Source organism: Podarcis erhardii (assembly GCF_964252035.2).
Source record: "Podarcis erhardii genome assembly, chromosome: Z".
NCBI classification, from domain to species: domain Eukaryota; kingdom Metazoa; phylum Chordata; class Lepidosauria; order Squamata; family Lacertidae; genus Podarcis; species Podarcis erhardii.
This window is the reverse complement of record NC_138504.1, coordinates 738,129-799,076: the sequence shown is the minus strand read 5'-3', so window position 1 is coordinate 799,076 and position 60,948 is coordinate 738,129. Positions and strand designations below refer to the sequence as shown.

Here is a 60,948-nt window from a genome sequence, read left to right as displayed (position 1 = left end):
GTAGCCGTGTTGGTCTGCCATAGTCAAAACAAAACAAATTCCTTCCAGTAGCACCTTAAAGACCAACTAAGTCAGTTCTTGGTATGAGCTTTCCTGTGCATGCACACTTCCATCTGAAGAAGTGTATCTGAAGAAGTGTGCATGCACACGAAAGCTCATACCAAGAACTGACTTAGTTGGTCTTTAAGGTGCTACTGGAAGGAATTTGTTTTGTTTTGTTTTATTATGTTTCTTCATGGCCTGCTTGATGTTGTTGTCTTTTTCAATTTAAAAGTTCCCCTTGCTTTGCATATGAATATTTATCGGTTATGGGAAAGGCGCTTGGTGACAAGAGGAGAACAGGAAGAGGCGCTGAGGGCGAAGAAAAGAGGCGCCAAACTCATCCCCTCAGAAACTCGGGTGCGACCGAGCCAAGAGAGAGTCAGGCGGCGAAGAGGGGCGTGTGGCGCAGCCATTGGCAGGCCCACCTGAACTCGGCCCCGCCCACTTCCGCCGATTCGCGCCGCCACCAGCAGCGGCCCCGCCTTCCTCCTTTCCTCTCTTAGGCGCTTGCTTGCTTGCTTGAGAGGCTCCCACCAGCCTCCGCTGCGCATCACGTCATCCCCGCGCGCCGATCGGCGAAGGTCCGACTCCTCGCGTCGCATCACGTCGCGTCTCAGCTCTCGCCGGAAGCTTCCCGCTGGCCTTTCGTGCGCGTGCGCGGCCCCGGCAGTGCCTGTGAGGGAACGAGGCAGACGATGGCGGCCGCCTCTCTGTGGAAAGGGCTGGTCGGCGTCGGACTCTTCGCCCTGGCGCACGCGGCCTTCTCCGCCGCGCAGCGTGAGTGGCTCCGGCCTCCGCCTGCGGCGGCAGCACCCCGTCCCCTCGCCCTACGCGCATGCGCACCCTGGCGGAGGGGGTGTCCTGGTGGGCTTCGGCGCCCCCCTCGCCGCCCGGCCCAGCCCCCCCTCCTGGGAAGGGGCGGGGGGCGCCGAGGGTTCCCAGGCGGGGCGGGGGCGCGAGCAGGACGTGTCTTCTGGAATGTGCCGCCTCCCTGGGGGGCGGCCTGGGCAGGGGGGGTCCCAAGGGCCGCTCGGGTTCCTGGCTGGCCCGCGGCCGCCAGCGTTTCCCCGCCTCACCTACAGGGAGGGAGGGAATTCCGCCTGCCGCGTTTAGAGGAAAGGGAGGAGGTCCGTGTCGTAAATTGCGAGCGTAGAATTAACCAGTGCCGGATTTACGTATAAGCTCAACAAGCTCTAGCATAGGGCCCCACTCTTTTGGGGGGGCCCAAAAAAATTAAGGGGGGAAAACCTGGATGTACATTTCCAAAATAAGTTCAACAATTACTTTGATAAAATACATATTTTGTTATGTGCAAATGGCTTTAGATACCTATGAGGTCCATCAATTACCATATAGCATATACTCAACACAAAAAACAGCAACAATTTGTTGTGGACAAAGGACAGCTGGACATAAATCAAGGGCCCCATTACCTTCAGGAGCTTATAGCTTAGGGCCTCATCAAGCCTAAATCCGGCCCCGACCACCACGGAGAAGAACGTGGCTGTGCAGCATGGGAATTGAAATTTGTTCCAAGATGGCGGCGCGCATAGACGCTGCGGCTTAGTGCTCTCCCTTTGTTTTTCAGCGTTTTGTTTTTGTTTTTATTATTTTTACTTGTTCTGAGTATGTCTGGTCGGGCAAGAAAGATTACAGCAGGCAGGAACTTCTGAAGGTCGGGTTACAGTGTGAACAAGCTGTAAGAGCTGATTATTTAGATCTATCATCTATCAACTGTCATCAACTGTCAGCCAAGATGGCGGTGCGCACAGACGCTGTGGCTTAGTGCTCTCCCTTTGTTTTTCAGCGTTTTGTTTTTGTTTATTTTTACTTGTTCTGAGTATGTCTGGCCGGGCAAGAAAGATTTACAGCAGGCAGGAACTTCTGAAGGTCGGGTTACAGTGTGAACAAGCTGTAAGAGCTGATTATTTTCGCCCAGATACCGTTCCTGTGGGAGTAGCCAGGCCACCGGGCTCTCCATGGATTACTATGCCTCCAGGGAGGAGGCGAAGGCGGCGTAGAGACAGGAGGCAAAGGAGGGGTTGTCGGGCCGGCGTCCTGGTAAGATTGCAGAGGAGTCCATCTAAACCACCACTCCCTAGCATATTTCTTGCTAATGTGAGATCTCTTGCCAACAAAATGGATGAATTGCGGCTGCAGGCAGCAAAGAACAGCCTTGTAAAAGATTGCTGCGTTTTATTTGTCATTGAAACATGGCTTCAACCGTCCATACCAGACATAGCTATTCAGTTGGAAGGCTGTGCGGTACATCGTCATGACCGAAGCATGGACTTCGGAAAAACCAAAGGAGGGGGCCTGTGTGTATATGTGAACAAGTGCTGGTCTAAAAATTCTAAGACTGTGGGCAGTCACTGTTCACCGGATTTGGAATATGTGGCTGTTAAATGTAGACCAGCCTATCTCCCTAGGGAGTTCACAGCTGTTATGCTAACTGGTGTGTACGTGCCACCAGATGCTAATGCCAACTTGGCTTTGGGATGTCTGCAGAGCCTTATCAGCAGCCAGCAAGACAAGTATCCTGAAGCTGTGCACATCATTGCGGGAGACTTCAACCATGTTGAACTTAAAACAGTGCTCCCAACGCTCTATCAGCATGTGAAATGTCCCACAAGAGGAGACAAGACACTGGATAAAGTTTATTCGAATGTAAATCACGGCTATAGGGCTTTACAGTTGCCACATTTGGGCCAGTCCGACCATATGTCTCTGTTCCTGGTACCAGCATATATCCCACTCAGGAAACGGGCTCCCACAATATCAAGGACTGTTAAAATCTGGCCTGAAGGTGCTATTCACCAGCTGCAGGACTGTTTTGAGAGAACCAATTGGGATATTTTCGATCGTTCAGACCTGGAGGAGCACACGGCGGCAGTTCTGTGCTATATCAATCACTGCACAGACACTGTCACAGTAAATAAATCCATCCGGTTTTACCCCAATCAGAAACCCTGGATGAATAGAGAGGTCCAGTGCCTGTTGCGGGAAAGAAACAGGGCTTTCAGGTCGGGCGAGGTGCAGCTTTACAGTGTGGCAAGAGCAAACTTGAAGAGGGGTATTCGACGGGCGAAACTGGATTATAGACAGAGGATTGAGGATAATTTAAGGAGCAACAACACAAGACAGATGTGGCAGGGGATTCAGCATATTACCAACTACAAACCTAACCTTGGTGCTGTCGACGGTGACCCTTTGCTGGCGGAGGAGCTTAACCTCTTCTTTGCTCGCTTCGAGAGGGAGCCACCTGAGACGTCGGTATTACAGCCACCAGCCCATAGGGGCCCCTCATTCACCGTAGAGGAGCACGAGGTGAGACAGGTATTGAGGATGGTGAATCCGAGGAAGGCTGCTGGACCTGATGGCATCACTGGAAAGGTGTTGAAGGGCTGTGCGGATCAGCTGGCGAGGGTCTTTACTAAGATCTTCAACAAGTCCTTACACCAGTCTATTGTCCCACCCTGCCTGAAGTCGTCAACTATTGTTCCTCTGCCTAAAAAACCCACTATCAGTAGTTTGAATGACTACAGACCAGTTGCACTGACTCCAATCATCATGAAGTGTTTTGAGAAACTGGTGCGCCGTCACATTATTTCCTGTCTTCCACCAATTTTTGACAACTACCAGTTTGCATACAGGGCAAATAGATCCACAGAAGACGCTATCACCACCACTCTCCATGCTGCTCTGTCCCATCTGGAGCAGCCGGGGAGTTATGTGAGGCTGCTGTTTGTGGATTTTAGCTCTGCTTTTAACACTATCCTCCCCCATAGACTGGTGTCCAAGCTAGAGGTGATTGGACTCTCCAACTCCACCTGTCTCTGGGTTTTGGATTTTTTGTCAGAACGTTCTCAGAGGGTTAGAGTAGGGTCACATATGTCCAAAGCCCTTAGCCTTAACACCGGCTCACCACAGGGTTGTGTGTTGAGTCCCCTGCTCTTTACTCTCTACACGTATGACTGTACAGCCATCTATTCCAGCAACAAAATCATCAAGTTTGCTGATGACACTACGGTGGTGGGGCTCATTTCAGGAGGGGATGAGTCCGCCTATCGGGACGAGGTGGAGCGGCTCTGTGTTTGGTGTGGAGAGAACAATCTGGCTCTTAATACAGCTAAGACCAAGGAATTGGTGGTGGATTACAGGACAAAAAAGGCGGTCATTCAGCCCTTGTATATCAACGGGGAACGGGTGGAGAGGGTGGCGGAATTCAGGTTTTTGGGAGTGACTATCGATCAGGGCATGACTTGGAGCGCAAATACCACTGCTCTGGTGAAGAAGGCTCAGCAGAGAATTTATTTCCTCAGACTTTTAAAGAAGAACAATCTGAGTGAGAAACTGCTGGTGTCCTTCTACCGAGGCTCCATAGAGAGCATTCTCACATACTGTATTTGTGCTTGGTTCTCCAGTTGTACAGCTAGGGAGAAGAAGGTGCTCCAGAAGGTCATAACCACAGCCCAAAGGATTATTGGTCATCCTCTCCCATCTTTGGAAGAACTGTACGGTTCCCGTTGTCTTAGGAAAGCAAACAACATCCTGCAGGATTCATCTCACCCGGGATACAGTCTGTTTGCACTACTGCCTTCTGGCAGGAGATATAGAAACATCAAGTCAAGGACAAATAGACTGAAAAATAGTTTCTATCCAAGAGCTGTGGCCTTTTTGAATGCTGTAACTCGATAGTGTGACCTGGAAGTTTGATGGGTGTGGGTGTGGGTGTGGCTGGAATGTGGTTTGTTTGGTTGTTGTTGCTGTTTTGCTTTTGTTGTTTTTTTAAGGGATGGCATCCAATTTCGTTGCACTGTGCAATGTTGCACTTGTGTAATGACAATAAAGAATCTATCTATCTATCTATCTATCTATCTAATTGTGGTAGATCCCGTGGGACATCCAGGGCAAATGCAGGAGCAGTTTGTAGGCACAATCCTGCTCTGGTTGACTGCGTTCAGTAGGGCTTGCTCTCAAGTAAGGGTGCATAGGGCTGTAGCCTTGCTGTGGGTGAAGCTTACGCTGATTGGAGCCCACAACTTTTTTCAGGTGTGTGAGAGATCAGGAGATAGAATTTTACGAGACGCTAGTGAAATACCCATTATTACGTATGGCAGCCATTGGAACCTGGGAGGGATGGATTGTTGCCTCCTCACATTCCCAGATACTGAGCATTGTACACATTCCCGGTACCATCCTGATTTCTGGTTTTTGTCCATGCTCGACTGTGGTGGGAAAATGTCAGACCTTATCTTAAGCTGTGTAGTTGTTGGATCCCAAGACCTTAAAAAGAACAGTCCACAAAAGGTTTCTCTGAACTCTGTAGCACTAAGATGGTGAATGGCACCTGGTGAAATTTTGCCTTTATGTTTGTCTCATAGAATTCTAAGCCTGGCAGTGAATAGAACAAAGACTTTTAATGGCTGGAAATGGAACTTGATGTGGAAAGACTATGGGGTGTAGTGGGTGGAATAGGAGTGCCATTAGAAGTCAAGGGGATCCCACAGTGGGATTGGACTGGTGTGACACCAGCGTACACTGTGGGAGAGAGGTTGGGAGAAGAACTAGGCTGGTGTTAGGATAAAGGCAGCTGGTGAGTAGCAGGTGCTTGACTAAGGCAATAGGGAATAGATGTTGTATCAAGTATGATGTGGAGACAGTATGTTTTTGTCAGTTGTGTGAATGAGGGGAGTCTTAAGCTCAGCAGGTGGTGGTCATCTCAGCAGAAGTGCTGGATTAATCATGCAACTCCTGATGCAATGTGTTGCTTGATCTGGTCTCTACATCTGTAATCTGTACGCCAGATGAGCTAACAGTAACCATGCAAATCCCTTCAGGGTTATGTGCGTCAGTATGAATCCCCCAGATACAGCAGTCAATATTTTAATGGGAACAGCTTGTTGGGAACATATCTAACCAGTTTTGTAATACAGTGGTACCTCGGGTTACAGACGCTTCAGGTTATAGACTCCGCCCACCCAGAAATAGTACCTCGGGTTAAGAACTTTGCTTCAGGATGAGAACAGAAATCGTGCGGCGCCAGCGGGAGGCCCCATTAGCTAAAGTGGTATCTCTGGTTAAGAACAGTTTCATGTTAAGAACGGACCTCCGGAATGAATTAAGTTCTTAACCTGAGGTACCATTGTATCTAGATTGGTTACTGGTTTGCTTCGAAACTCTGTTCAAGTTGTTGGTTTTAACCTTGGAAACTCATAATTGCTTGAGACTCTGGTCCCTAAGGTTTGCCTTCTCCCACATCAGGCTTCAGTAAGATCTCCTACTGAGGCCCCTCTGAGAGCCACCACCATTAAATATAATGTGGGCAATAATGAAGGAGAGGGTTTTCTCATATGTGGCAGGCCAGTTGTAGAGTATAATTTAAAGTAGTATTGGGGAATGCTGTATTTTAGAAGATACTTCATGTTTTGCTGCTTTAATTGCTATTTCACATGTGCATTCTGCTGTGTTGACTACTTTTCATTATATATTATTTTATTTAAAAATTGCATTGCACACCACTCTAGGATAAATATTAAGAAGAGTAGTATAGAAATACCAAAAATGGATGAGTAGTTGGGCCTCTCCTGGAACTGTCACACAATGGGTTTTGGTGACTGGACTGGTGCTGCCAGACCTTGGCCTAGTCCATAAAATACTTGGATTGAAGGCAGCCAATGTGAATTCCCCATTTGTATTTTTTTGCTCTAACATAGATTGTAATCTGTGGGGTAGGGACAGATTCTCTCTGATATGGGCACTTGGACACTGTTCAAGTAACCAGTTAAAATAGTACGGTAGTGGCTTGTCACCCCAACTCTATATGTGTGTACTGACACCCTGGCCAACAAACATGAGTGACTGCTGACATAGTACCAGTTGTAACATTTTCAGCTTAATTGTGAAATTGCATTGTGAATTTGCACAAACTCCCATATTTCTGGATCAGGGCAGTCGGTGGAACAGGAGAAACTAGATGGTGGAGTGATTTGTTTCTGTTGCCGGCAGTGATTCCCTGTTATGACAAGTTTGGGAGAACAGTTTAATATGCATACTGAAGCAACATAGACTGGTTGCCTTTAGTTGAAATAGTGATTAGTGGTTGTCTAAATGAGCTTGAGGCCTTTCTGTAAGATACGTGAGGAGAAGGGTCATGGCATGCAGAAAGTCTGTGGTTCAGTCCCAGACATCTCCAGGTATGTATGGGCAAGACCTGATTGAAGCAGAACTGTTGCCAATCCTTGTGGACAAGTGCACTAAAGAACTGACTTGGAATAAGGCAGCAGAGAGCTACCAGTGATTCTTTTGCATTACTCAGTTATAGCTGTTGGACACATTTCTCTTGTGTGCACTTTGGAGATTAGTTAATCCACCAAGGCAAGATTTGAAGATCTGATTAATAATCAGAAAGAGAAACTGAGGTGGAGGTGGCTTTTTACCTGTAGTGGAGTTGATAGAAAACCCAGCTGTGTGGCCCCTTTTTTGCTCCGTGAACATAGAAAGGAAATCAGATTAATTTACCAGCATGTCTTCATTTTGCAGATCGCTCCTACATGAGATTAACAGAAAAGGAAGATGAAACTTTGCCAATAGATGTAAGTTAAATGTTCTTTTTCTTTCAGTGATGCAAGTGCTGACTTGACTGTGATCCGTAAGATGACACATTTCCATTTAAACTAGTATGGTTGCAATGGAATAAGGTGGGGGGATGAAACATCCAGGAACAAATTAAACGTTTTCACTGGCTTGTGGACTTGTATGGATAGTGTACTGTGTAACTTAATTCTGGCTTTTGTTTTTTACTTTGCCCTGTTTCTACAAACTGAATCTGAGCTCTTGTGTCACCATGCTTCTTCCCCTAATCTGCAGCCTGCATTGCAGTGTGACTGAGATTCATCTGAAATTTGGCATCTTCCTCTTCTCCCTTAGCAGCATTCCTTTAGGAATTGCCACTCTCTCCAGTCAGTTCTTTGAAAGCCTCTGCTTTACTCCCCATACTCTGCAGAACAAACAGCCTCTCCCTCTAGCATTTGGCAGGTATTTGTTTGCATGGAGCTGTTGTGTGGTATCTGCTATCCACTTTCCAGCCTAATGTAATCATCCTTCAAAAATTATTACGTATCAGTGTGAGGCATCCTACCCATTCCCACCCACCTCTGCCCCTCCTCCTTTCCACACTAGAGGACTAGATAAGGTTGAGAAGTAGTTGCCAGGCTCATGCCTATTCAGCCATGTAAATAACTTGAGGTGTCTCAAGTCCAAAATTAATCCTGCTGCATTGCATATTTCTGAAGCCGTGAGATTTCCCATCTTGAAAAGCACAGTGGTTGGATATTTAAGACCAAACACGAGGGGGAATTCTATTAGCAGTATTTTACTTAAGTCACTCAAGTGCTGTTTACTTTTTAATCTGTTACAGATAGTGCTTCAAACACTGTTGGCCTTTGCGGTTACCTGTTACGGCATAGTACATATTGCAGGGGAATTTAAAGACATGGATGCTACTTCAGAGCTGAAGAATAAGTATGTTTTTACCCATTTCTTTCTGCTGGCATTATTACTTTGCTCAGTGCTTTGTTTTTTATTTCCCCCACCCTTTACATCAGGCAGTCTTCCAGGCCTGTTTAAAGAGGAGGGTTTCTCTCTCCTGATCAATTAGAAGATGTTTAGCAGTTGTTATTTGATCATTTGCACAATGCTGTAAGATTGAGAAACTACAGCTTGCTGTACTTCCCTCTCACACGTGGCAAAGTTAAAAGAAACCTGTTCTATGCTGCATATCTATTAGTAATTGTTATTATTGGATTTATTAGTTACTTTTTCTTTGCTACTGCAACTCAAAGCAACTTACACACATTAAAACCAGGGGGGTGTGTGTGTGGGTCTGTGTATCCCCACCCACTCTAAAAGGCCAGATAGTTAAGAGCCTGGTGCCTGGTTAAAAAGGAAAGTTTTTGCCATGTTGACTATGAAACCTACATGATTAGCAGGTATCCACCATCTGAATATCAGCAGAAAAATAGGAAGGCTGTAACCTTCATGCCCAATTCCTGTTGGACCCTTGTGGGAAGCAGGAGGAAGGAACAGATGGCTGCTTGATCCAGCAAGACTCTTCATGGGGTGATGGGAGCCAAAGGGAGATTGCTCAGGAAGCGGTGGAGATACAGTGGTGCCCCGCAAGACGAATGCCTCGCAAGATGAAAAACCCGCTAGACGAAAGGGTTTTCCGTTTTTCGAGGCGCTTCGCAAGACGAATTTCTCTATGGGCTTGCTTTGCAAGACGAAAACGTCTTGCGAGTCTTGCGATTTTTTTCGCTCCCCCCCCTTTTTCTAAGCCGCTAATAGCCGCTAAGCCGCTAATAGCGCTAATCTGCTAAGCCGCTAATAGGGTTGCTTCGCAAGACGAAAAGACCGCTAGACGAAGAGAATCGCGGAACGGATTCTTTTCGTCTTGCGAGGCACCACTGTAATTGAGAAAATGGTAGAACAAGCTCTTCAGTTTAGCGCATCCTGGACTTCTGCTGGACTTTTTCTGCCTCCCATTATCCTACCAGGCTCTGGCCTTAACTCCATCTTATTGCCACATTTTTGGTAGCCATCTTTGGCCTGGCCCCAGCATCCTTCTCTGTCTTGATGCCCCAGTGTGGTTCCTGTGGTTTGTCACCCATGCTGCTGCTGCTGCTGCTACTTCTAGCTAAGAACAGATCATATTTTTATCTTGGAGTTTGATTCTTATCTCTCTGCTTGCCTCCATTGCACTGTGTGTCTTTGCTGTTGCTGGTTTTTTCATGTGATTTTAATTTTTATAAGCTACCCTGAGCATTGCATATTCGTTTGAAGGGTGGAATAGAAATTCTTACTAGTATTGGGGCAGGAGGCCAAGTTTGAACTTTTTAATATGTCCAAGGAAGATCTAAAGGTAACCTTGGTTATGGCATTTTAACCAGAATAGGACTGTGAATTAACAGTTATGATTTGTTGCCAATTGCACTTCTCTCCTTTTTGTTTCAGGACATTTGACACATTAAGGAACCATCCATCCTTCTATGTTTTTAATCACCGGGGCAGAGTATTATTCCAATCCCCAGACACGGTCCATTCTTCCTCCAGCAGGGATGCTTTGTCGTCTAGCGCATCGCTGAAGTTGCGAAAATTCGAACCTCTTCGCCGTTAACGATTTTTTACAGATTATTCTAAAAATAGAACAGGACACTGAGCTGTAACATTGGAGTTGGGGGTGTAAACACTTTTATTTCATTTCTGGAGCAGTATTTATATTGATCATCCAGACTTTATAAATATATATATATATATAATTATTAAAAAGGACCTTCTTCAAACACTGTTAATGACAATGACTGAATTTTGAATTGGCAAAACAGTGTAAATTGTTGCTAGAATTATGCTGTGAAACATCACTTTACTTTTTGTCCATTAGCCCACCATCATGGTTGATTCGAATTTAGTGAAAGCAAATTCTTTATTTCCAAAAAGTAGGTGATTTTTTAATGCCACAGATGAGCACAGAAGAAAGGGGTATTGGCTTATGCTGCTGTTCTGTTGAATACTGAGGAAGGGGGCTGCTTTGTGTCTATCCCTTCCCTCCCATCCTCAACACAGAAGACAATGGTGATTGTGTTTCTTTCCTGTCTTCAGCACTTTGGCTGAAGTAATGTGGTCGCTGTTATGACCAGCATCAGAGACATTCAGACAGGCGGTTCTGAAGTGGGAGCTTTACCCAAACTGTTGCCAGGGACACAAAAGCTCCCTTTGTTTATTGCTCAGTGTCCTTGAGCTACCTTGAAATGCTCACAGGTTTTGAAGGGAAATGGATAATTTTTGAGAGCCATTGGAGATCTCACTGGGGGTTAGGCAGGAAGGATGCTTACATCCTTACTACACCATCTGTAGTCTCATCCACTTTACACCAAGCTCCTGCTAATTGTAGCAAGTGCTGGCTGTTGCCTAAGCTGGGAGCAAGGTGGATCGCAACAGGATTACTGCTGCAAAGCAGGAGGGCTGTACCTGAGGAAGGGCTGCAAGTCTGGGTGAGGATGGGACTGCTACATGAGCGAGTGGCTTATAACGTACAAGGATCTCAGGGACTGCTTAGGATGTCTGTCTTGAGATGCCACAAGGCTGTTCAGTTTGTTCTTGTAACGTGGACAAGTTGTTTCCTGACTTTCTGCTCAGAAGGGTGCATTTTAATCCAGCTCCCTCCATTTAGAAGTGTGCACTCTCACTGAAAACGTAGGACGAAGTTTGTCCAGAGGTAGGAGAGCTGCTTTGCTTTTGTTTAAACAATTTACCCCGTTTGCCTTGTTTTTTCACTTTGCTGCATTGCTCTTTTGCTAATGGCATCTCCGAGTCACCTGCCTTGGAGCATGTGGGGTGTTTAAGCAGAGGGAATAGATCCCTGTCAATTCACTAAATTTAGTTTGTCCCCATGTTTGTTTGCCATAGATTTAAACTGGTTGGAGTGGGCTGCAGGAAAGCTGTCCGTCTCTCCTTGGCTGCAATGGCGTGTTTACATTTTACTGTTTCTGCAGTGAAAGAAAGGTGCCCCATCCACTTGTGGCAGCACAGTATAGACACATGGGCATCAACTGCAGGTGCACTTGTGATAGAATAAAACAATGCATTCCACCCAGTATGGTTTGCTCTTTTCTCTGCATGGGGGTTCCTGGTTCCACAAAAGGCACCCTAACCACAGGGGTCAGGATGGTTGAGCTGTGAATGTAAAGAAGACATGGCCTTGTTTAAACTCAGATTGCTGCTTGTTCATGGAAGTTATTTTAGTGTTACAGTCCCCCCCAAGTACACGCAGTGGCAAACTGAACATAAAGTCTGTTGTTATGTAATGGCCTTACTGTTCCCTACCATCCCTTGTCCTGGAGTGAAGACTCCTGCTCTGTTAAACCTGAAACAGTGCTTCAGAACTAAGCACGAAGAACAGCAGCTGGTGGGATCTCCTTTTCTTGACGAGAGAGGCTGCAGTTCTTATGCCTCACCTACTTGATGGTTCACTTTAATATTTCCTTTAAAGCCAGTGAGGGTCTCCCAGCACATTTTCAGAATTACAGCTGCTACTGTTGGGAGTTAAGAGCCAAGTTTTTCTTGACCCTGTATGGGTGATCTGGGCATGAAAGGATCTTGTCCCTTGTGGTAACCCGGCTCCCTGTGGATCTCATTGCATAAAATTGAGGTGGGGTGAGAAAAGTACCCAATCCAATCTTGCAGCGCAGTCCTGAATGTTTGCTAGGAAAAGGTTGCACAGTGCAGTGGAGCTTGTGGGCTAGTGGCTGTGCATAAGAGAATGGCCGGTGTCACAGGTGTCCTTCAGTTTGAACTCCCCTCCCCCTGTCTTAGTACCATGTATGAAAATCATTTTCAGCTAAACTCTCCTTATTAACCAGGTGCCTACAAACCTGGCAAGAACCTGCTTTGGGTTGCCAAAAAGGCTCCATCACAGCAGGGCATCGCTGCATGAACGGAGTCCTCCCCATGTTTGTGTTTTGAGTTTGCAACCTATTGAATGCCCTTTGGGCATTTAAACTTGCAAGGAGTAGCAGCTTGAACCTCCAGCACTGACATTAACTATCACGTGTGCAAAACTTGTTCTTTCATTTTTGATCTTGCATTGCCTAATAAAGAACCAACATCCTTAAAAAGCACATGGGGTATGAATTCTTTCTTCAAGGATTGAACTAAGAAAAATGCCACTTTTATAAAGCTGAAGGGTGGTTTTAAATACACCCATTATTTTCCCTTTTATTCGGAAAAGGCTTGGGTTTTACTGCACTTGCTGCTGTACTGGATTGAATTTGCCTTCTGGTTTGCATAGAGCAGTGGTGGTTGGCAACCTTTTAAAGCCCACAGGCACAGCAAAGGTAAAAGACTCCTGGATGGTTAAGTCCAGTCAAAGGTGACTGGGGGGTTGCGTCGCTCATCTCGCTTTCAGGCCAAGGGAGCTGGTGTTTGTCCACAGACAGCTTTCTGGGTCCTGTGGCCAGCAGGACTAAACCGCTTCTGGCACAACGGAACACCATGATGGAAACACCGTTTACCTTCCCGCCAGTGATACCTATTTATCTACCTGCACTGGTGTGCTTTCAAACTGCTAGTTTGGCAGAGGCTGGGACAGAGCAACGGGAGCTCACCCTGTCATGGAGATTCGAACCGCCAACCTTCCAATTAGCAAGCCCAAGAGGCTCAGTGGTTTAGACCACAGCGCCACCCGCGTCCCTTCTACAGGCACAGTAGAAACTTACGGGCTACTATAGAACACTTTTCCCAGGCCTTATTTCAGGAGGAAGACATTGCCAGGAAAGCATGCAAGCAACTGAATCCTAGTGCTACTGTTAGAAGCCCATGACTTGAATTCTCTGTACAAAAAGCATACCTATTTTTTGAAAAGCTAGCATTACTTCCCACCATCTGAGTTGGCAACTTCTTTTGAATACCTAAGATTTTTTCAGTATAATATTATTGAGGCAGGCAGAGCTCCAGCTTTAGCCTGAAGTAGCAGCATAGGAGCAGCTCCTCTATTTGAGAGACACCCACTAGAATTTTATAAATAGCAGCTAAATTAGATAGCTGTGGCCGTGTCTGTTTACGCCAGGGGTAGGCAACCTAAGGCCTGGGGGCCAGATGTGGCCCAATTGCCTTCTCAATCTGGCCCGTGGACGGTCTGGGAATCAGCATGTTTTTGCATGACTAGAATGTGTGCTTTTATTTAAAATGCCCCCTCTGGGTTATTTGTGGGGCATAGGAATTTGTTCACTCCCCCCCCCCAAAAAATATAGTCTGGCCCACCACATGGTCTGAGGGACGGTGGACCGGCCTATGGCTGGAAAAGGTTGCTGACCCCTGGCTTACACCCACACAGGTGAGAGGAAGTTCTAAGGAGCTGCTATTCTAAAGGTCAATTGCAATACACAAAATGCATTTTCCCGTCTCTTGGGATAAAAGTAGTGGTTGTGTTTTGATAGCAACACCAACCCTTTCTCTGCGACATGCCTCTCCCTTGTATTGGTACCACTGTATTATGGCAAGCAGCCATGCAGAATACACCTAATTTCCCTAGCATGTAAATTTTAACATAGTTGAAATCGCCTGCCTAGCCAGTAATTCCGATGAACTCTGCTTACTAAATTTAAAATCTGTTCCAACTCATTAGTTAGCATCATTAGCTAAGGAGCAATAACAGCCAGCATGCAAGTAGTTACTCCATACTCCACACTGAGAACTAGCAATCTGATAAATCAGGGGTGTGGTACCTGCTTTTCTCTTGAGACTGCAATTTCCATCCGCCCCACCCAGCTTGGCCAGTGGTCAGGGAGGAGGGAACTCTTGTCCAGGAGCATGGGGAAGCCATATGCTGTTCCTCAGTAGAAAGTTTTCATGGAAGCTTTTTGAAGACAGGTGTAAGCTGCAGTTTTTCAATCTAAACCAGACTTCTTATTTGTTCCAAAGTTGCTTTAAACAAGTTTGTCTACAGGTAAAAAATGGGCAATCAAGTATTCCTCATGTAAACATTTTCTCAAAGATAATGCATGGTGGTGGCGGCTGTAAAAATAAGACCTGCACACATGAATGATTCAAATTTGGACTCACGGCTAGTTGGGTATGTACTGCAAATCTTGAAATATTTTGTCACCAATTTACTTAAGCAGAGGTGTACTCTGCAGTACCCAAATTTGTGTTTTGCCACAGGACCTCCTTGCTCCCATCACTTAGTAGAAGTGAGGTCCCAATTTCTACTCGTCTGAGGCCTTTAGCACGGAGGCTGTCAGCTTTCACATGCCAGCATAGTTAATAGGATGCCTCTCCAAAGTTTAAGATGTTAGGAATTTTTAAAGCTAAACAGAGCAGGCAGACGCACCTGTGCATGAGGCAACATCAAAATGCAGATGTGCATTAGACAGTCTACTTCAAAATAAAAGAACCCCTGCAACTGGTCATCTACAGAGGTGACATCTTAATTACTTGTCTCAACTCCCATTGTCTACGGCCTGCTGAATCTCCCCTTCCCTCCCTAGAGATGTTTAGGGCAAAGCAGAGCAGCTGAAGATTACTTCAGTGCAGGAAAATGAGACAAACTACACAATTAGGGTTTTATTTTTAGCACTCACATGGGTATGTGTTTTGTGCATGTGTCTTCTACCATGATTCCAGGGAGAGCCCTGCCTTGTTTTGCCAATACCAGCCTGCAGAACTGGCAAATTGTGTTCACACAAGATGAGCCACCAAAAGGACCTAGCTTCAGAGAAATTATGTCCACAACCAGAATCTGTCAGGCAAGGTTATCCTTAGCCAAAAGCACACATGGCCAATGGCCATGAAATGGGAGAGCAGCTCAAGTCTTTAGAAGGTTCTGCTCATGATTAGACCAAATTGGGAATGGGCTTCTGCTAGAGAAACACACACCAGCTTGTTCACACATAGGGTTCTGGAAGATAAATCAAGCAAGTATGAAAATGTACTTCAGTAGTGTTGCCTCAAGTCACTACAACAGGGGCCCCGGTCTTCATTTGCTTTCCCTTTATCTCCTCACCATTCCTTGCCCTTCTCCAGCCTCTGTTTAAGACTACAACTCCCATCAGTCCATGCACAATATGGTTGTGCGCTGGCTGGAGTTGATGGGGGTCATCAGTTGTAAAAGGCTGCGCTCTCCCACTGCAAAAGGGCGCGCGGGGGGGGGGGGAATCATGAAGAATCCAAGGCCTTGCTCTGTCAGAAGAACAAATCTGAGCAGTGACTTATGAAGACTGCTGTGTAGCTGTCCTGGAATCAGCACACCAAATGAGTAATGTCAAGTCTTTTGTCATCGCAGTGGCTTATCTTTTGCCTTTGGGTTTTTCCTTTATCCAATTTTGGCTCAGCCAGCAATTACAAAGCAGCAAGTCAGTGCCACAGAGTGCAGCTTAAAAGATTACTCAAAGTATGGCTTCAAACACTCTCTGCATTAAGTCTTTCCAACAGAGAGCTGACAGGTTGGGACAGTAGGGGGTTTATGGCAGCACCAGAGTCAGACCATAGTGCATCCAAGTACCGACACAAAGTGTTAAGAATGGCAGAAAGGTCAGTTATCAGACACCATTCCTGCTGAAATGCAAGTTGTGCAGGCCCAAAACCCAGGTCATGGTCTGCACCCCCATGCTATAATGGCAGCAGGAAGGGAAACGTGCTTGGGCCACCCTTGCCAGAACTAGGTCAGAGCTCCTTCTGCTCCTGTTTGTAGCTAGCCTTTTCTCCTCTGTGTAGGAGAGGCAGCCCCTATTCCCAACTGGAAAGAGGATGCTCTTCGGATCTGGGATGCTTCCACCTGGGAGTTGCAAGTCTTCTTGATGGGGGCATACAGTAGAAGCTTCCCTCATCAAGGGTTAGATAAAATGTGAGCCAAACTAGTGCTGTGGCAGCTGCTCAAATTCAAAACTGAAGCTCTGTTGCTTCAAAGCAGGGAAGACTGGGCCTAATGTAAGGAGCTTCGTATCCCATTGAAGGGCCCAAACAAAAAGTCATTAGCATCCAAGGCAAGGAGAAGGAGGAGTCACCCCACTCCTGGCACCACCATGGAATGCAAAGGGACAATCTGCCAGTGACTGAAGAACATAATGTGGAAAGTCAGGTGGCAACTATAGTCAAAGCAAACCATGTGAACCAGCTCCTCCTGCAAAGAAGAAATGTGCATTCCAAGAGTCAAAGTGGTCTTTTGGAGGAAGGAGGGAAGACAACAGCAGGGGTCTTCTGTGTTTGGGGTCTTTTGTTCTTTTGTTTCTTGTGCTTGCAGGCAACTGGGATTACCAGAGATTCCTCATCAGCACCTCATTCAGATTAGGCATTTCTTAGGAAACCATAAAATGATTTTTATTATTTACAAGTGCTAAAAAAATTCATCTCCCATACACACACACACACATACACACACTCTGTTTGATATATCAAATTAAGGATCTGGTAAACAACACTGTCCAAAATAATCTCTTTTCATATGAACATTTAAAAAGTAAAACACACACACACATAATATTTGGGGGACAGGGATTGTTTTTGTTTGTTTGTTTTTTAAAAACCCCAAAGTTTCCTTCTAAGCGCTTCCAAGGCCAAGTCCACGTGAAGAGTCTCCGTCCTCCTCACAAGATGAAAGAGAACTGAAGTCAGGACCTGGGGAGCCTCAGGCACGCGCTTTCATAAAGTCTGCAGACAAAAGAGAAGAGAGGCTGAGGTAGGTTGCTTAGCGGCTACCAGGAGCAGCAGTCACAGGCCTCTTGACCACTTTTCCTCAACCCAGTTTCAGCAGCTGCTTTACTCTCAAATTCAATGTTACCCTGAAAACTCATGCCTGGGTCGGCTGCCAGTTCTCAGGAACTTTTGCCTTCGTGTCTGTAGCAGCAACATGCACTACCATCACGAAGGGATTTCTCTCTCTCCTCTTTTTTTTCCTTTTTGAACATAGGCTCTCTCCAACACAAGCGCAGATAAAACGTATGCATTTTTGTTTTACCAGATTCGACCTGCTGCCTAAAGCAGCTCTTTAAAAAGTGTCTTAGAACAAAGGTTCATATGAGTAAATTCTCATCACCTGCGGCAAAGGGCAGCACTGAGTGTTTTTCTTCAGCCCATTGAGCAGATCAGGCCCTTCAATGTGAGGTGGGGAGGGAGGACGCCAGACCCCCTGCAGCAAATCCATCAAGGTCACAGCTCAGTTTCCATTGAGAGAGGCTTGCAAGCATAAAAACTCCACCCTTCTTCTCAGACTCCAACAGAAAAGCTGCCTGACTGCCAGGGGCAGCTGCTGCCATGTCCTCTTCCGCTCCTCTGCAACACAGCAAACTTGTTCTCCCTGGCCCATGCACTCGTCTTGCTGGGGCATTATTATCTACTGTTGACATGATTAACTCTGTTGTGCAGGCTGTTGAACTCTATTTCCTCTAGTATTCTCTCTAAGTGCTGAATTAACACCCGTTTTTTAAACCTAAGAGAAAGAGGGGGGGAAGGGGAGCAATTTAATGTGGGTTTTGCACTTCTGTTCCAAGTTCCCCCTCTGAAACAAACAACTGCCTCTGCATTACTCTGCAGAACATATGCAGGGCCTAGGCTCACACACCCTCCTGTGCTTGGAATGTTAAGTCCTCCCATCAACCTACAAGCAAAAGAGGTTCCTCCCACCATCAAAGGCGGTGGTTTCAAAGAACATCATGCAGCACAACAGGCAAGAAGCAAACAGGCCACTATCAGAACACATGCACATATCTGCTCAAGCTTTGAACATGTCATCTGGATACAAACCTTGCTGCTTCCTTGATAGCAAATTCAATGAAATATTTTTGAATTTCAACAGGGCCTTGAACTTCTTCAAGGAGAGAGAAAATCTTTTCGAAATCTATAATTAAAAAACAAAACAAAACGTGAGATCATGGTAGCATTGGTAAGACCATCAGAATCCTGCCCTCAACCCTGCCCTGTGCTTCCAAGCAGTGGCTGCTATCTCAAACTCTCCCATGGTGGAATCTTTGCCCTTTTCAGACCCTCAGTGTTCTCTTAAAGGCCACTCCTCTTCTCTCCTGGGGCATAGCTGTTTGTGCAGGATCGCATGGGACAAGCCTGGAGATAAATGAGTCAGTCTGCTGCCTCAACTTGACCCTCCTCATTGGAGAAAAGACATTTTCTCCTGCTAGCACTGATTTCCTCCTCTTCCCTTTGTAACAGCACCCCACACCAAACTGACAAATCGCTTTCTCTCGTGGTCATGTTCCACAGGTTTCTAAATGTGAATTCCACTATGATAGGCAGCTGCTGCCATTTACAGACGAACTTTACAATTATATTTCTGCCAACTTTTTTAAAAAAAGGAGGGTCCTCACAAATTCCAAAAGGTGCCAAGCGAGACTGGCACCATAGCAAACACCCCCCGCCCTCCTGGGAACTGAAGTGTCCCTGCAATAAAGGATGGCGGCGGAGACTGAAATACCACGAGCTTCATCAGAGCCGCCTCCCATTTCACAACTGTGAAAAGTCGAGAGACGGCTTTTGGCTGCCCTGGCGCTCTTTCTGGGTTGGTGGGAGCAATGCAGGACCTCCCTTCGAACAACCCAGCCCCCTCTCCAACACTCACTTCTCCCGGGCTTCCGGACCTCCTTCATCACTTTGATTTTGATCACTTCGTTGCTCCCTTCGAACATGCTGGGCGTGATTTTCACCAAATGGGGTGTGGTCCCGGGTGCGGATCCTGGCAGGAGTTTTGGGTCCCCTGAAGACACACTGTAGCTGACAGGTCTGCGAAGCAGGGAGCTGGCGACAGGCCTGAGGTCCAATCCGTCTTCCCCGAGGCAATTCAGCTCACCGGACAGGGAGTCCACCTCGTTGGGCAGGTCGTCATCCATCAGGGCTGCTGGGGGCGGGGGGATCAAGGCCATCATGGGCACAGGCAGCCCGTCTCCCTGCTTGTCCAGGGACTGGAAGTGTTCAGCTTTCTTCTCACCATTGCCATCCGGGACCATATTGCTATTTGCATCTGCCAGAAGAAAGAGCTCTCTTAGGGAAGTTTCCTAATGCTCAACAGGCACGCCCAACCAGCAGATCAGTGGACGTCTGTGGTAGATCACCGGCTCCCCCCCAAAAGTCAACAGCTTCGACCTGAACACCCCAAAAGGGACTTCCTGTTCCTTAAGAAAAGCTCAGGAACTTTGACACCTGAATGCCCCAAAAAGGGCCTCCCCGAACCCCTTAGGGATCTCCTTCTCCCTAAAAAAATCTCAACAACTTAGACCCCCAAAAAGGTGGTAGATCACTGCCAGTCTTCAACTCCGTGAGTAGATGGCAGTCTCTTGGGAGTTGGCCACCCCTTATTGTGTTTTTAATATTTGGTTGGGAGCCGCCTAGAAAGAAAGATAGATAAACTTTATTCGCATTAGCCAATGGCCATAGCAACATATAACAAACAATATATAAAATTAAAAAGACAACAACGGGTAAAAAGGGCCGCCTACAGTGGCTGGGAAAACCCAGCAGCGTGGGCTGGGGTAGAAATAATAAATTATTAGTATTAATAGTAGCTAAACACACAGAAGAAGGCACCTCCTAGGCGGCTCAAGATCCAACGTCTAGCAATGGGAGCACCACAGCAGAAAGCAAAAAATAGGACCTTGAAAGGATGTGGGGAAAGTAATTTGATAGTTAATTACACAGTTAATCAGTCAAGAAACAAAACTAGCTAGGCTGCATTTAAACAACTCTTTCGGCAATGGTAAGGTGTAGCATGAATTAATTTTGATGGCAACCAACAGGAATGGCACCTGTGCTTTAAAAAACAAAAACCAACCTTTTGAGCCCTAATGGCCCTAAGATCAAGGTATCTAAAGGACCCATCCCAGGTCTCTTTGCTCCCAGGCAAACCAGGCCTGTTTCCTTACAGTGGTGGCCAAACTTGGCCCTCCAGCTCTTTTGGGACAATTCCCATCATCCCTGGCCACTGGTGCTGGGAGCGAGGGATGATGGGAGTTGCAGTCCCAAAACAGCTGGAGGACCAAGTTGGGCCACGCCTGATCTAGAGCAGTGTTCCCTGTTTAGGGAAGCTTTTAATGTTTAATAGGTTATTGTATTTTAATATTCTGTTGGGAGCCGCCCAGAGTGGCTGGGGAAACCTAGCCAGATGGGCGGGGTATAAATAATAAATTTTATTATTATTATTATTATTATTATTATTATTATTATTATTACTACTACTACTACTCCTCCCATCATCCTTAGCTACTGGTCCTGTTAGCTAGGGATGATGGGAGTTGTACTCCCAAAAGAGCTGGAGGGCCAAGTTGGGCCACCACTGCTTTACAAGCTCAGCTCTGGGATTCCATCAAGGTGGGAACAGGCTCCCCTTTTGTGGGCTCATCAGTGGCAACCCTTCTCTTTAAAAAAATAGTTTCTATTTTTTTATATAGTTTGTATTTGGTTCTTAAGGAGAGAGGGTCAGGGTTGCCAGGGAGTGTGCCCAGCCGACAGAATGGCTGGGGCACGTTCCACGGGGGAGGGGGGGGTGTCTCTGGGACGCCCAATCTCAGTGCTCACGGACAGGAGGAGGAGTTACACTAAGACCAGACCCCATCATGACTGGATGGATAGTGGAATCAGCAAGGGACACCCACACGACCTGTGCAATGCCAGGTCAATGATTCACAAGACTGCTGCCACCCACAACTTGAGCGTGGCTGAAGGACTTGACCTGGCCATGTGTGATGGACACTTGGTTTGATGAAGCAGACAGACCTGTCCTTGCCGCTGCTTGTGCACCAGGTTTCTTGTACACACAGCAACCTGGGTCATGTGGGTGGGGGTGGGGTCGCAGTGGTTTTTAGGGAGTCACTGGTTTGCACTGGGCGCCCTATTGGGAAGACCTAGTTCTCTGTGTGTTCCAGAAGCTAGGCAATAGGGGCAATGCAGGATGCCTTTCCTCCTCGCTGCACCAAGGATTCCCTGCCCGAGCTGCTTCAGGTCATGTCAGATGTTCTCCACAGAGCTGAGTGTGATGAAACAATCGCTGAGACGGCTAGAGCGTCGGCGGCAGAAAACTCATTCTGAATCGGACCAGACACAGGTTAGAGCTCAATGTCGAGCCTACTGAGTGGTGACAGCGAAGAGGACTTACTTCACTGCCCCACTGCATCTGCAGAAAACAGCAGGAGGAGACTCAGGTGGTTCACAATTTCACAGAACCACCTTTGCCACCGGGGCCTGGGAAAGACCCCAAGATCTCCTGCAATGATTTTGGAAAGTTTTTTGCAGATAAAGTCGCTCAGATTCAGAAAGGGATAGACTCCACTGTGGGATCAGGGATGGGGCGGGAGAGAGCTAAGAGTCCTGTCTAGTCGAGTTGTATGAATCAATTCCAATCTGTTCCACTCGCTTGGACGAGTGAAACCAACCATCTGTCTCCTTGATCCTTGCCCATCCTGGCTCATAAAAGCGAGCTGCGAAGATCTAGGCAATGGGATCCACTGGGTGGCAAATGCTTCCCTCTGTGAGGGCCACTAAAAGAGGCAGTCATTAAACCACTTCTTAAAAAACATATTTGGACCCGGCCAATATGGCCAACTATCGCCCAGTCTCAAATCTTCCATTCTTGGGCAAGGGGATTGAGTGGGTGGTTGCAGAACAACTCCAGGCACGCCTGGAGGATGCAGACCATTTGGATCCCTTCCAATCAGGATCCAGGCCTCACCATGGGACTGAAACTGCCTTGGTCGCACTGGTTGATGATCTCCGGAGGGCTAGGGACAAAGGTGAGAGCTGCTTCCTAGTTCTGCTGGATCTCTCAGCGGCTTTTGATACCATCAACCATAACATCCTTCTGGACCGTCTAGAGGGGCTGGGAGCTGGGAGCACTGTTATACAGTGGTTCCGCTCCATTCTCCTGGTCCGTGTCCAGAAAGTGGTGGTGGGCGATGAGTGTTCAGACCCCTGAGCTCTCACTTGTGGGGTGCCTCTGCCCCTATGCTTTTTAACATTTACATGAAGCCTCTGGGAGAGATCATCAGGGGGTATGGACTGGGCATTCATCAGTATGCGGATGATACCCAGCTCTGCCTCTCTTTCAAATTGGAACTAGTGAAGATGGTTAAGGTCCTGGAGGCGGTTGAAGGTTGGATGGTGGCTAACGGATTGAGGTTGAATCCTGACAAGACAGAAGTCCTGTTCTTCTGGGGCAGGGGAGAGGCTGGTATGGAGGACTTCCTGGTCCTGAATGGGGTAACTGTGTCCCTGAAGGACCAGGTGCGCAGCCTGGGAGTCATTTTGGACTCACAGCTGTCCATGGAGGTGCAGGTCAAATCTGTGTCCAGGGCAGCTCCATCTAGTACGCAGGATGAGACCCTCCGTGCCCACAGACTGTCTTGCCAGAGTGGTGCATGCTCTAGTTATCTCCTGCTTGGACTACTGCCATGCACTCTACGTGGGGCTCCCTTTGAAGGTGACTTGGAAACTGCAATTAATCCAGAATGCGGCAGCCAGACTGGGGACTGGGAGCGGCTGCCAAGACCGCGTGACACCAGTCTTGAAAGACCTACATTGGCTCCCAGTACCTTTCTGGGCCCAATTCAAAGTGCTGGTGCTGACCTTGAAAGCCCTAAAGGGTCTCGGCCCAGTAGACCTGAAGGAGCGTCTCCACCCTCATCATTTGGCCTGGACACTGAGGTCCAGTGCTGAGGGTCTTCTAGCAGTTCCCTTCCTGCAAGAAGCGAGGTTACAAGGAACCAGGCAGAGGGCCTTCTTGGTGATGGCACCCTCCCGTCAGATGTCAAGGAAATAAACAACCACCTGATATTTAGAAGGCAGCCCTGTTTGGGCAAGTTGTTAATGACTGATATTTTAATGTACTTTTAATCTTTTGTTGGAAGCTGCCCGGAGCATGCTTGGGGGAGGAGTTTTGTTTCAGTAAGTTAGCTTGCTTATTTATTATAGTGCTTCTGGGTATGTTTTATTACAATAGCGTCAAACAGTTCAATTCCTCTGCTTATAAAAATGATTCCAGAAGACAAAACCTCAGTGCACACAAGACCAAAATAAAAAAATTATAAAAAATGCATGTTTCACCGAAGTACACACATTGTCAAAAGCACATGAAGAGGCAGACGGCAATCACTCAAGGAGCCTTTAGGAGGCTAAGCACAAATTACCATTGAAAGCTGGCATGGCTTTGAGGGTGGTGTTGGCTGGTGCCCCTGAAGCAGAAGGGGGGCCCTTCCCACTGACATGGTTGGCTATTGCTGGTGGAGACTGGGGCCGCCTCAGCAGCGGGGACATGCTGCGCCTCCTTTTCAGAGAAGCTGGCGTGTTGGGCTCTCCTGGGCGTTTGATTTTGTTCTGAGGACCAGCGACAAACTCGTCTGCTTCATCAATCATCATGCCCTGGAAGACACATCATCACCCGTTAAGAACAATCCACAGTGTTCTTCTTCTTCTTTTGTAAGAAAGGGGCAACTCCACTCACTCACAGGCCGTGAGAAATTGCCGGGGGGAAGGGGACCCCGTGAAATCGGCCTACCTTCTTATCCTGCTTGAAAGGGTTCCCAAAAGTATGGAGTCTTTTGGGCTGGTCTGGGTCAATTTCTCGTAGAGGAGCGGGCATCATCTTGAGATATTCCTGATAGTTCCCCATCTGAGCCACAGGAACACTATGAAGGCAGTCTGCAGCAGAAACAGAAAGGACACCACACTTCATTTACAGAAGACTGAAACTTCCCTAAAGGCTCATTCCACGTCATGTCAATGCGGTCATGTCACCCACCATCTTGGGATTTGGATGAAACTTGGTGTACACACCCTTCCCTTATGGTTGAAAGAAATCGCCTTAAATTTTCCCCCTCTACCTCAAACGGTTTAAATTTTATAGCACTTCAAAATTTCAAAAAAATAATAATTATACTACTTCAAAATTTCAAAAACCTCGAGACCCTCAGCACATGTACATTTTATTTTATTTTTCTCCATAAAAAGGCATTTATAAAATCTTTTGAGTACTGGTGTATTTTTTCCTGAAATCCTCATCCTCTTATTGACCTCTGTGTAAAATTTCAAAGAGATCTGATCATTGGTTATGAAGGAAAAAACCTTGGAGCATGCTGGGAGATGTAGTCCAGGGGAGGAATTGCAAAAAAAGCACCCGAAAACAAAATGGGGGGGGGGGGCGGGAATAGTGATCACGCCAATCCAAGCGGTGATTGCAGAACCATACATGGGCCGGATCCAGAGGGCGATTGGGCTGGATCTGGCCCGCGGACTGTGGTTTAACAGCCCCTGACCTAAAGGAACCAAACTTCAACCTCAATTCAGTGCCACACCAACACAGCACCCACCTTCGTCTTGGCCAAGAATGAGCTTGTGTGTTTTCAGCAGGTTCGTCCTCATGCGGGTCAGCTGGTCTAAAAGGCTGCGGCGAGGAATATCGTAAGCGTTCCTGTAAGCCTGTGGCTTCATATCCTGTTTGTCGTCAAAACAATACAGATCATTTGCAAAGATGGAAGCTGCAAAGCAAGCAGTTTGTTCCCCCTTGGCACCATGTCACACCCACCTTGTTTATTTTTTAATATATATAATAATTTTTATTAGTTTTTGCAAATATTTTCAAAGTAACATTCAATTGCTATATAATATAGAAAACCTTTGGCAGCAACAGCCTGAGACTTCCCTCCTCCTCGACTCATGGTTTCCCCACTTACTATCTAATACTGCATTTTGGAATTATAATTATTACTATTAAATCCTAACTGTCAATCAACCATTTTTAAATTATAAAAGTGGTGTCTTGGTTTGCATAAGTTTTAGATTACAAACGCGTCAAACCCTGAAATGTGGTTCCCGGTTTGCAACCGTTTTTTGGATGACAACCCTTTTTTTTTGGATTACAAACAAATTTTGGGGGGAGGCCCCATCGGCGAAAGCACGCCTTGGGTTACAACCTGTTTTGGTTTACAAACGGACCTCCAGAACGGATTGTGGTTGTAAACCAAGGTACCACTGTAATTGATAGTCCACCTTACAAAACTTCTTGCAACCCTACCACCACTGGGCTAATAATATCCTTGCTGCAGTTCTTGCAGATAAAAAGGCTTTTATCTTGCTTATGAATTTCATTACCTACAACGCTTAATAAGAAGGCTTCTGGTGTGTTTTTTAAACAAATGTTTATTTTCAACATTTTAAAAAGTTTATAATAAATCATTTCCCATAAAGCCTTCGCCTCCTTACAGACCCACTACATAAAGTTAAAAACAGGCATGTCCAAAGTCCGTTGCGGGGGCCCAATCCAGCCCGCTGGCTGGTTTAACCTGGCCCCTGTGGCAGTTTATTTCCTGAGATAAAATCCAAAAAAAGGCTCAACTTCAATCCTAAAAGCAGCGCAACAACTCCAACCCTAAAAAAACCTCAAGAACTTCAATCCTAAAAAAAGCTCAACTTTGGGGTAAAATCCTAAAAGCAGCTCAACAGCTTGAATCATCAAAGAAGCTCAACAACTCCAGCCCTTCAAAAAGCTCAACCACTTCAATCCTACAAGAAGCTCAACAACTTCAATCTTAAAAAAACCTAAACTACTTCAATCCTAAACAATGCTCAAGAACTTTGGTCGGCCCTCACGGCCCTTCACTCCATCCAATCTGGCCCTCTTTGGAAAAAGCTTGGACACAACTGGTTAAAATCACCTTCCTTTCCATTTTTTCTTCCCCTCCATTCCCCCCTTTTTTTCTTTTCTTTCCAATCCTGACGATGACTCCGTTTCATATGCTTGAGCGAATGTCGCCGCACACCCACCTTGTTGAAGAGCCCTATGTGGAAGCCGGCAAATTCCTTCGCGCTTGTTTCGGTCAGCCTGAGCGGAGATTCCCCCGAGATCCCTCGAAGAAGCTGTTTGAAATCCCGGTTCTGGATCGGGGAGAGGCCGCTGGAGTGGTTCTTCACTTTAATGCCAGTCTCCTGCGGGGCTTTCTTGCCCACCGACCCTATGATCCGCTCCGACTCGATTTTCGTCTATGACAAAAGCACACGGCACGTTAAGCAAACAGCAGTGCTGACGACTCTAGCGTAAAGCATATTCTGGCCGCGTCAAAAGGCAACCCAAGCCTGCTGTCTACATGCTGAAAGAGTTGCAGAGGTCAGCAAGCTTTTTCAGCAGGGGCCGGTCCACTGTCCCTCGGACCTTGCGGGGGGGCGGACTAGATTTTGGAGGGGGGGAAATGAACGGATTCCTATGCCCCACAAATAACCCAGAGATTATTTTCAATCAAAGCACACATACTACTCATGTCAAAACTAGCCAGGGTGACGGGAATTGTAGTCCCCAAACAGCTGGAGGGCCAAATAGGCCACCAGTGGACTTGATTTTCACTGGACAATAAGGCCCTTGCGTGAGTATTTCAAGATGCTTCGCCTGGAGGGGAAGGCCGATTTTCTAGAACTGCAGGCATGATACTCAAGTGATGTTTCCAAGCTCTCCAAAATCAGCAAAATCCACCCTTGTTGTGTGTGAGCTGATTCCTTCTATCCTCCTTGTCCGTAGGAAGGTAGAAAGCTTTAGCCGGCATTTACCACACTTTTCCATCTATAGGATGCCCCCATGTATAAGACTTTTGGGGGCCTCAAAATTTAGAAAATAGGGGGGACTGAGCTTTGGGGCGAGGACTATGTGGGGGGAATGCCGAAAATCACTCACCTACCAGAAGGCAGCGCACAACCGCTCACGTCACAGAAACCACCTATGAGCTGTCCGGCTTGCTGCCAATCATGCTCCTGCTTGCGGCGGCAAGGGCAGCTGTCTATTGGTTACAGCAACAGGACTGGGAGGGCTAACAGCGGCAACTGGGCAGCTGCGACGCAAGTGGCTGTGTGCCACATTCCAGCAGGTGAGCAGTTTCCGGCATCCCCTCCTCCAACAATCAAGCAGCAAATGCCAAAATCGCCCACCCACCAGAACGAAGCAGAAGCCTGAGATTTTCAGCGGTGATTTGCCTCTTCATTGTTTTTTTGGGGGGGGGGAGTGGATGCCGAAAATCGCGAGCGACGCATGTGGTTGTGCGCTGCGTTCTGGCGGGTGAGCCATTTTCAGTATCCGCCCCCCACAAATGACCAAGCAGCCAATCGCCGCTTACAAGCTCGCGCCAAAAAACCATTCGCCTGCTTAGCACTACTTGTGTATAAGACAACCCAAAATTTTGAACCCCATTTTTGTGTCAAAAAAACCTCATCTTATACACGGAAAAATTCGGTAACATCTGGTTACTCTATTTAATGTTAGGCAGAACCAGAACAGGAAGCAGCACTGGTCGCGTTTCTTAAATACCACAGGGAAAGGGCGAATTTGAACAAGGGAAAGAATAGCACAGGCTTCTTCAACCTCAGCCCTCCAGATGTTTTGAGACTACAATTCCCATCACACCTGACCACTGGTCCTGCTAGCTAGGGATCATGGGAGTTGTATGTCAGGGAAGAGTTAGGAGTTTCCAGTTTCTCAGAGGGAGAAAGCATTCCCCAAGGGGGGGGGGAGGAGAGCAGTGAATCTAATAGAAGGGAGCAAGAGGAACAACAGGGAGGGACCGGCTGTTCCCAGGAAAGGCAAGGGTTCAGTTCTAGCTCAGATTGGGAGGAGGGGAGATACAGGCCAGCTCTAGCCAGGAGGGTAGAAAAAAGAGGGGGAAAGCGAAGGGAAGGGCGCCTTCGCCATTTTGAGGGTGGCTGGTCACGGAGAAGCAGAGCTCAGAAGGGATCTGAAAGAAGTGACTCTGAGGAATAATAGTTAAGAACTGTTTATAAGATTGTTTTGTTAATACGCAATAAAAAGTTTTATAAAAGAACAAGAAGCGTTTGTGTGGTGATCTGAAGAGGACAACAACCAGGCCTGACATTGCAGGCCCCAAACAGCTGGAGGACTGAGGTTGAGGAAGCCTGGAATAGCCTATGGGTAGGCAAACTAAGGCCCGGGGGCTGGATCCAGCCCAATCGCCTTCTTAATCCGGCCCGCGGACAGTCCGGGAATCAGTGTGTAGAAAGTGCCCTTTTGTTTTAAATCCACCTCTGGGTTATTTGTGGGGCACAGGAATTCATTCATCCCCCCCCCAAAAAAAAATCTAGTCCAGGCCCCCACAAGTTCTGAGGGACAGGGAACCGGCCCCGTTGAAAAAGTTTGCTGACACCTGGAATAGGACTTCTTTGATGTTACAGATTTAGGTAGCCCTTATGAAAACTGGGTTCAGGAAGACAGGAGGCCTTTGGCCACCAGCCACATAAGATTGGACAGCTGCCACTCTTTCAAATCATCCGCAATGTTGACTGCAATGCTCATTAGCAGCAAACAACTAAGAACACGCGACAAGTAAGCTGAATTGTTGTCTTCCTCTTCTTCAGTAACTTCTTCCAGCAGCCCCCACCACCACTCACATCAGCCTTCCTCAACCTCAGCCCTCCTGCTGTTTTGAGACTACAATTCCCATCATCCCTGATCACTGGTCCTGCTAGCTCAGGATCGTGGGAGTTGGGAGGTCAAAAACATCTGGAGGGCCAAGGTTGAGGAAGCCTGACTTACATGAAAACGGAAGCGCAGGCCAGTCTTTACCCATCTCAAAAAACGGGGGGGGGGGGGGGGACGACACATTCCTTAAGCAATGCATTTATACAACCAGAGCAAAACACACTAAAAATAAAACAAATCATCATCATAGTCATCATCATCAATGTACTTCTGATTGCAAAGGTTTTGTCGATACTACCTGTTGGCTGAGTTTTTTAAGGTAAGAGATAACACTGTAACTAAGTCCACAATCTAAATTATCTGATATCAGATTTGGAGCTCCCATCATCCTTAGGGCTTTCTTTAACGGCTATAAGGAAAACAAAACAAAAACGAGTAAGAAGAGGGTCAAAAATATTCTTTTTTAAAAAAAAATTCCGTTGTTTTTTTAAAGTTCCTCGCAGATCAGTGTTACGTCAAGCTAAGGCAGGCATAGGCGACCTCGGACCTCCAGATGCTTTGAGACTACAATTCCCATCATCCCTGACCACTGGTCCTGCTAGCTAGGGATCATGGGAGTTGTAGGACAAAAAAACATCTGGAGGGCCGAGGTTGAGGAAGCTTGGCATTGACGCTTTGGGAAGTGAGGTGGGTTTCAGCTGGCTCGCCAGCGGACTACACTGCGAGCGTGGTGCTTTGCAGTACAGCGCCATCAGCTGATTCCACACAGAGGCGAGAGTCCCTGATTGCTGGGATATGGCAAGTCCACATAGCGGCGTCTTGCCCAAGCGATGAGGGAGGTTTCTGCCGCTTCCACCGCGCCCCCCAGCTTCCTCCCCAGCCCAGCCCTTTGTTAAATGAGATTTATCCGGGGGCAGAGGAGGGCTTCACTAGGAGCTTTTCCACACTGCCAGTTGCAGCAAAGAAGTATTCCCAAGGGGAGGAGGGAGAGCCGAAAGAATAAATGCTGGACTTGCGCTGGATAGCAATCCAAGGACGAGGGGCCAGTAAGTCGTGCTAAGCTGCAAAGCATTTTTGGTTTTTGAACCCTGGCCTGTGGGCTGTTTGGTTTCCAGCAGAAGACACGTAAAAACCGCTCTGCCAAGGACAGCCAGCCACCAATTCATTTATTTAGGGCCACTGAGTTCGCAAGAGGTACGTACCAGCAAGTAGTAGGGAGGCATGGTTTTTAAGTAGTTGTCCAAAGATTGCCGCCACTTTGGATTGGGCTTCAGCTTGTGAACCTTAAAAAAGTCATCTGCACGGAGGAGAAACAAGACCAGTCACCCACATGCCCCATGTTCCAGTCATAGTATCCGAGCAGAGTCATGCTCCGCGGGAACATCCCTTGAGAACAACAATCTGGGGTTTTTATGCTTCCATGGGCTTTTCTCTCTCTTTAGCCTCTCTCCTCCTTATATATCCAGTTTTGACACAGGCAGTGGAAGGGATCCACAGAGCCAAAAATTAAGCTGTATCTTAGCAGAGTAACAATCACAGCTTTGAATGAAGGGAACCAGCAGTGCTCAGTCTGAAGACGTCTGAAGTCCTAAACAACTTAAGATTCTCCTCGTTTTAGATGCCAACACATTCCGTATATTCCCCTTACAATCCCATGCAAAGGGGAGAGCCCACACTTTGAACTATTAATTCTGTGGTACTGTTGAAAGTGAAATGTTTTAAGTGTGCATTTACCATATTTTTCCATGTATCATTCCCTATCATTCCCTATTTGGGGGGCACAAATTTATGGAAATGGGGGGAGATGATGACCCCCGGTTTTTTAACATTCTTTTAGGCAGTGGTTTCCAAACTTTTTTCAAAGAGGGCCAGATTTTATGAAGTGAAGGGCTCTGGAGGCCGAGCAAAGGGCCAACCAAAGTTGTCGACCTTTTGAAGTTGTTGAGCTTTCTTTAGGGTTTTACCCCAAAATCAATAACCCCCCTCCCCACACTCACAATTTAAAGGCCTTAGATTGGGGTGCCCAAACTTTTTTCAAAGAGGGCCAGATTTGATGATGTGAACATACATGAGGGACAACCAAAGTTGTTGAGCTTCTTTTAGGGTTGAAGTTAAGGTTTCTTTAGTATTTTACCCCAGGAAATAAACTGCCACAGGGGCCAGATTAAACTGACCGGGGGGCCAGATTAGGCCCCCAGAACAGATTTTTGGAGAAGCCTGTTTTAGAGTAAAAAATAACCTAGTCTTTTCCACACAAAAAGTATGGTACTAAGTATGGTACTAAGTACCATATGGTACCATAAGTACCAAGTATCTGAGAAACTATTCCCAGCAGAAGCTTGACCCAAAACAAGGTACCCTACATGTGCCATTATTGAGACTGGCAAAATTCCTTGTAGCTTAATTCCTGGAAGAATCCAAGGGTTATTTGACAGAAGGGGTACCACTCAGAAGAGTGGCCACACATCCAACAAATAGCACCTGGAAGGCTGATGCAGACAAAAATAGAGTCCTCTGATGTACGATTCTTTCTACATGAATGTTGGGGAAAGAATTTTTTAACGGGTTGCAGTCAGGAGGAACCTCACAGTTGTGCTTTTTGGGGGGCAGAGAAACATGAGGAGATCGCTTCAGGACACCATGAGCTGCACCAAAGCAATTCAAAGCCTCTAGAAAGCCCCAGACGATTCATGAAGCCTGCCTGAGCATTTCCCCAAAACCTTCTATTAAAGAGTTGCGGGGAAGGGGGCACGGAAGAGCAGGTTCAGCAGAGCTTGTGTTTTTAAAATGCAGCCACCATAAATATATGCCTCCAAGAAGCAAATGGGATTAGAACCTTTCAAGAAGTGGTTCGGGAAACAAGAACAACTCCGTATGGGTGTGCGAGTGTGTTCTTCCAGAGAGGCAAGAAATAGCTCAAGGCGCATGCACTTCTATATTATGGTTACCAGACGATCCCGTTTCCCGGGGACAGTCCCTGGATTTACAAATCTGTCCCCAGACGATATCCGGCAGTGGCACGTCAAGGTCGGGGCTTGCCTCTTTTTTCTCCTCCCTCCTCCTCCTCTCCTCCTTCTCCCTGCGTTGGCCCTGGGGTTTTCCTGGCCATGGAGCGCCACTGGGCAGTCAGCTGGATGCTCTCACCCCCGGCTTGATTTGGGTCGCAGGGGGCAGGTCAGTGGTTCGCCCAGTTGATGCGCCGGGCGTCATTTGCTCCTTGGCAGTGGCGGAGGCAGCCTCAGTAGCCTGGTAGTGCAATTGGCTCCAGTGGCTTCTGGAGCTGCTCACTGCTGTGGCACCTGCGATTTTGCCTCACCTTAAGTCCGTGTGTGATGTGTCTTCTGCCATTGAACCAATCACGCAATGTTCATTTCCTAAATCTACAACACTTAAAATATAAATCCGAGGACATGAAATGAAATCCAGGGATGGATGTTGTCCAGGGACAGGTTTGTAAATCTGGCGACTTTCCCCGGGAAACCGGGCCGCCTGGTAACCATATTTCTTGCCTCTCTGGAAGAACACACAGCCCCATACGGAGTTGTTCTTGTTTCCTGGACCACTTCTTGAAAGGTTCTAATCCCATTTGCTTCTTGGAGGCATATATTTGTGGTCCCAGGAACATCTGGTAACCATATTCTAGTCCTCTCTGGGATGCCTTCTTCCCCGTGTGCCCCCTTTGGAAATGTGCGCCCCCAGCTCACAAAGCCCAATGAAAAACGGGCGATACAACGCTGCTGCAAAAGACTATGCAGGCACCAACGTCCTGAAAGAGGGGAAAAAAACGGAGGTTGAACCTTACTCCAATTAAGGAAGGAGCTACGAGTCGAGGAGGTGAGCAGCGTCAAACATGCCCACGAAGCAGGCGGCTCTCCTCTGCTGCAGAGAGAAAAAGGGAGAGGGCGGGTGTAAAAATCCCTCTCCTTCCAATGGAGCCGCCTGCAACCCTCGAGGAGCTCCAGCCTCCCGTCCTACCTAAGAAAACGGCTGGCAAGTAAACACCGCGGGCGGACAGGCTCCCTTTCCTGCTCGGCTGCACCAAGACACTCTGCACCACACTCACCTAGCAGAGGGAGAAGGACAGGGTAGTTGTACGGCATGACAAAGAGATTGACGCACGTCAGAGTGGTGCTGGCTTTCAGGTATCCAAAGGGGTGGCCCAGTTCACTGTACTTGCCGCTGGTGCTCACAAACACCTGGAGAACGACAAAGGAAGAGGCAAAAGTTTAGCACATGCAAGGGACTGCTGGCCTTCGGAGGAATTCAAAACATCCTGGCGTTTTCACAGACATGCCGTGGCATGTGTTTTTTGCAATAGTCACAGCGCAATTGTTTTCCCCCTTCTCTCAGAGGCTCAGGGGAGGAATCCTGGACAGTTTACTTGTTTTTTGCCCATTTACGGTCCTGCAAGACACAGAAAAGGAAGTTTCCTGGCTGAACAGAGCTACCAACGCACAAAGCTTTCTACCAAGAGTCAAACCAAGCGTCCAATAATTACACTATCTATAATAAAATCACTCTTATTCCTTTATGGACAGCTGTTACCTCAGGACAGTACCACCAGTTAATATGATCATGAGAAAAGCAGCTGGTCTGCATGACATTCTGATTCAAGCTGACGGGGAAAACCCCACAAAAGCTGACTGAACTTCTTGTAAATTCACTTTGTTTGATCAGTGGGTTTTATGTATTTGCTATACTATGCTGTGATCTGCCCTGTAATTATGATTGGAAGAAAGAAAATGTTATGAATGTTATGTGGCTAACTCCTGAGAGACTGCAATCTACTCATAGAGTTAAAAACTGGCAGTAATGGTGATCTACCCCCTATTTTGGGGTTCAGGTCAAAGCTTTTGAACTTCTTTTAGGGAAGAGGAAAGCCCCGTTTTTCGGGGTTGAAGGGCAAAAATGTTGAGCTTTTATAGGGGAACCAGTTGTTGAGCTTCTTTGGAGGGAGCCAGTGATCTACCACAGACATCCAGTGATCTACCGGTAGATCACGATCTACCAGTTGGACATGCCTGTTATAAGTGAATTGCTGAATGTATTCAAGCAGTAATATTCCTATTGTTGTTGTAACACATTTATGAATCAGCAGGCGAGCCTATGATGGCTCTGAGGCAGCTCCACATTAATTGACATCAGTCTCACTACAAACCCAATTCCAATCCACAGAACAATATGTAGGGGAACCCTTCGGATGTTGCTGAACGGCTGGAAGGCTGAAGGTTCACCACCCCTGGACTAGAGAGTGCATCAAAGCTTCTAATCACCTAAAATTTAAAGTGCTTAGATAGGCCCTTTTACAGTGGGTCCTCCAGATAGGGCGCTTCTACACTTCCGGGTTTGCTGCATTCGCAACTGGAAAGTTGCATTACCTTCATAGAATCATAGAGTTGGAAGAGACCACAAGGGCCATCGAGTCCAACCCCCTGCCAAGCAGGAAACACCATCAGAGCACTCCTGACATATGGTTGTCAAGCCTCTGCTTAAAGACCTCCAAAGAAGGAGACTCCACCACACTCCTTGGCAGCAAATTCCACTGTCAAACAGCTCTTACTGTCAGGAAGTTCTTCCTAATGTTTAGGTGGAATCTTCTTTCTTGTAGTTTGGATCCATTGCTCCGTGTCCGCTTCTCTGGAGCAGCAGAAAACAACCTTTCTCCCTCCTCTATGTGACATCCTTTTATATATTTGAACATGGCTATCATATCACCCCTTAACCTCCTCTTCTCCAGGCTAAACATGCCCAGCTCCCTTAGCCGTTCCTCATAAGGCATCGTTTCCAGGCCTTTGACCATTTTGGTTGCCCTCCTCTGGACACGTTCCAGTTTGTCAGTGTCCTTCTTGAACTGTGGTGCCCAGAACTGGACACAGTACTCCAGGTGAGGTCTGACCAGAGCAGAATACAGTGGCACTATTACTTCCCTTGATCTAGATGCTATACTCCTATTGATGCAGCCCAGAATTGCATTGGCTTTTTTAGCTGCCGCGTCACACTGTTGGCTCATGTCAAGTTTGCGGTCAACCAAGACTCCTAGATCCTTTTCACATGTACTGCTCTCAAGCCAGGTGTCACCCATCTTGTATTAGTGCCTCTCATTTTTTTTGCCCAAGTGCAATACTTTACATTTCTCCCTGTTAAAATTCATCTTATTTGTTTTGGCCCAGTTCTCTAATCTGTCCAGGTCGTTTTGAAGTGTGATCCTGTCCTCTGGGTCCCAGTTTGGTGTCATCTGCAAATTTGATCAGGATGCCCTTGAGTCCATCATCCAAGTCGTTGATAAAGATGTTGAATAAGACCGGGCCCAAGACAGAACCCTGTGGCACCCCACTAGTCACTCTTCTCCAAGATGAAGAGGAACTATTGATGAGCACCCTTTGGGTTCGGTCAGTCAGCCAGTTACAAATCCACTGAGTGGTAGCATAGTCAAGTCTGCATTTTACCAGCTTCTTTACAAGAATATCATGGAGCACCTTGTCAAATGCCTTGGTGAAATCAAGGTAGGCTACATCCACTGCGTTCCCTTCATCTACCAGGCTTGTAATTCTGTCAAAAAACGAGATCAGGTTAGTCTGACATGACTTATTTTTCAGAAATCCATGCTGACTATTGGTGATCACAGTATTCCTTTCTAGGTGCTCACAGACTGTTTGCTTAATGATCTGCTCCAGAATCTTCCCTGGTATTGATGTCAGACTGACTGGGCGGTAATTATTTGGGTCCTCTCTTTTCCCCTTTTTGAAAATAGGGACAACATTTGCCCTCCTCCAGTCTGCCGGGACTTCGCCTGTTCTCCAGGAATTCTCAAAGATGACTGCCAGTGGTTCTGAGATCACATCTGCCAGTTCTTTTAATACTCTTGGATGCAGTTCATCTGGCCCTGGAGACTTGAATACATCTAAACTAGCCAAGTATTCTTGTACTATCTCCTTAGTTATTCTGGGCTGTGTTTCCTCTGCTGAATCATTTGCTCCAAATTCTTCAGGTCGGGCATTGTTTTCTTTATTGGAGAAGACTGAGGCAAAGAAGGCATTGAGGAGTTCAGCCCTTTCTGTGTCCCGTTTGCATTTCACCATCTTGTCCTCTGAGTGACCCCACTGTTTCTTTGTTCTTCCTTTTGCTACGAACATACCCATAAAAGCCTTTTTTGTTGCTTTTAACCTCTCTAGCAAGCCTGAGTTCATTCTGTGCTTTAGCTTTTCTGACTTGGTGTCTACACGTGCTGGCTATTTGTTTGACTTCCTCTTTGGTGGTTTCCCCCCCTTTCCATTTTTTGTACACATCCTTTTTTAATCTTAACTCAGTTAAAAGTTCTTTAGATAGCCACCCTGGCTTCTTTAGGCACCTTCCATGTTTCCGTCTCCTTGGTATTGCCTGAAGTTGTGCTTTTACTATCTCCCTCTTAACAAACTCCCAGCCATCATGAACTCCCTTTCCTTTTAGTATTACTGTCCATGGGATCTCACCCAGCACTTCCCTAAGTTTTATGAAGTCGGCTTTCTTAAAGTCAAGAAATTGAGTCCTAGTATGCTTGGCTGCTCCTTTCCGCTGTATAGTAAACTTCAGAAGAGCATGATCACTCGTGCCTAATGATCCTTCCACTTCTACCCCACTAACCAGGTCATCAACATTGGTTAGGACCAGATCTAAAATGGCTGTTCCTCTTGTTGCTTCTCCCACTTTCTGGACAACGAAGTTGTCTGCAAGGCCAGTGAGGAATCTGGTTACAGATAGGTAGCCGTGTTGGTCTGCCATAGTCAAAACAAAACAAATTCCTTCCAGTAGCACCTTAAAGACCAACTAAGTCAGTTCTTGGTATGAGCTTTCGTGTGCATGCACACTTCTTCAGATACACTGAAACAGAAGTTTCCAGACCCTTCTATATAGTGAGAAGGTGGGGAGGGGTATTACTCAGAAGGGTGGTGGGAATGGGTGATTGGCAGATAGCTGTGATGAGCCTGTTGACGACTCTTAACGACTGCAATAGGTCTTACAGGAAAAAGCAAGGGGTGAAAAGGTGAAAAATGGCTTTGTCATGTATAATGAGATAAGAATCCAAGGTCTTTGTTCAGACCAGGTTTCTCCATGGTTTTAAGTTTGGTGATAAGTTGTAATTCAGCAGCTTCTCTTTCCAGTCTATTTCTGAAATTCCTTTGTAGTAAAACAGCTACTTTGAGATCTTGTATAGAATGTCCTGGGAGATTGAAGTGTTCTCCTACTGGTTTCTCTGTCTTGTGATTCCTGATGTCCGGGGAATAAATAATAAATAAATTAATAATTATTAATAATAACAGACCACTCCACTGCCAGCCCTTGGGAGGTCAAACCAAACAGCCACAGGTTCTTGCTAAGAACTGGTGGGTTTGGGAGGAAGAGGAGAAGACACACTATATTCGAGAACAACTCCAGGTGTTGGAGGCTGTAGAAGCAGCCCCAATTTCATTGCATTTGGATTTTTTTTTAGATCTTATGGGGCTCTGGATATCTTTCCAGGTTCAAATGTGGGGTGAAATAAAACAGCACCTCCAATTCACAGACTGAAGAAACATACATGGCTAGAACCAGCTCTGCAGAGCTACACTTCTAGGAAGGCCATTGTGGGTTTGAAGCCCAACCACAGCCGCAGCGAGATTATTACTTGCAAAGAATTAGAACGGAAATATCCCCACAAAGGAAGATTGGAGATGTAAATTAAATGAATTTATAGAATTAGTAAATTTAACAGCAACCATAAGGTATCAGACATGCCATAAATTAAGGACAGAATGGCAAAGTTTTGAATTTACATGAAAAAACACTGCTCTAAGGGTAATATGTTGATATGTATAGATTAAGTTTGCAAACTGAAACTAGAAAAAAGTTATATATTGGGAGTATTGGGGGTGAGATACCAAAGATGCAATGTTAATTAAGAACTTAAAGAAGGAATCGCCAACTTGCAGCCCTCCAGATGTTTTGGCCTACAACTCCCATGATCCCTAGCTAAGAGGACCCCAGTGGTCAGGGATGATGGGAATTGTAGTCCAAAACACCTGGAGGGCCAAAGGTTGGGGATGCCTGACTTAAAGGTTAAGAGATGACGGGTATTGGAGGAGAAAAGTCACATGGGTGTATTATTTGTTTTCTATGTGTGGTTATTGTTTTGTATTTTTCATTTCTAACAGATTAGTGTACATGGGGGGGGGAGAGGAAAAAGGAAACCCAACCATGTTCTTAGAACCCAAATGCAAGAAAACTCATCACCAGCCCTTGCTCAAAGGCGGTCTCACACTGTCAACACCCAGCAGACTTATCTTTTAAAACAAAATCTCCATTCCTCCACAGGGTAAGTGGAGCTTTTTTGGCTACTCAAACAGATCACTCAAATAATCCACTTAAAATTGGTTCACGGGACTAAGAATAATAGAGATAGTGTTGCCCACTTGATTGACAATTGTTTAAGCAATTAGGAAAATGCTCTGGATCTGATCAATTTCCCGCTCAAGTCAGTTGCAAATGATAGGGTAAATAATTGTTCAAGGGCTGCAGAGTCCATTTTTTTAAAAAAAACCAACCTTTTAAATTAAAAGTATGAGAAGGCAATGTCTTTTATTTATTAAATATCTATACCCCCCTTTCATCCGAGGATCAAAACGCAGTCTACGGTGTAAAGACACAAAAATGAATAGTATAGTAGCAAACCAAAACAATAACTCCCCACACTCACAGTTTAGGACCAGAGATCGGGGTGCCCAAACTTTTTCCAAAGAGGGCCAGATTTGATGAAGTGAAAATGTGTGAGGGCCGACCAAAGTTGTTGAGATTCTTTTGGGATTGAAGCTGTTGAGCTTTTATTAGGATTTTACCCCAAAATTGAGCTTTTTTTAGGATTGAAGTTGTTGAGGGGTTTTTTTTTGGACTTTACCCCAGGAAATAAACCGGATTAAACCGACCAGCGTGCCAGATTGGGCCCCCGAAACGGACCTTGGACATGCCTGCTTTAGAACAACCAAATGAAATTTCTTCATCACATAGATCTTGGCGCAAATTGAGCTTTGACTTCCTCCCGTCCCCCTCCCTGACTTCCAGATGAGGCCCCTGGAACGCACTTTGGACATACCTGGTTTATGGGGAGGCACTGCTTCTGCAAAGCAAACATTCCTTCTCCCCCTTCCCCTTATCAAACCAAGATATAGTGGTACAGTGGTACCTCAGGTTACATATGCTTCAGGTTACAGACTCTGCTAACCCAGAAATAGTGCTTCAGGTTAAGAACTTTGCTTCAAGATGAGAACAGAAATTGTGCTCCGGCGGCGCAGCAGCAGCGGGAGGCCCCATTAGCTAAAGTGGTGTTTCAGGTTAAGAACAGTTTCAGGTTAAGAATGGACCTCCGCAACGAATTAAGTACTTAACCCGAGGTGCCACTGTACCTCCGGTTGCCAATGGGATCGACTCCGATCAGATCCCAAGGTTTCCGCAACCGGAGGTGCCTGTTCTGCACAGGTACATGGCAAGGTAGATGGTTTTGTTAGCCAATGGCCTAGGAGAAAAAGAATGCTTTTGCTTGGGCTCCTTAAATGAAAATAAGGCTAGGCTTGAATAAAATGTGATCCATTTTGATAATTCTTGTATTGTTATTATAAATATGAGCTTCTCAAAACGTTGCAGAAAGGGACACGGGTGGCGCTGTGGTCTAAACAACTGAGCCTAGGCCTTTCCGATCGGAAGGTCGGCGCTTCGAATCTCCGTGACAGGGTGAGCTCCCATTGCTCAGTTCCTGCTCCTGCCAACCTAGCAGTTCAAAAGCACGTCAAAGTGCAAGTAGATAAATAGGTACCGCTCCGGCAGGAAGGTAAACGGCGTTACCGTGTGCTGCTCTGGTTTCGCCAGAATCAGCTTAGTCATGCTGGCCACATGACCCGGAAAAACTGTCTGCGGACAACACTGGCTCCCTTGGCCAGTAAAGTGAGATGAGAGCCACAACCCGTCGTCCACGACTGGACTTAACGGTCCCGGGTCCCTTTACCTTTTTTTTTTTTAAAAAAAAGTTGCAACTTCTCTGAACTTTTATCTAAAAAGCGTGGCACGTAGCGGCACTAAAGGGCTGTATGGGATTAGCAATTCTGCAAATTCTGTGATGGCGCATGGGCAGATGTCGAAAACCAATGTTTCAACTGGGAACAGTCCTCAGGAAGAGAAAGTTCTTCTGCAGCTCCTCTAAGCTGGATTGCAAATGCTGAGGTCCCAAGCTAGGGTCTTCAACATGCGACGACCTGGCTGCTAATGGGTGGGCGGTGGGAGAGAGAGAGAGAGACTAATACAGGGCATTCTCCCTACTTTCACCTGCAAAGTTTATCCCGGACTGGCTTGGGAACCCTGCAATGGGTATATCGCAAATACCTGCCAGCACACAATAGGCGACTTCCGCTCCAAGATGTACTGAGTTAGAGGTGATGGTTCGAGCTCGTACTTGTCAAAGGGAAGCTTGTCGATCACCATGGGCTCGCAATCCATGCAGGAGAACCTCACCACTGGGTGGGCTGTGCGGGGAGGCTAGGAAGTGGGGGGGAAGGAAGAAAGGGAATAAGAACCATTTGGAGGAAAAGGGAAATAACAACAACAACAATAATAATAATTCATTATTTATACCCTACCCATCTGGCTGTGTTTCCCCAGCCACTCTGGGCGGTCTCCAACAGAACATTAAAATACAATAGTCTGTCAAACATTAAAAGCTTCCCTAAATAGGGCTTCCTTCAGATGTCTTCTAAAAGTCTGGTAGTTGTTTTTCTCTTTGACATCTGGTGGGAGGGTGTTCCACAGGGAGGGTGCCACTACCGAGCTTACAGGGCGTCATCCCAAGAGCCAATTGGCCAGCTAGGCAAGAACATTAATTTATTCCTTTTTTCATAATCCTCCACAAAACATCGCAAAGAATGGCTAGCTCAATAGTGTTCAAAATGTAGAATACATTAGTCACAATGTTCCAGAAGGTTGGTCTGTAACAGGGGTCGGCGAACTTTTTCAGCAGGGGGTCGGTCCACTGTCCCTCAGACCTTGTGGGGGGTCGGACTAGATTTTTTGGGGGAAGGGGGGAATGAACGAATTCCTATGCCCCACAAATAACCCAGAGATGCATTTTTTTAAAAAGGGCACATTCTACTTGTGTCAAAACACACTGATTCCCAGACCACCCAGGGGTCGGATTAAGAATGCGATTGGGCCGGATCCGGCCCAATCGCCTTCTAAATCTGGCCCGCAGATGGTCCAGGAATCAGTGTATTTTTACATGAGTAGAATGCGTGCTTTTATTTAAAATGCATCTCTGGGTTATTTATAGGGCATAGGAATTCGTTCATATATTTTTTTCAAAGTATAGTCTGGCCCCCCACAAGGTCTGAGGGACAGTGGACCAGCCCCCTGCTGAAAAAGTTCGCTGACCTCTGGCCTACATGATCCCCACAGTGGGAGAATTAAGAGGTTGCAAGGGGGGATATTAGGGTAGGGGTCAGCAAACATTTTTAGGAGAACGGTTCATTGCCCCTCAGACCTTGTGGCGGGCAAGACTGCGCACATGCAGCAGAAGGGGGCTTCTCTCTCTCCCCCAGCCCCTCCCCTCCCCCTGCTTTCCTACCTCCTCCGCCGCTCTGCCTGCGGTTGGGAGCCGCCGCCGCCTCTGCTTTCCGGGCCAGCTTTCCAGGGTGCCAGGCACAGGGCCCACAGATGCACCCAGCTCCAGCCAAAGCCCCGCGACGAGGCCGTCACGATGCCCACAGCGCGGCCATGGGTGGAGAGGGCAGATGGTGAGCCTGGGCCACACCTTGGCGCGTGGGCGACAAGGCTTCGGATTGGCTGGCACCAATCAAAGCCCAGCTCCCTTCCTTTGCAGGATGGGGAGGGAGGAGGCAGTGGGGGGGGGGATGCAAAAAAATGGCGCAACCCGAACAATCACGCCGATCCAAGCGGCGATTCCAGGACTGTCCATGGGCAATTGGGCCTGATCCAACCCGTGGACCTTAGTTTGCTGACCCATGTATTAGGGCTACCCAGTGTTACTTGAGATTGGATGCGATCTGAAAACAGAGAATCAGAGCTGGAAGGGAAAGCAAGGATCATTTGCTTTCCCTGCAACCCCCTGCAACGCAGGAACCTTTTTTGCCCAAGGTGGGGCTCAAATCCACAATCCTGAGATTATGAGTCTCATGCTCTATCGACTAAGCTGTCCAGCTACTTTCCACCACATTACCAATGGTCACCAAAAGACATTTGCGTTGACCGTATCTGCAAAGAAGCTTGAAAGCCCTATGACATACCAGTGTTGGTGAATTTTGATCGGGCCAAAAGGATTCTGGAATTGGCCAATGCCCAACAGGAACGCCCGTTTTAGGATTAGGCCTCACATAGATGAGCTTATGGCAGCTGTGCCATGGCTGAGAACCAAAAGAATTGATGGGTCTGGTGACATCAACAAGTCCATCTAAAATCCAAAAGGAGAACAATAGTAAGTTAGTACAGCACATTAGGTCTTGAGCATTACTTTTCCAATCACTACTTAGATGTGTTTTCTCAAAGCCACGCGCGAACAGATTAGATGTAAAACTGATATTTTGAGTTGGAAAAACAAAGAAGTCTGTGTAGTGGTTGCACATCTAAGACTGTTTTGGGAAAAGTAGGTCTATTGACTGGTTTTGTGCCTAAGATAATTTGGGGGAGGGGAGATTAAAAAGTCTGCGTGGTGGTTTTGTGTTTAAAATAAAGATTAGTTTTGCATCCAAGAATGAAAACATGCAGCAGGAGAATCATTTCCGGAGCAAAAAATGAACCAGTTTAAGCATTCAAAGAACTGAAGATAATTGTTCAACAGAAATGTCAGAAGCAAAGTTATAATACAATATTGTGTACAGAATCTAGTCTGGTTTTGCAATATCGTCCTTTTTTTTTTACCAAAGACGTTTACACATTTGCAAACCTTAAGAGTTTACAATGGTCATAAAGCGTTTACCATACCTTCCCCAATGTAGGGTGGATCGGGTCCCGATTTCTCAAAGTTTATGACAACACCACTCTGAACTTTCTGAGCAAGAGATTCTAAACACTGGTTCAGCATCCTCTGAGTCCGAACACAATAGGAACGTCCTATAATGGAAAGCGAAGAGATAAGGAGATTCTGAAGGCAACATGACTTGTGAATATGGCAAAAGGCTACTATTGAAACAGACCAGGGGTCAGCAAACTTTTTCAGCATGGGGCCAGTCCACTGTCCCTCACACCTTGTGGGGGGCTGGACTATATTTTAAAAAATAAAATAAAAAATGAACGAATTCCTATGCCCCACAAATAGCTCAGAGATGCATTTTAAATAAAAGGACACATTCTACTAGTGTCAAAACACCGTGATTCCCAGACTGTCCGCGGGCCAGATTTAGAAGGCGGTTGGGCCTTAGTTTGCCTACCCATGAAGTACTTTCCATCATGCCAGCTTATGGGAAAAAATAAGACATCAGTATTGTTGTATGGGAGGTACAAGCGCCCCCTGCCATTGTCTTCCCTATGGCACCAATGCCTGGCCTGATTAAAGCGGAGGATATTTAACTTTGCACACAAGCTGTTGAATCTTGTTCATCCCCTTTGTAAAGAAGCGCCACTGAACAGAATACGATCGTACATGGGTTTTGGTCTTATCATACCTCAGATCAGGCATCCCCAACCTTTGGCCCGCCAGATGTTTTGGACTACAATTCCCACCATCCCTGACCACTGGGGTCCTGTTAGCTAGGGATCATGGGAGTTGGAGCCCAAAACATCTGGAGGGCCGCAGGTTGGGGATGCCTGCCTCAGAACAAAACTATGGCACAGATTCCATGTTTTCAAACAGCCAGTGCAAGGGCTGTTGTGCTAGCGTAAGGGTGAGAATAGCTGCACAATAGCAACGCCAATGGGTTTACTTTGAGACTGGATGGGCAACAAGACGGATTGGGGATACAGCAATCTGTTGCGCAACCAGCCATGAGAAACACAGTGACTTCCTGTAGCCTTCTCTCATGCAAGCCATTCTGCTAGCTCATGAGGTACACCGCCAAGGAAGCTGAACCTGGTACTAGGTTGAATGCCTACCTGTGACTTCCAGGTTTAGCAGGAAATAAAAGCTTTATATCAGGGGTCAGTTCATGGTCCCACAGACGCTGTGGTGGGCTGGAGTGTGCGCGCGCATGCACAAATGCTATTAACGACACTGCTTCCGGTGCGGAGGAGGCACAAGCAGTTTCCCATTGGCTGCAGGAGCTTCCTGCAGCCAACGGGAAGCCGACCAGCGCAGGAGAAGGTGGTCCTCGCTCTGCTCTCAAGACCAGTGTTATGTGGTCTCAGCAGCCGCTCCCAGTCACTAGTCTAGCTGTCGCATTCTGGATTAATTGTAGTTTCCGGGTCACCTTCACAGGTCACCATGTAGAACGCATTGCAGTAGTCCAAGTGGGAGATAACCGGAGTGTGCACCGCTCTGGCAAGAAAGCCCGCAGGCAGGGAGGGTCTCATCCCGCGTACCAGATGGAGCTGCCCTGGACACAGAATGGACCTGCGCCTCCATGGGTCCAAAATGACCCCCAGGCTGCGCACCTGGTCCTTCAGGGGCACAGTTACCCCATTCAGGACCTTTTTGCAAACATAGGCATATACACATAAATGTAAAATGTATTTTTCTGTCTAATGTATTCCTCAGACGAGTGACATGAAATAATCTTCTAAGTGTCTAATGATAGGGTTGGCAGACAAAAGAACCTGGCACTGGGAGATGCTGGCACAGGCAGACAATGATCTGAGTCTAGGTTCCCTATCTTCATCTGTTCCACTCTAGCTAGAAAAACTAGAAGTACAGTGGTACCTCAGGTTACATACGCTTCAGGTTACAGACTCCGCTAATCCAGAAATAGTACCTCGGGTTAAGAACTTTGCTTCAGGATGAGAACAGAAATCGTGCTCCAGCGGCGCAGCGGCAGCAGGAGGCCCCATTAGCTAAAGTGGTGCTTCAGGTTAAGAACAGTTTCAGGTTAAGAACGGACCTCCAGAACGAATTAAGTTCTTAACCTGAGGTACCAGTGTATCATAATCTGCAGGAGTGGTCAAGGTTTGTTGATTAGTAGGTCTCTTGGACTTTTTTTCAACCTGTCCAGTGGGGGTAAGCCATAAATAAACTCCACCTGTTGAATAGTCATTATGATCTCTACTTAATTTCTTCCTTTTCAAATTAGTGAGTTCATTAGAGAAGTTCTTCATGTTTTCTTCTGTCATTTGTATGAGTTTGTCATAATCAAGTTTGTTTAGCTTGGCTTCACGACATTCTTTCGCCTCCTCTATATCCTTATTAATCTGGTCTAAACTGGCTACGAATTGTTCTATTATTAACAACATTAAATCACTGGAACATTTGTTGAGAATTTGTTCACACCCATTTTTCCACAAATCTGTTATCCTCTTTGAATTGAGTAGGTGCCTTTGGGATGTGTAACCCTCTAGGAATCAAATTATTCTTAACATACTCAGCAAGTGAGGCTCCATGCCTCTCTAAACGTCCTTTTTGCTTAGATACAGACTCAAAGTTCATGTCACCATTAAGCACCTGGTCACCTTCACTCTGAAAGAAGGTAAACATGTTTAATAACTTGTCTTTTTCTACATCAGTGTACCCATTTTTTTAAATAGTATAAACAGCCACAACAAAACGCAAAACCAAAACAACCAGAAAACCTAAACTACTTAAAGTAGCTTTTCAGTTGATCACTAAGTCCAGTATGCCTGCCAACCCTATCATCTTCATTAGACACTTAGAAGAGTATTTCATATCACTCGTCTAAGGAATACATCAGGAAAATACAAGAGAAAATAGAGAAATTAGATCAGAACGTACTATGGCACTGACAAAACAGGATTTGTATTTTGTACATACTGGACCTGGTGATCAACTGAAAAGCTACCTTTTAATGTATTATGTCACGAAGTAAGTAGTTTCTAGTAAAGAACTTTGCAATTGTTACAATATGGCCTATTACGTGTGTGTTTTTTTCAACTGGATTTGTGTAATACAGGCCTTCTGGTGGTTTTGGTTTGACACAGGCATCTAGGCACATATAGACACGAATGAGAAGCTTAGCCAGATGTTACGTGTCAATGCACTAATGCTCTTCATGATTTCAAAGTAGATGGATTGAGGTTGGCAAACCAAGAAAAAGGCGCAAAAAGGCTACCTCCTGTGACTTCACACATCTGTGTAATGGCAGACTCATCTGTCGGGACACTTCCTAGCTGTTCGGGCTCCACTGAAGAGGCTCCAGGTAAGCGTAGCACGAGGGCAAACAGCCTCTGATCCCAGCGAAACGGTTCTTTGGTTAACTCGCTTCCAGGAAGGGGAGAATTCAGAGGAAGATGAAGCTAAAAAGGAAGGCAAGACACCTAGAGACTTCGCTAGAACAGTAAGCTCATTTGATTCCTTCTGAAAAGGAACCACAGAATCACAAATCACAGAGCTGGAAGGGACCGCAGGGAACATCTAATCCAGGGGTCAGCAACCTTTTCCAGCCACTGGCCAGTCCACCGTCCCTCAGACCATGTGGTGGGCTAGACTATATTTTGAAGGAAAAAAAGAATGAATTCCTATGCCCCACAAATAACCCAGAGATGCATTTTAAATAAAAGGACACATTCTACTCATGTCAAAACACACTGATTCCCGGACCGTCCGTGGGCCAGGCTGAGAAGGCGATTGGGCCACATCCAGCCCCCAGGCCTTAGGTTACCTACCCCTGATCTAGTCCATGGATAGGCAAACTAAGGCCCAGGAGCCGGATCCACCCCTATCGCCTTCTAAACAACAACAACACAACAAAATTTGGGGTCGCTGAGCGGATCTTTGCACCCTGGCGGCGCATGTGCTCAAGACGGCCCTGGTTCTGCTTCTGATTTGAGTGCCACACTTCCGCTTTGAGTGTTACACTGAGGTCTGTTTTGTGGTCTCCAAAAGAGGTTGAAAGATCTCAAAGCAAATCTTAAAAAAATGTAGTAGGAACATCGGCAACTGGGAAGCACTGGCCTGCGAGTGCTCCAATGGGAGAACAGCCTTGACCAAAGGTGTCGTGGGCTTTGAAGACACTCAAACTCGGGACACAAGGGAGAAACGGGCGAAGAGGAAGGAAGCCTCGCTGGGATCAACTCCCGCCCAGAAACCAATGTCCCCACTGTGGAAGGATGTGTGAATCCAGAATTGGCCTCCACAGTCATTTACAGACTCACTGTTAAAATCCATATTTATGGAAGAAAATCTTACTCGGCTACAAGGGATCGACGGAGGAGAAGCACTTGCCCTATTGCAGGTGGGAAAGCAAAGTGTCTTGACTCTGATTTTTAATTCTGGAAAAGTACGGCATTGCTACCAGGAAGAGAACTGGCTTTTTCATGCTTACTAGAAGAAAACGAAAAGACATGAAGTGCTTGGCGTGCTCTCGTCCATGGGGACATGAAGAGTCGGGCACAACTAATCAACTCAACAAGGACAACATCTTCAGGCAAGGCTGGGCACGCCCCCTGTTTGAAACCCTGAACAGCCACGGCTAGTCAGTGCAGGGAATCCTGAGCTAGAAGGACCAGCAGCCTGACTCTGTATGAGCATTTACTGTTCCCAACCCTAATCCTGCAGAAAGCCATCTAATTACGATTATAATTTGTTTCTGACTTGTTTTGAGGAGGTAATTGAATTATTGTTTGATTTTATACCAAAGTTATATATTTGATGTCATAGTAATAATAATAAATTATTATTTATACCCTGCCCATCTGGCTGAGTTTCCCCAGCCACTCCAGGTGGCTCCCAATCGAGTACTAAAAACAATACAGCATTAAATATTAAAAACTTCCCTAAACAGGGCTGCCTTCAGATGTCTTTTAAAAATAAATAATAATAATAGCCACCCTGAGCCCTGTTTTGGCCAGGGAGGGCGGGATATAAATAAAATTTTATTATTATTATTACTATTATTATTATTATATTATTATTATTATTATTTAAAACAGTTTCCCATGTTTGCATCTTCTTCCAGCCTGATCTCCCTCTGAGCAAGACAGGAAGAACGGGATAGAAACATAACTAATAATTCCACATGCAATGGTTATCAAGCAGCTCTAACACTGCAGGGAATATCAGACAGGAGTGCTTTTTAAACTCCTGGCAGGAGAACACATTCAGTGCAGCCATATTCCAGTTGAAAGCTTACCTCCTCCTGCACACCTGCCATATTTGTCAACTTGTTTCCATCCGTGATAGTAATTAAAATCGAGGGCTCTAAAAAGAATGGGTTCCTTCCCTACAGAGAGGAGGGGAAATATATCTGTGTTAACGTTTGAAACACAATGGATCCATTAAAGACAGGGAGGTTCAACAAGGTTGGTCGCGATCTACTGGTAGATCCTAGCGAGGTTTTGATAGATCGTGGTCAATCTCTGGCTCCCTTTCCTTAGCGTCGCTAAAACTGACTCCTGTCATGCCCTTTTTGTGAGTGATTTAACCCTTTTTTCTGCCTTTAACCTCCCCAAAAACATTTTTTTAAACGGGGATTTCCTCCCTAAAAAAGCCCCCCAAAACAGACCTTCCTTAAAAAAAAGCTCAACAGCTTTGACCTGAACCCTGCCAAAAATGGGCTTTCCTCCTTCCCAAAAACAGGGCTTTCCTTCCAAAAAAAAAAAAAAAAAAAAAAGCTAAACACTTTCACCCTGAACCCCTAAAAAATGGGCCTTCCTGTTCCTAAAAAAACCCTCAATAATCTTGACACCTGAACCCCCCAAAAGGGTAGCCGTATTGGTCTGCCGTAGTCAAAATGAAATAAAAAAAATCCTTCCAGTAGCACCTTAATGAGACCAGCTAAGTTTGTGATTGGTATGAGCTTTTGTGTGCATGCACACTTCTTCAGATACACTGAAACAGAAAAGTGGTTAGATCACCACAAGTTTTTAACTCTGCGTAGATCCCTTGGGAGTTGGCCACCCCTGCATTAGAGGATCACAGCCATCAACATGCAAATGAGATCTATATATCTACATAGATCTGCTCTGGCCCCTGGCAGAAAGTATTTCGGCTCACCATACAAGGTACTAAATAGGCAATTTTCTCAGGCTCTGGTAGTTGCAGGAGCAAGTAGCAGTGGATGCCCTGCACCCCCACAAAACGGGGCTTTCCTCCTCCCAAAAAAGCTCAGCAATGACCTGAACCCCAAAATAGGGGGTATATCACCGCGAGTTTTTAACTCCATGAGTAGATCGGAGTCTCTTGGGAGTTGGCCACCCCTACATTAGAGGATCACAGCCATCACCATACAAATGATATACTGTATAGATATAAAGAAAAGCACCAGGGTCTGCTCTGACCCCTGGCAGAAAATATCTCGGTGCACAATACAAGGTACTAAATAGGCAATTTTCTCAGGCTCTGGTAGTTGCAGGAGCAAGTAGCAGTGAGTTCCCCAAGTGGCCCGTTTGCTTTATTTTAAACGCGCCAGCAAATATTCACATCCTAAAGATTAGATGCTAAGGTTTTTCAGGCAAGGCAGTGAGGAAATTAAATTAAATTAAATCCATTACCTGTCCATAGTTGTCTATTCCAGACACCAATCTGTTGAGGTTGAGCAAATCAAATGAGGATCGAAGGGCCTGTCCAAGGGTGGTCAGTCCTGACGCTTGCAGATTTTTCAGTTCATTCATAAAAGTGGCATGGTTCTCCTTCCATCCAGCCTGCAAAATAACAATATTCCACACTTTGTGACAGCCCTACTTTAAAAAAAATGTCTCCAAGACATATATAATTACTCTACATTTTCCCCATTCTTTGACATTTTTTTGCTTGGATTGACCCCCAATTGTCTCTGTTAAGTCTGGCCAGTTCAATATAATCAAATAACTTATTCTTTTTTTGCGGGGGGGGGGGTTAATTTCTTTTTTTCCAATTTTTGGAAATGAGTGTTCTCACAGTCCCTGCAGCATAAAGGAAGATGTTCTTGTTTCCTTTGGCTATATCTGTGTCCATTATCCCTAAGAGAAAGGCTTCTGTTTTCTTTGCAAAAAAATTTGTAAACGTTTTCTTCAGTTCTTCATACACCGTGTCCCAGAAACTTTTGATTTTTTGGCAAAACCACCACACATATATGAGTGTCCCCTCCACTTTGTTACACCTCCAACAGAGATCTAATTTTACATACATTTTACATATTTTGGCAAAAAGCAGTGTCCCCAAATCAATACAGTGGTACCTCGGGTTAAGAACTTAATTCGTTCTGGAGGTCCATTCTATAGCAGTCTATAACCTGAATCATCTGTAACCCGAGGTACCACTGTACTTGGACTTGTTTCAATTAACCTCCGCAGGATGATTTGTGCTACATAGGTTATAAATGGCTAAAAAGGGGGTTATAACAAAGTATGAAAGAGAATTTACTAGAAGTGAAAAAGAAAACCGTGCAAAGCATGAAGGAAGTCAAACAGTAGGAAAGAAGAATGGAAATATGGCGTGGGTGTGGGTGGGTGTATATCAGTATTCTTTTGTTCGTTCTTTTTTCCCCTTTCGTTTTATTCTCTTTTTTTGAGGGTTTTTTTGTTTGTTTTTGTTGCTTTTTTCTTGTTATGTGTTTATGTTAATAATACAGTGGTACCTCGGGTTACATACGCTTCAGGTTACACACTCTGCTAACCCAGAAATAGTGCTTCAGATTAAGAACTTTGCTTCAGGATGAGAACAGAAACCGTGCTCTGGCAGCACGGCAGCAGCGGGAGGCCCCATTAGCTAACATGGTGCTTCAGGTTAAGAACAGTTTCAGGTTAAGAACAGACCTCCAGAACGAATTAAGTACTTAACCCAAGGTAAAAGGTAAAGGAAAAGGTACCCCTGACCATTAGGTCCAGTCATGACCGACTCTGGGGTTGCGGCACTCATCTCGCTCTATGGGCCAAGGGAGCCGGCGTTTGTCCGCAAACAGCTTCCGGGTCATGTGGCCAGCATGACTAAGCCACTTCTGGCGAATCAGACCAGCGCATGAAAACACTGTTTACCTTCCTGCCGGAGCGGTACCTATTTATCTACTTGCACTTTGACGTGCTTTCGAACTGCTAGGTTGGCAGGAGCTGGGACCGAGCAACGGGAGCTCACCCCGTCGCGAGGATTCGAACTGCCGATCTTCTGATCGGCAAGTACTAGGCTCTGTGGTTTAACCAACAGCGCCACCCGCATCCCTTTAACCCGAGGTACCACTGTGTTAATAATAATAATAATAATTTATTTGTACCCTGCCCATCTCACTGGGTTTCTATCTATGCGGCTTCCAACAAAGATTAAAAATACATTAAAATGTCACACATTCAAAACTTCCCTAAACAGGACTGCCTTCAGATGTTGTAAATAAACTCAATAAAAATAAAAAATATTTTAAAATATATAGAATTACTCTTTTGCTCAATACATTTGAGGTGAGCATGAAAGACGGCCTGGAGCTCCTAAGACAGGTAAGTTTTGAGCAAAACCACCAGCCAGAAGCATTTCCAACTTAAGGATCCACCCCCCGCCCAACAAAACACAAATTTTCACTTAGAAACTCAGATATATAAGCTAGGCTCTAAATACCTCCTTAAAACTACTCTCGTCAGCTCATATAAATAGGTGAACCTGGTGAGTAACTACAGTTCCCAACCCCTATAGTGATAATTTGCTGGTTGCCTTCTGATCTTATTCGATTTTAATCCAATTTTAAGCTGTATTTCAGTCGATTGCTGAATTTTATGTTTTAATGCAGGCATAGGCAACCTTGGCTCTCCAGATGTTTTGAGAGTACAATTCCCATCATCCCTGACTACTGGTCCTGCTAGCTAGGGATCATGGTAGTTGTAGGCCCAAAACATCTGGAGGGCCGAGGTTGCCTATGCCTGTTATAATGTATTTGTATTTTGATGTTAGACACCCTGAGCCCGGTTATGGCTGGGGAGGGTGGGATAGAAATAAAAATTATTATTATTATTATTATTATTATTATTAAGGTTACAGTTGCCAAATCAGAATGCCTAGGTGCCATTTGGGGGCTAGGTGGCTCAAAAGTTGCATTTTTCAATAGGACCTTTGGGCTCCGCTCCTGAAATTTATTCCAGTTGTTCAGATGAAATATAACAGAGAGAATTATACAGGGTGGGGTGTTAGTGTGTGAAAACAGCCAGGATCCAAGGAGAATTTTCACGCAATTTAGGCTCATGCAATTAGAAAAAAACCTCCTGTTTCGCTTATTGTATTTTAATATTGGACTATTGTTCTTTAATATTCTTTAATATTTTGAGTGGCTGGGGAAACTCAGCCAGATCGGCAGGGTATAAATAATAAATTGTTGTTGTTGTTCAACCTACTGGGCTTATTTTGGGATTAAGATAAAGCTAATTGTGGTCTCTTTCCAAATAAGGTATAAAAATGGCGAGAAGCGCCAGAGAAAAGGGTCACCAACCATTCAATGTGAATTTTTCTCATTTTATTCCCGGTGGGTTTGATAAGCCATAGGGCGCAAACCACAACTAACACGTGTACCATCCTTTTTTTGTAGAATGGGCTAGTGGTTATAAAATAAATTGCTATTAAATGAAAATTTTTACAAAAATAATAATAATTGCTTTTTTGTACAGGTTTAAGGTCTCTTTGAGCCTGAAATAACTCACGCATTCGTGAGAATAGTTAAAATTGTACCCTCTTATGTTACAATGTTATCTGAAGTTATTTCACCTACAGTAAACCTCTGATTTCTTCTCGCTCGTTATCATATATAGCAGCAGGGTTTCTCAGTTCTCCAAGTGATTGACTTAAGCTGCACAACCAGGGTGGATAAAAATCAATGATTTTTAATGGATTTTTTTTATCTAAATTGGATTTTTAAAATAAAATGCTTTTGGAGGAAAAAATCTTCCTAAAGATAGTTTTCTATTTAAGTGACATTCTAATCTAAAGGCTATTCTTCAGGAAATAAGGATTTGTTTAAAGTTTTTCATGTGTCCTAAAACTCAGTCTAAGGGGTTTTTTAAAAAATAAAAAAGTTTAACCACATCAGTAAACAAACATGGATACATATGCTATAATGTTATTTCTGTAGTTAAATAAATTGTCATGAAAGAAATGATTATTTTTCTTCTTCCAATCGAATACAGGGGTACCTCGGGTTACAGACGCTTCAGGTTACGTGTTTTCGGGTTGCGCACTGCGCCAAAACACCAAATTGCACTTTGCGCATAAGCGCCGAATCATGACCTGCGTGTGCACAGATGCGGCACTGGGGGTTGCAAATGTGCTTCCCACACGGATCATGTTCGCAACCCAAGGTTCCACTGTACAGCAGAAAAGTTGTCCAAATAGAAACGATAATTCCATAATGAACGGTCTATGTCTTTCTGATAGTAGAACCAAATCGGTCATTTTTTATGTTACTGTAAAAACTACTCTGAAAATTTATGACTCCAAAAATGAAACCTTCTTCTGGTTCTTGATATGAAGAGGATGCCAGCAAGGTTGAACCTTTCTGTAAAAAAATGATTTCAATCCAGCCTTACTGACTAGTGATTTACCCGAGGTACTATTTCTGCGTGAGCGGAGTCTGTAACCTGAAGCGTCTGTAACCCAAGGTACCACTGCAGTTTTTGCCGTTATATAAAAAAATGAGTGATGTGGTTACGCCAGCCACGTCCAACAGTGGGTCAGGGATTATGGGAACTGTATTTCCCAAACAGCTGGAGGGCCAAGTTGGGTCATGCCTGCTCTAGTTCAGCTGGTATCCCAAGAAATGGGGCATTGCATCAGGATGAACATCTGCTGAACTTCTTTTGACAAAGGAGCACCTAGGTCAGGCATGGCCCAACTTGCTCCTCCAGCTGTTTTGGAATTACAATGTCCATCATCCCTAGCTAACAGGACCAGTGGTCAGGGATGATGGGAATTGTAGTCTAGGACAGTAGAAGGAGGACACCGCTGCAGATTTCAGCATGGCCCAACTTGGCCCCTCCAGCTGTTTTGGGACTACAACTACAACTACAACTCCCATCATCCCTAGCTCACAGGACCAGTGGTCAGGGATAATGGGAATTGTAGTCCCAAAACAGCTGGAGGGCCAAGTTTGGCCATGCCTGCCTGGAGGCATGTGGGTGCAAGGTGGGGATGCTTTACAGATAATAATAAGAATAATAAAAATAAATTAATATTCTGCCCTCCCCAGCCATAACCAGGCTCAGGGTGGCTGACATCAAAATACAAATACATCTTAAAATGGGATTAAAATCCAATAAGATCAGAAGGCAACTGGCAAATTATGATTATAGGGTTTGGGAACCTTAGGTACTTACCAGGCCCATATATATATATATATATATATATATATATATATATAGGAGCTGGTGAGAGGAGTTAGAGAGGCCTCTTATACATAGGATCTTGTAGGAGGAGAGGGGTCAGACTGGGCCCCAACCAAAGGCCTGCTGGAATGATATAAATGCATAGCATGCATGCAACACACGTATTTACACACACACAAACACACAGTGGCGACAGACAAGCATTCACACGTGGGGGGAGGGTGCACCTTCATCTTTGGATGTGCCTGCAAACAGTGATTTGTTTTATCTTAAGTTCAAACAGCCCCCCCCACACAAAAAAGAGGTCGCTTCCTGGACCCCCCAACTCCTCGCCACCACCATCTTTTGGCCTCTTGGGCAGGCATGGCCAAACTCAACCCTCCAGCTGCTTGGGGACTGCAACTCCCATCATCCCTGACCACTGGTCCTGCGAGCTAGGGATGATGGGAGTTATAGTCCCAAAACAGCTGGAGGGCCCAGTTTGCCTATGTCTGATTTAACCTTTGACCATTGCTAATTGGAATCCTCCTACCTGCATTCCAGAAGCTGAGCTATATCAACAACAATTTATTTACACCCCACCCATCTGGCTGGGTTTCCTGCTCTTGGGAGAGGGGGGGCTTGTGGGAGGGAAGCCCACTCACCTGTCCCCAAACTCCCCCACTCCTTACAGGCAAAGGCAAACTCGGCCCTCCAGGTGCTTTGGGACTACAATTCCCACCATCCCTGACCACTGGTCCTTTAAGCTAGGGACCATAGGAGTTTGAGGAAGCACGGCATAGTCCATCGCGGGCCTTGGCAAACTCGGCCCTCCAGCTCCTTTGAGACTACAACTCCCACCCTCCCTGACCACCGGTCCCGCGAGGTAAGGATGCTGGGAGTTGTAGTCCCCAAACGGTTCGCCCGCCAGGCGCTCCGCCTCCCCGCTGCCTTCCTCGGGGCGGGAGGTGCCGCGTGGTGTCGGCGGGGCCTTCTTCTTCTCCTCCGCCTTCCTCTTCTTCCTCCTCCCTCGCTCCCTCCTCCTCCTCCTCCATCTAATCAGCGCCCTCAGCCTCCATACAAAAGCAAAATGTCCGCCATCTTCGCCCGCGGCGCCCCCGGCGGGGGGAGGCGGGCGGCTTACCTTGATGCAATAGGGCGCCTCGTCGAAGGTGACCAGCATGTACCTGTCGCCGCGGCTGGCCGGGTCTCGGGCGCGCAGCTGAAGGGGAGAAAACGGGAGAAAGGAGCGCGTTAAAGGCGCGTCTGAGGGGGAGCGGGGCGGGGGGGACTCTCGACACGCGTCTTCCGAACGTGCGAGCGGGCGCTCGCGCTCGGGAGCGCGGTCTCTGAGGGTATGTGCGCGCGCGCGCGCGGACTCGGACGGCCACGTCAGGCGGCGGGGCGGAGGGAGGGCGCGCGCGCACCTTCATGAAGAGCTCGACGGCGCCCTTGGCCACGTCCAGGTAGCTGGTGCCCAGGTAGGCCCGCTGGTTCATGGAGGCGGACGTGTCGATGAGGAAGAGCAGGATCGGCATGATCCTCCGAGGGAGGCCCGGCCGGGGGGCAAGACGACGAAGGGAGGCCGCAGCCCACTCGCCCGCGCCGGGGCGCTGCTGCTGCTGCTGCTGCTGCCGCCGCTGAGCGTACGACCGCCTCCCTCAAGCCGCGCGGACGGACTGACAGGCTCTCGGCTCCTCCCGGCCGAGCCGCCGCTCGGGGGCGGCTCGTGACCCGAACGCCGGAGCGCCATTGGCCGCCGACGAGGCCGTCGTCTGCATATGCATGAGGGGCGGGGACTGCGGCCGCCTCGGCCCTCGCTCCCCTCTCTCCACCCTCGCCACTTCTCTCGGGATGCGATTGGCTTATGCGTTGCGGGCAGGCATCAGGGGGCGGAGCTGGGAGGGATGATTGATGGGCGAAGGCGGAGGCGGCGGCAGCATTAGGGCCAACATGGTCCAACTCGACCCTCCCGCTCTTTTGGGACTACAACGCCCATCATCCCTAGCTAACAGGACCAGTGGTCAGGGATGATGGGAGCTGTAGTCCCAAAACAGCTGGCAGGCCGAGTTTGGCCCACAACTCGGGTAGGGCGTTGGGTTTCCAGGTAAGAGCAGGACATGGGATCCCAGACCTAGAAAGTGCCAATGCCCTTGAGTAATCGTGCATGGGCAGTACCAGATTGAAATGTAAGCTCAACAAGCTCTATCTTAGGGCCCCACTCTCTTGGGGGTCCCCCAAAAAAATAAAGGGGAAAAAACTGGATGTACATTTCCAAAATATAAGATAAAAAAAATAAAACCGACATACATGTTTTGTGTTGTGTAGGCTCCTATTTTGTTATGTGCAAATGGCTTTAGATACCTATTAGGTCCATCAATGACCATATAGCATATACTCAACACAAAGAAATAGCAACAATTGGTTGCTGAGGGCCTCTTCAAACCTAAATCCAGGCCTCTGTCTATCTATCTTAAATCTATTATCTACCTACCTATCTATCTATCTATCTATCATCTATCTAATCCAAAAAAATTTTCAAAGAGGGCCATATTTGATGAAGTGAAAGGCTGCGAGGGCCCACCAAAGTTGTTAATCTTTTTTTAGGATTGAAGTTGTTGAGGTTTTTTTTTAGTATTTTACCCCAGGGAAAAAAACTGCCACAGGGGTTGGATTAAACTGACCAGCAGACCAGATAATAATAATAATAATAATAATAATAATAATAAATTTTATTTATACCCCGCCCTCCCCAGCCAAGGACGGGCTCAGGGCAGCTAACAACCAATAATAAAAACAAGTTGATTGAATACAACTTAAAAACAAGATTAAAATACAACATTAAAACATTAGGATGCAGCCTCTTCACAGGAGGAGAAAGGAAAAAGAAAGACGGAGAGGGAATAAAACTGATTCTAAGCCAAAGGCCAGATGGAACAACTCTTACAGGCCCTGTGGAAAGAAATCAGATCCTGCAGGGCCCTGGTCTCATGAGGAAGAGCGTTCCACCAGCCGGGGCCAGAGTTGAAAAGGCCCTGGCTCTGGTTGAAGCCAATCTAACTTCCTTAGGGCCTGGGACCACTAGGGTGTTGCTATTTATGGACCTTGAGGCTCTCCGTGGGGCATACCGGGAGAGGCGGTCCCGTAGGTACGAGGGTCCCAGGCCGTGAAGGGCTTTAAAGGTCAAAAGCAGCACCTTAACTCTGACCCTGTACTCCACCGGGAGCCAGTGCAGCTGGAAAAGCACTGGGTGAATATGCTCCCATGGCAGAGACCCCGTGAGGAGCCTCGCTGCAGCATTCTGCACCCGCTGGAGTTTCTGGGACAGCTTCAAGGGCAGCCCCGCATAGAGCGAATTACAGTAGTCAAGCCTGGAGATGACCGTCGCATGGATCACTGTGGCCAAGTCGGGGCGGGAAAGGTAAGGGACCAACTGCTTGATGCGGCGAAGGTGGAAAAATGTCGCCTTGGCTGTTGCTGTAACCTGCGCCTCCATGGAAAGGGAGGCGTCAAGGATTACACCCAAACTCTTAACGGAAGGCAATGGCACTAATTGGGCCCCCGCAAGAGAAGGGAGTTGGTCCCTCATCCCCATGCCATCCCGACCTAGCCATAGGACCTCTGTCTTCAAAGGATTTAGTTTCAATCGGCTCCCACGAAACCATCCAGCCACAGCTTCCAAGCATCTGGTCAGTGTGTTCGGGGTCGAGTCGGTGTGGCCATCCATCAGCAGATAGAGCTGAGTGTCATCAGCATATTGGTGACAGCCCAGCCCAAAGCTCCGGACAATCTGGGCAAGGGGGCGCATAAAGATGTTTAAAAGCATCGGGGAGAGGATTGCGCCCTGCGGCACTCCACACACCAAGGAGTGGCGCGACAACATCTCCCTCCCTATTAGATTAGGCCCCCGAAACAGACATCGGACATGCCTGATCTATCAATCATCTGTCTATTTATCTAATCTATCATCCATCTATTTAATCTATCTCTCAATCAATCATCTATCATCTATCTATCTATCCTCTATCTATCCTCTATCTATCATTTATCTTATATCTATCTATCATCTATCTATCTATCATCTATCCATCTATCAATCAATCAATCATCTATATCTATCATCTATCTATCCATCTATCAATCAATCAATCATCTATCTATCATCTATCTAAATATCTAAATATCTACCTTATACCTATCAATCTGTCCGTAAGGATCAGGCAATGCCCATGTTTGAGCTGCTGCTGCTGCCGCCACTGCTGCCGGCCCAGCTGCTCTTTGGTGTCCGCCGCCGCCAGACCAGGCCAGGCACGCTCCCAGGGCCAGATTGATGTATAGGGTAATTAGGCTGAAGCCTAGGGCCTCTAAATCTAGGGGGCCTTGCCAGTCTGCCTGCTCCCCAACACCGCAGTCTCCCCTGTCCCCAAATTGCAAACCCAATACTTCAGGCAAGGGCAAGGGCGACTTGGGCCCAGCAACTATGAGACAGGGCTAGCCAGTGGGGCCCAATTTGAAGCTCTGAGGCCCAAGGTGGAATCTTAGAGATACAAATAAAATCCATCTAGATTGCCCTGGTGTGGGGGCCTCCTTCAGAGCAGCCCACGGGGCCCAATTTGGCCCCACTGCCTTAAGGCAGTGGTGGCGATAGTAGCGGAGCTTCACGCTCCGGCACCGGGGTGCGGAGATCATGCGGGGTGGGGCTGGTGCACGTCCCAGGGGTATGGTGCAGCACCTGTGGGAGTGTGGCACCCCACCGGGATCGCACTGCCAAGGATGGTGCGTACTCCTCTTCCTCCACCAGTGGGTGGCAAACCTATGGCACGCACACCATTGACCCATCTGAGTGGAGGAGGCAGCAGCTGAGGAAGAGACCCCCGTCCCGCGCCCTCCGCCAGTGTTTTCCTCCACCAGCCATCTTTACTGTGGGGCCCTCAGACCTTATGGGGGGCCAGATTTTGAAAAATAAAAATAAAAATGAACAAATTTCTATGTCCCACAAATCACCCAGAGATGCATTTTCAATAGAAGCACACATTCTACTCATGTGAAAACCGTCCACGGGCCAGATTGAGAAGGTGATGGGGCCACATCCGGCCCCAGGGCCTTAGTTTGCTTACCCATACACTAGGTCATTTTCACACATTCAGCAGTATTAAGTTGTGGGTGGACATAGCAGACGACACAGAGATTTCTCCAAGTGATTCTTTATAGTAAGCTGGAACTGAACTGAACAGCAAACAGCTCAGCCGGCCTGCTTTTATAGGCAGTCGGCTGTCAACACTGTAACAACAACAGCCCAGGGTTTCCCGCCTAAATTAACTGACGTGGACCTGAGTGAAAACTATATACACGATACTCCTGGTGGCCAGGGGGAGAACTTCAGTACATAACAAGCAAAGCCCTTGAGAAACCAGTTCTAAGGTTTCTCGGGCTTTAGTTTGCCTACCCATGCGTAAGCTACAGTAGGAGGATTCGGGTGGCGACATTGTCTCAACCCCTGAGCCTCTTGGGCAGGCTTTTTTGGCCTACAACTCCCACGGTCCATAGCTAGCAGGACCAGTGGTCAGGAATGATGGGAACTGTAGTCTCAAAATATCTGAAGGGACAAGGTTGAGGAAGCCTGCTCTTGGGCTTGCTGATTGGAAGGCCGGCGGTTCAAATCCCCGTGACGGGGTGAGCTCCCGTTGCTCGGTCCCTGCTCCTGCCCACCTAGCAGTTCGAAAGCACGTCAAAGTGCAAGTAGGAAGGTTCCTGCCTCCGTCAGGAAGGTAAATGGTGTTTTCGTGCGCTGCTCTGGTTTCCATCACAGTGTCCCGTTGTGCCTGACACAGTTTAGTCCTGCTGGCCACATGACGCAGAAAACCATCTGTGGACAAATGCTGGCTCCCTTGGGCAGGGCTGGATTTTGAGGAAGAGCAGTCCTTGGCCCCTCCACTTGGGAGGCCCCTCCCAGCTCCCCACCCTCACAAGCAAAATTGAGTGACACCAAGGGTGATGGTGATGGGTCTTTAAAATTCTGTAACTCTCAATTTCTCCTCTAAAGGACAGACGGTGTCATTGTTAAAAACTATGGTGATTTTTTAAAAAAGCATAAAAATAATACAGAGAAAGTTTTGCGGTAACTGAACTTTGTAAACCTTTTGCAGAATCAGCATTCATGTTAATGTTGTACAGTGGTACCTCTGGTTACGTACTTAATTCGTTCTGGAGGTCTGTTCTTAACCTGAAACTGTTCTTAACCTGAAGTACCACTTTAGCTAATGGGGCCTCCTGCTGCCACTGTGCTGCTGGAGCACAATTTCTGTTCTCATCCTGAAGCAAAGTTCTTAACCTGAGGTACAATTTCTGGGTTAGCGGAGTGTGTAACCTGAAGCATATGTAACCCGAGGTACCACTGTAATGTTATTCTTTAAAAAAACAACCTTGAGTTTACAAATTATATTGTGGCCCTTAATTCATTCTTTTGAGTCTTGAAAAACTCTCTCCTGAGCAATTAGTAACCACAAGGCTAAAAAATAGCTGCAATATTGCTTCCACATTAGAAAGGGCCATCTGATTTTTTTCCCTTGTATATAATTTGATAAATGTCTGAATGAAACAGA

The 60,948-nt window shown here is 46.5% G+C and overlaps 2 protein-coding genes and 1 long non-coding RNA gene across 5 annotated transcripts; 2 read left to right on the top strand and 1 right to left on the bottom strand.

Annotated features, from left to right (window-relative positions):
- Positions 1 to 658: 658 nt before the first annotated feature.
- MMGT1 (membrane magnesium transporter 1) lies at positions 659 to 12,716 on the top strand. The gene is made up of 4 exons (XM_081846856.1): positions 659 to 819; positions 7,585 to 7,637; positions 8,462 to 8,565; positions 10,054 to 12,716. The coding sequence occupies exons 1-4, from the start codon at positions 738 to 740 to the stop codon at positions 10,214 to 10,216; spliced, it is 402 nt and encodes a 133-aa protein (XP_081702982.1). The 5' UTR covers positions 659 to 737; the 3' UTR covers positions 10,217 to 12,716.
- Positions 12,717 to 16,885: 4,169 nt separating this feature from the next.
- LOC309333355 (integrator complex subunit 6-like) lies at positions 16,886 to 56,021 on the bottom strand. Of its 3 annotated transcripts, XR_014152471.1 has the most exons (19): positions 55,774 to 56,020; positions 55,491 to 55,568; positions 49,592 to 49,741; positions 48,232 to 48,321; positions 46,213 to 46,396; positions 42,983 to 43,111; positions 42,289 to 42,452; positions 40,376 to 40,528; positions 33,057 to 33,189; positions 30,196 to 30,290; positions 29,292 to 29,402; positions 26,344 to 26,559; positions 24,891 to 25,014; positions 24,080 to 24,222; positions 23,712 to 23,943; positions 19,160 to 19,558; positions 18,334 to 18,427; positions 17,627 to 18,019; positions 16,886 to 17,241 (listed from the first exon to the last, which is right to left on the bottom strand). XR_014152471.1 is itself a non-coding variant. In XM_081846732.1 (18 exons), exons 1-18 carry the CDS (start codon positions 55,882 to 55,884, stop codon positions 17,920 to 17,922), a joined length of 2,706 nt encoding a protein of 901 aa, XP_081702858.1. In that variant the 5' UTR covers positions 55,885 to 56,020; the 3' UTR covers positions 16,886 to 17,919. The 3 variants fall into 3 exon arrangements, 1 of the variants encoding a protein (XP_081702858.1); XM_081846732.1 differs by having other exon boundaries at positions 16,886 to 18,019; XR_014152470.1 differs by lacking the exons at positions 16,886 to 17,241; positions 17,627 to 18,019; positions 18,334 to 18,427; ... (4 more) ...; positions 26,344 to 26,559; positions 29,292 to 29,402 and adding an exon at positions 32,796 to 32,869 and having other exon boundaries at positions 30,233 to 30,290; positions 33,051 to 33,189; positions 55,774 to 56,021.
- Positions 26,558 to 29,234, top strand: LOC309333403. Its single transcript, XR_014152489.1, has 2 exons — positions 26,558 to 28,006; positions 28,436 to 29,234. It is a non-coding gene; the product is annotated as an uncharacterized lncRNA (long non-coding RNA).
- Positions 56,022 to 60,948: the final 4,927 nt, after the last annotated feature.

Coding starts and splice junctions, on each gene's coding strand:
- MMGT1 (XM_081846856.1), top strand. CDS start 738: ATGGCGGCCGCCTCTCTGTGGAAAGGGCTGGTCGGCGTCGGACTCTTC. Junction 820..7,584: donor GGCCTTCTCCGCCGCGCAGC/GTGAGTGGCTCC, acceptor TTCATTTTGCAG/ATCGCTCCTACATGAGATTA. Junction 8,566..10,053: donor ACTTCAGAGCTGAAGAATAA/GTATGTTTTTAC, acceptor TTTTTGTTTCAG/GACATTTGACACATTAAGGA.
- LOC309333355 (XM_081846732.1), bottom strand. CDS start 55,884: ATGCCGATCCTGCTCTTCCTCATCGACACGTCCGCCTCCATGAACCAG. Junction 55,569..55,773: donor CCGTCGAGCTCTTCATGAAG/GTGCGCGCGCGC, acceptor TCTCCCCTTCAG/CTGCGCGCCCGAGACCCGGC. Junction 23,944..24,079: donor CTTTCAAGCAGGATAAGAAG/GTAGGCCGATTT, acceptor TGTGTCTTCCAG/GGCATGATGATTGATGAAGC.